Below are 72,089 nucleotides of genomic sequence, written 5' to 3'. Positions count from 1 at the left end.
TCGAATCCAACATTTTTTTTAAGACTGGATATGATGTGAAGATCAAGGTCTTGTTTAGTCGTTTTTTTGGAACCTTCCTTGATACTGTGTAGAAAATTACATTATTATATATAAAAGATATATGTAAAACAGATAATACAACCAGTATTTAGTAAATGCTTAATTTACCTTACAGCCTTTTGACGATTAAAATCCTCGTTTTGGGAATCATAAATATAAAGTTGTGAAAATTTGGGCTCTTCACCTTCGTTTGGTAGTAGACTACAAATGTGATGGTAATTTTGTCCTTGTAATCCGAAAACATAAGGACCTTTGCTTTTTTGAAAACTTTTAGAAACCTTGCCACCAAGGGATGTGAAGGAAAACATCATGTTATATGCTCGAATATTATTCATGAAATTGCGGCTTTCAGGAGTCAGTCTTTTATAAAACCTTTCGAGCAACGAAGGAGGAGCAGGTGAGGGAGGCAATTCAATGTCTCCGTTCGAACAACAAAGAGAAAAAGCAGATTTCTTAGAATCCAAATTACCCCTAAGCATTTCATCTTTCCAAAGCATTGCATGACAGTAAGAACATACAAAAGTAGCATCTCCATGGTCAACGTATTCTACAAAATTAAGACGGCACATAAAAAAGATGATTATATAAGAGAAATATTAGGAGAATAAATTGTTATCTGGAAAAATACTTTAATATATTAAAGGAGGGTATGTACCTCTTGCAATTCCGGAAATCTTTTTTAAGATAGAAGATGGTAAACAATTAGAGGAATTGGAATCATCAAAGTTAGACATTTGACCAGGATAGGAGTTTTCTTTTCCTGCAATTTCATTCTAGAAATAACCCTTAACATTAGTTCCAACAGGTAGGAGGATATGTTATACATTACTCGAATGGTTTGATGAATCGGAAACCTATATTTAGTTTTGCATTAAAATTAGACAACATACCATTAATGACTACTTCGGAACAGTTTGGCAACCGTCGAGAAGTTCTAATATCAATATTCGGAGTAGTTGGAATATGACTTCGGCGGGACCTTACTGTAACGCGATCCACTTGCAAGACAAAATTTACAAATATTATAAAACTTCGAGTAACAAACAATCAATGACTAACAGTAATAACAAAGCTCTATAGAGCATACAGTTTGTAATATTCATTAGAGGTTGGCTCTCAATGTGATGATTCAATGATGCAACCGGTGTGACCATTGAAGATGTCTTCCTTTCATCAGCTACAATAGATAAATCAAATTTACTTATATCCCTTGTTTTGAATCTTTGTTTCCTCTTTCCAGAGTCATGGACACCATAATTAACATTTTCGGATTGTCCTAAAAATTGAAACAAATTGACAAAGTCAAACTTGATATCATACATTAAAAAAATACGATTTATAAACTTACCAAAACTGGATGAAGTCAGGGGAATCACACTAACATATGTTCGATCTAAGTTGGCGGGCGTGTGACATGCTGTACATGACAAGATTTGGTTAATTCCAGCTACAAACACTTACAATTTTGACATTTTTTACAATCAGTAAGTAAGATTATTTGTAGAGTAGCAGTACAATTGTTTACTCGTATTTGTAGAAGAAGATTCGAGCAACATTAGAGTTTGATTCTGATTTATGGGGGATAGCGTGTAATGTAGACTTGAGGGTTCATAGACACCTCTTGATGATACTGGTTGTTATAAATAAACAAATAGGTTTCAGCTAATATAACATTACATATATATATATATATATGTATTATGAAGAATGACCATGAAAAACATACCTCTGTTATCATTCGTAGTAATAGGAACATTGCCTGAAAGTGTATCAATAATAGGACGTGTCTGTTCAGAGTGAAACACACCACTGTTTCTATGCTTATCCAGGATAGACTTTCTTCTCTTCCTTGACTCTTTGGGCGTTTGGGTGTTACACTCTGGAAAGCACTTTCTATGTCTTGGTAAAAATTCTTGTTACTCTCCATAACTGTACATAAGAATTAAGAGAATATGGGTGATTTACGGCTAGCTACAGGTGATTATTGTAATAACCAAGCAAAAAATCAATTTTTTGAAACAGATAGTGGTGATTCAACATTCCAATAAAACCCCCCCTAAATAAAAACATCAACCCAGACAAATCTGCAGAGATGATTTAAATAAATGGAATAGAAAAACCTACCATTAAGAATTCATCGATTGCTTCCAAAGAGAGAAGGTATTCAATTGTGTATTGAGATTTTCGCGCGAATTTTTGATTTTGACATTGATTGAGACCGAGGTAATGAGATGGTACTCATAGTGGAGGTAATGAAGATAACATTAGGAGTTAAGAAACGTGATTCAAGTTGTGGGCCTTTGACATGGTTTTATGGATCACAACTTATGGACCACAAATTATTGGATTGTTTACACTATTTAGTTGCAAAATGCAGCACAATTTGCGGACCTTTGGTGGATTTTATTTTGTACTGAGTTATTTGTTTGTTTCTTTACAAACTATTTTTTGGATCCTTAACATATAAGTAATTTAAATTGAAACTTTCCGTAATTTATATGGATTTAAATACTACATATTTTGTTAATAATACTTGTCTGGGTTTTACAATTTATTAGTTCCTGCAATCAGGTTGCTATAACACAATCCAGCGAATTTAAATTTGGAATTGAAGTTTAGTGATACATTTTCACGGAGTCACATTGTCACGTAACTTATGTGCATGGATAAAATTATATGGATTTAAATTCTACATATTTTCTAACCGTCTTTGACTTTGTCTTATCAATATACTGGTTCCTACATTAGTTTCTAAAAGAGTTGCTTAATATGTATGAGTTATATCCTATCATAATGAAAATTGGCTTAAGGTCCTTTAATTATATAAATTCTTTGACATAATTTTTGGATATTAACAATTTCTTTATGATGTGGTTATAAAGTGCACATACATTGAAACTTGCAACTAAACAAAGCAGAATTTATACTACGACAAACCATTCTAAACATCTCATATACTATAGTGTACAAATCAAAACATCTATTATAAGCAAAGATTATTACGACAAACCATTCTAAACATCTCATATACTATAGCACAAAAATCAAAACACACATTATAAGCAAAGATTATACTTTGCAGCATAAAACATAGTTTATAATACCCAAAAGTAAACCACATTATGGTTTACCACAAAAATCCAAGTTCAAAAGTTACCAATATCTAACACATACATAAGAACTGTTTCAGTAGTTAACACTTACTAAGAACAACCCAACTTCAACCAGAGACATGCTTAAGTGTATACAAAAAACATAAATTCGTTTAAACATCAAAAGATAACCAGACATGAAAGGTGCTAGGTGTTAAGCCTAGAGGACCTCTTCCGATTAGTTTTGTTGTTAGAAGATAGTTCCCCAACACTTTGACCTTCCACCTCCTGCAACGAACGTTTACCACTGGGACTGGTGCCCGAATCCTTCTCGGCTTGGACAACGGAATAGTCGGCGGTAACAGATACAACATCCTTGAATTAAATCACAAAACAACTACTAAGGTATCAAATAAGGTAATATAATCTACAGACAAACAAAAACAAAACTATAGAATCCATATTCACCTTTGAAATAGCAGCACCGACCATCTATGAGGATTCAGATAATTGAACAGCTTTGATTTCTGAACCTTCTTGGCTAAACACCTAATATCAAAAATATTACCAAAAGAAATTCAGGTATGTTATTTAAACTACAAAATCTGGAAACCAAAAACACATCAGTATAACATATCCAAAAACTCTTACCTCATCAGCAACCTCAAGAGCATTACCATTACGAGCAACCAATTCAGAAATTATGTCCGGATCATCACATAATTTTTGGATAGTGTAAACATGGTAATCATGATTAAGGTTGTAATCAGAAACTTCAATTTTAAAAGCTAACTTCTTTTCGACCAACCGAGATATTTCATGTGGAAAACTCTCAGTATCATTGACCTTCACTTGCCGCTCCCTTATATCATTCGCAGTTGAACCAATAAGCTTCATCACATCTTTATCAAACATCACAAAAGACACACTACCGGTTTCATCTTGAACTCTCAAATGTACCTTGAACCTGCAATAAATAGTAATTAAATTACAGTCCAATTATATTAAGTAATAAACATAAAAAGGTTTTTTAGCTTACTTAATGATTATCGATGTGCATTCTTTATCGCATTTCGGACAAACCAATGAAGTAGGTGACAGATTCATGACGTCATCAGAAATGATTTTTGCGTATTGTAAGTATTCAGTTTTAGTCAACACCTTCTTGTTACAGTTTCGACATGCCGGATAAAACCATCCATAGTTTTCTTGAACAATCTTGATCGTTCCAACTACCACACATGACATTACCTATAATATCAAATATAAAACTTTATTAACATAATAAAACTATAAAACAGATAAAACAGTAAAGGAAATTCTTGAAAGTATGGTGTTGAGTAAATAGGAAAAACTCATACGCTTTCAATCTCAATAATTTCATCAACATGTCTCTTAGGAGTATCAATTAGGAATTCTTAACGGACTGGAAATACACTCTGAGATGAAAGTATGGTTTGAGAAGAAGAAGCACCTGCTTCAAACTGTTTCACTAAAAGACTACAAAAAAAACATTCGTGTTAATATAAATAAGCCTTTCAAAACAGAAAATATACACAAAACTAAATTACACAAAACACGAAACACATTCAAAGTAAAGATATATTCGAATTTATTTCATGTCATCTAAAACAAACAAAGAAACAGCAAGTCACAACAAACCACATTAATATTTGTTCCTGTACTATCTAACCATAAAGTACATTTCTTTTACAAAATATCTAAGAATATATCAAAAAACAGAAACCTCTATTATACAAAACACAAAACGCAAAACTCTATTACACAACCAACTATGAGAAAGAAAACACAAACCCAAAATCTCTATTTCACCACCAACTATCTAGCCATAAAGTACATTTGTTTTACAAAATATCTAATAATATATCAAAAAACACAAACCTGTATTATACAAAATACAAAACAAAAATCTCTATTACACAACCAATTATGAGAAAGAAAACACAAACCCAAAATCTCTATTACACAACCAACAATGAGAAACAAAATATAAAACATACTCACAAGAAAATATAAATAACCCTTTCAAAACATACTCACCTTTTTGCTAATAAAAATATTAAAAATATACAATATAATTCAGTGATAGTACCTCCTACGAAGTTCATTAACCTCATCAATTTCTTCGTTGAGAAACAGTTGAGTACCAAACTTATCATTCTGAACGGTAAATTGTTCTGCACATAACAATATACATATTCAACAATTCATTACAAGTGTCCGGAGAAATAAGAAAATGTTATTAAAAAATGTAACAAATGCACACATGCTAAATGAAAGTCAAATATGTTGTAAATTACCCTGCCACTTCTTAATCTTCGCATGCTGCATTACAGCCATAACAATCTCATTCGGTGTTTTAAGACAAAAAATCATTAAATTGTCGCGCATATCCATTCCACAAAGTACAACGAACTACATCTCCCCTACAACAAACAGATAAAAAAACATTAAAAGTTCAACTAAAATCTATCTATACTATGTATATTAAAGAACACTAATCATTGACAATAAATAATGGCAATGATTTACTCTTTCTTTGTATTAAATGCAATGAATAATAAGTCACAATCAGTTATAAAACAACATAAATGAGAAAATCAATTAATGAATCTTCACTACATTAAATTAAATACAATAATAACACACAAACAAATATATATAAGCAACAAATTAGAATTTACTGCACATCTTGAAGATCCAAGTTCATCTTTTTTTTTTCATTAGGAAAGATTTCCATATCTCCACACCAAACAACAGTTCCAGCAACACCTAAATTGACAAACACAGCAACACTAATCAGAATCGAAATGTAAGCATAATATATTCCAAACTATGAGAAACAGTCCTACCAACAGTGAGCATATTACTTCCTTCTCCATTAAGAATTTGTGAATGTGGCATGAAGTTAAATCAGTAATCAACGCCTTCCCAACCATTCGCACGTGTAACAACCGTACAACGGTAAAATTTAATCTTGTAACCATGATTAACAACTTTATAGGTATCAGTGTTTTCTCCAACACCAAATCTTGATAGAATAACAACCTCATCCTCATGAAGTTGTGAGATAAACACATGTATCAATGGAGCCTTAACAACTGCCTGAATCTTACAACCCTGAACAAAATAAGTGAAATAAGATAGTTTAGAAACATACAGTAAGTATACAGAAAATATAAAACATACTCACCAGAAAATATAAATGATCAATAATCAAACAAACAATATTCATCTTTTTTTTCTTTATAACAGTAACCCTAAATTCATCTAACACTAAAACAAACAAACAAACACCAAGTCACAACAAACATTTATCAATGATAAATAACCAACCAAACAATATTCATCTCTGTTCCTTTATATCTAACCATCTAACCATAAAGCACATTTCTTTTACAAAATATCTAAGACTATAACAAAAACACAAACCTAAATTACACAAAAAACAAAACAAGAATCTCTATTACACAACCGACTATGAGAAAGAAAACACAAAGCCAAAATCAGGCTGATTAGACAACAACCGGTGAACAAAAACCCTACTGTACAAAGTATAATACCTTCTCATCGAGCAGGATGAGGTCCATCTGAAAGGACTGAAGCCATTTGCGAATAATTCGACATTTGAGAGTCCACATATCTTTCGACGGATTCAAATCATCTATGAAACTGAGTGACAAAGATGATGATTCAGCAGCGGATTTCTTCTCGGCTGACATTCTTCGTGTGGAAGCTCTGTAAAAGGAAACCCTAAAATCGCCGAAAGAGAGAAGGGAGAAGAAAGAGAGAAGAATGTAGCCTTTAGTAACAATGGAGACGAAAGAGAGAAGTGAGAAGAAGAAAGAAAGACCGATGATATGATGTGCATTAATTGGGATACATCTCCCCATGCATTTTCAAAATTTACCTCCTAAAAAAATGATTATTTTTGAAATTAAAAAAAAACAGATTAATTAATAACATTAGATTATATATTAAAATCGGAATTATGATGTCATCCAATCCTATGTGGCATATCTAGTTGGTTGACACATCAGCAAAATGAGGTCAGCCTTTAGTCTCCTTTTATAGATTAGTTAGATTTGTAAAGAATAATTGTTTTAATTTAGTATATAAATTACATTTATTTAACCCGTGTAATACACGAGGTTCAAACCTAGTATATAATAAAGTAAATCTATGTGGGACAATTATCGTATTACTATGCATTGAATTGTTTTCCCGCCTTTTTTCTCTAATTTAGTTAATATCCTTTAGGTTTAAATATAATTTATATATTTCCTAACTATAGATAAGTTTTTTTTTATTATTCGTATATTTTCTAGTTGAATTCATTAGATTACTATACAAATTCTTACGGTTATGTTTTTCTTTTTATCCCTACTAAAGAAAATTCAATTCATTCGTGATTTATTTTTATTCTGATTATTATTATATGTGGTTCTATGATCAGGATGTTACACAAATGAAACTATATAAAAGATAATCAGTTTATAGGTTAGCGCTATAATTACGTATGAAAAATGTGTTCCTGCAAATTATCTACCAAACCTCATAAAATACTTATTATTATTATTAGGGATTTTTACATATTTCCCCCCTCCTAAGCTGGCTTATTACATATTTCCTCAAATAAAAAAAACAATTATATATTTCCCCTCTCTAACCCATATATATTACATATTTCCCTTTTTCATTAAAAACTCTTATTAAATGACTATTTTACCCTAATGAACTATTAAATGAATATTTACATATTTCCCATTTCTAATATCATCAATCAATTACATATCTCCCCAATTCATGTAGTATTTTACCAATTCTTCTACTTGCTACTCTTCTCAAACAATACCATAAATCTTTTAAATAATTTCCTTTGCACTGATATAAAAACTTGTGATAATAAACTTAGTTTTCAACAGGGGCGGACCCAAGCCCACTCCAAGGTGGGCGGGCGCACCCCCGGGGAAAAAGAATTAGTGTTAAATTCCGTCGAAAATCCCGTCCGCACCCCTTGGAATTTTTCGACCGCGCCCTTGAAATTTTTCGTCCGCACTCCTTAGGTAAAAAGTGTTATCAATTTATATACTACCTAAATTATATAACTTTTAATACCTAACTAACTAAACTCAAATACCCATACATTTACCCACTTATAATTCCTAACTAGCTAGCCCACTAAGTCTTAGCCCATTAACCAAACCCAACAATATTTCAAACTATAATAAAATAATTAAAGCTCAAAACCTTTAGAAATTCTCTCCCGCTCTCTCCCTCTCTTGTGTCCCTGCACTGCCAACGAACAACATCACCCAGCGACAACAGTCCAGCAGCCGGCGACCACCATAATCAGCCACCATACCACCGTCGTTTGACACCAAATCTAACCGGAATCCGAACACGGGTAAGTTTCTTTGTTATTTTGATGATTTTGGTTGATATTATAGGAGAAAAAAAGGTAATAAAGTTGTTAAATAGGTTTGAAATTTTGTGTGTTTTGACATTGTTTATGGTTGTTAGATTATTTTTAGGGTGATTATGTTGTTTATATATTTTTAGGGTGATTACAACTAACGTTATGATTTCTAGGCTTGAATAGTTGAAAATTAAAATTGAAACATTAGGTTATGGAGCGATGAACTTATGTTATATAGAGAAAGAATTGTTTAAAAAATTAGTTTTAAAGATGTTTTGGATAGATTTCAAAAAAAGAAAACCCGTAGGGCGTCGACGTTTTAATTATGTTTGTAACAAAGTTTACATGTTTTTGATTATTATATAAATTTAGTTTGATGTTCGTTTGTTTTACATGACCCGACCCGACCCGATACGAACCGATTTTTTTACTCATATACCTAGGGGCCTAAAATTTTTAAAAATGTTCCGCACCCCCATAGAAAAATTCTTGGGTCCGCCACTGGTTTTCAACCATTTTCATTCAAATTTTGTCAACGTATGTGAAAACGAACAACAAGAGTGAGGTTATCAGAGAACATTGGGGAGATTTCTGAAAGCAAATCTTCTTTTGACAAAGGAAGCCTGTAATCCTCAACAATAGCATCTCCCAATAATCTTTTGGGCCTCTCTCCCATCCCATTTCTTCTCGTATTTAACCAAAATAAAGTTTCAAAACTTCACTCACAATGCGGTCTGTCATAAAAACAAAATTTTAGATTATGGATTTGAAGTTATAAATCAACTTAGCTTTTTGTAATCATCTTGGTTTTAAAAAGCGAGAAGCGTACAAAAGCGACAAGGTCTAAAACGGAGGTGCGAAGCGCAAAAACGCACCGCTTTTTGTACCCGAGGCATGAAAAATTATATATATTTTTATATATTTCCTTTAGGGTTCTAGCATCATTTACCAAATATTTAGAGATAGGCAAGCTTTATACATATCTAAAAGATTTATGGTATTGTTTGAGAAGAGTAGCAAGTAGAAGAATTGGTAAAATACTACATGAATTGGGGAGTAATTAATTGATGATATTAGAAATGAGAAATATGTAATATTCATTTAATAGTTCATTAGGGTAAAATAGTCATTTAATAAGAGTTTTTAATGAAAAGGGGAAATATGTAATATATATGGGTTAGGCCGGAAATATGTAATTGTTTTTTTTATTTGGGGAAATATGTAATAAACCAGCTTTGGAGGGGGAAATATGTAAAAATCTCTTATTATTATTAATATTATTATTATTATTATTATTATTATTATTATTATTATTATTATTATTATTATTATTATTATTATTATTATTATTATCATTTGCGTCATATGTTATATTTTAGCGAGCCGAAGATTTATTTTCCCTCTTATTTCACTCTCTTTCAGATTCTGTTATTCTATTTTAAAATTCTAATAAAAAAAAATCAATAATATATTATCACAAAAACAAATTTATAATATTTTAATCTTCATAATTAATTATATTTATTTTTTTCAACCCTTGTAATACACCGGCTTCTAACATTGTGATTACATAAATACATAAACTACTTGTTTACCCAAAAACACCTTGTTTTATAATTGGTGACATAAAGTATAAACCGAACAACATTGATATCTCAAAAAAGAATTCCACTTGTTCTAAAAGAAAACACGCTAACCCCTATGGTCAAAGAAAACCAAAACTAATTGGGGTTTTCACAATTTCACCTGTTGTATGTTCGACTAAACAGTAAACACAACCCCATATTGATAATTAATGGGGTCTCATGATGGACTACAAGGGGGCCTGCTAAAATGTACAATGGGCCCTAATTAATCTTTCTTCAATTGGTAACACTGTTGCCTTCAAATCTGTGGGGGCCTTTTCAGTTTTCCCACTCAATACAAAGTAAATCAGCCCATGTCCATAAGCATAACAAAAACCATCAACTTAACACAATAATAATAATAATAATAATAATTAGCTTGATGGGATTATATGAATTACACTAGGCTAATGAAGATCTCCACGAATTCGAACATTTGCTAAAATCGAACACAGGAGAAACATCCAACAAAGTCTCAACGGATAAGACTCCAACAATCTTCAGATTATAGAACCTTCAAATCAAAATCATTCAAACCGGGGAGGGGGGGGGGGGTCATTAGACATACAAATTAATGAGGCATTTTCTAGTCAAGTTAAATGATATAAACATTGATGAGAAGGGAGTAGAACAAGGATGTTGGAGGAACTATTTGTTGTACCTAGGGGAATTAATGAGTACTGTGCACCATTGACGAGAAGGGATTTGAAGGCCCCTACCATTGTTGATATTCAATATTATGATGTACAACATTATACCTAGAAGGGTGATTACACAAAGATGAGAAAATATAAAATCAGGGTACTCTTGGCATTGGTCATAGGGCAGTTACACTTGTCCCTTCGTCAAGCGATAATGTTGAACGTATGGGAATTGCAGGAGACTAGTACAAACTATGTCTTTGTAATTTGTCAAACGATCAAGTGAAATTTCAGGTTGATGTGATTGGTTAAAACCTGAATCCGGAAGTGATTATATATATGTATATGCCACAACTCTTATTTATGTTTGTTTAAACATTTAGAATGAAGCATCAACAACTTCAACAAGTGATCATCACATTTCAAAGTGCACGGATTAGATGTTATCCACTGACTCCTCATAGATTCGACACCCTACTTACCTAATGCTAAGGCCATCGATCACGACATTTGTCACTAGCCATAACCAAATTTAAAGGATATTAGATCCTCCCACGACAGTCGACAAACCCCCGAAACAATCTAACTGCCAAGACCAAACAACTAAAGTGGGACTCATACCCGACCCAATACAATCTAAACATGCACAATCTAAACATACTCAGTAAATCCCACCAATAGCACAGCTAAGGTAGGGTCTGAGGAGTGTAAGACGTAGACAACCTTACCTCTACCCCGTAGGAATAGGAGAGACTGCTTCCAATGAGACCCCTTAGTAGACTAAATATGCACATATGTCTCATAATAAGCCCAATAGAGGCCCAAATGAGAAAATATGTATTACAATTTACAACACTAATGCAAACACCAATACAAAAACCAAACACTATCACCAAACTTGGATTCTGGTCAGCATTCAAAACGTGATTCCCATTGATTTTTTTTTGGTAAAAGTTGACAAGAAAAAGTCAACGTTGGCCTTTTGTTTTAAGAGATATATAACAGTTATCTGTATAAAACCTGTCCAAGAATTACTCACTTGCACCAAAACACTAAAAGCTGATAAAAGCCACATAGCAAGCCAATTTCGGACATAGTATATAAAGCTGAAAGTCAAACTTCAAATTTAGATGCTGTCGAAACCTTGAGATGTAAAAAAGAATAAACACTAAAAAGGACATTGATCACAAACTGAGGCAGATCTCATAACTTGAATTCTTAGATTAGTTAAGCTAGGTAAGTGTTTGGTTATATACGCGAATTTTACCAGATCAAGGGTCGTTTTATGTATCCTGTTGCTGATGCCTTTGCCGCTCCGCCTACTGCAACTGAAGGTGCGCATATACCTAACCCTCGACCCTTGCGCGCTTTGACTTCTGCTGGGAAAGAGATTATTTATCTCTCCAGCGAGGAGTCTGTCGGGTCTTCCAATGGAGAGCTAAGTTCCTGGTCTACCATCTTTGCAGGTGTGTTGCGCGACTTAGGTATCGCTCCTGAAGAGAAGAAGAAGAAACCGAAGAAGAAAAAAGTCATCAACTTGGATACTGATGTTATTAGCAAGAAGGGCAGTAGTAGCCGCGCAACCACTGCAGTTGCTGATAAAGGTACCTTCCGCCTTCGACAAAGTAGCTTAAAGGATTATGTTATTATAAGTGACTCATTTGAGGGTTTGTCGCGCATAGGCGAGAAGAAAACGGGCGCTGCAGGTGCAAAGAGCACTGGGAGCGCGGGTTCTCGCAACCCTGATGTTGGGACCACCCCGTCTTCCGCTGCGCATGAGGAAGGAGATGAAAAAGAAGAGACGGAAGAAGAAGCTGCGGTGAAGCTTATAAGGAAGAGTAACAGGGAGGCTGCGCTTAGGGCCTCCATGTTGTCAAAGCCTGGTGGTGTTCCTTTGATTGGAAAGAGGAGCAACTTGCGCTCTCTTTACAAATTCTCTCCTGGTTAGAGTTGTTTTTACTTGTTCCTTGCACTTTTGATCCTCTTTCTTAACATTTCATTTCTACAAAGGCTGAAAAGAGGACCCCTGAGAAGAAGGGTGTCACTATTACAGAGCCCTCAGAGTCGGCGCTTAAAAGGCCCAAGGTTACTATCAAGCCCCTCAAGACTGCTGAGTCTGAAAAAGAGAAGCTTGGTCGAGTGGAGAAGGAGGTCGAGAGGAAGAAGGCTGCTGATAAGCCTATTACTGGGCCCAAGAAGCCCAAGGTTACTGCTGCGACCCTTCCTGAAAAGGCGCAGGGTTCGGAGGTTGCTCAAGTCGCTGGGCTTGACCAGCCCATCTGTGAGAAAGGGAAAGGCCTGGAGGTGGAAAAACCTGTTGAGCCCTCGTCGACCGAAGCTCCCATTCAAACTGCACAGGTAACTTCTGCTGGGGAGTCCGATCCAGCTGCTAAGGAACAAATTGCTGCTGCCGGTGGAGCAAGTGCTGGTTTTGCTGCTGGCCAGGCTGGCGCGGGGAAACAAGGTGCGATGCCACACTCTCCCATAGGACCTATGGATACCCTGGGAGACATTTATTACAAGTCTTATACGGAGGAGCAACGGGGCGACGCTCCACACCAACCGCCATGGGGTTTGAAACAAAAAGACACTTTCCTGGAATTCGCGCCATGCCGTGAATGGCTCCTTAATTCCATCCCTCCCGTTGAGGTTAACCGACAAAGAGAGCGAACCCATAGCGTGCTGTATCACGCCTATGTTGTTGGTGAAGCCAACACTCGTGCTGCTAACCATCAGATCGTTCGCGAGTGGCGGACCATGGTTAGGAAAAGGGAAGACTGAGAGAAATACCGTGAACAGTTGTTAAAGCATGTCAAGAATTTTGAGAAGTCGAAGGCTGCCTTTGATGAGGAGAAGACAAGGTTTGAAACTGACAAGAAAGCGGAGGAGTGGGGCCGTGAAGGCCTTAAGGGCAAACTCCGTGCTGCAGAAGAACTCCTCTCCAAGGAGCGTGCCGAGTGGAAGGCAATTTGTGCGAAGGATAACGAGCGCATGTATGCGGCTCGTTCTAAAATCACCGAACTTGAGGGTTAAGTTACGGACTTGAAGAAGAAAGTGGGAGATGCGCAAGCTGCTAAGGAGCAGGTTGAGGTATGTTATTATCCTTTTTTGCTTACGTCTAGTTTGTGAAATTATCTAACTCTTTTGCCTCTTGTAGGTTGAGCTTAAGGCACAAATTTCCAGCAAGGATAGAGATCTAGCTGCCAGGACGTGGAAATCGCTGAATTGAAGCGCCGCCTGCAAGAGCATGTTGAGAAAAGTGAGTCCTTGGAGATTGATCTTGAAGCTGAAAGATCAAAAGCCGCTACTGCCAAAGAAGCCAAGCAGAAGGCCGAGGAGGCACGCGCCATTAGTGCTTTCGCCCTTAACGTGGCGCAAAACAACTACTCCGAGGTCCAAGGCATCGTTGATACTCTTGTCGCGGACGCTGAGTGGATGCGTGGCCTGGGAGTATGTCTGGTATGTTCCTTGTCTGTTTTTAATTTTACTTTGCTAAAGTTTGTTTCTGATGACTCGCCTTTATTTTAGATTGCGAACTCGATCTTGAATGCTGGCGAATTGGATGGTGTCGTTGCTGCTCTGATTGATGCCTCGCGCGCGGTAGGTCATCGTGGAGGCTATCTTGAATGTGCTCAGCATGTCGAGGAGGTGTTTGGTCAAGCGTTTGACACTAGTCATTGCTCTGTGACTGATCAGGCTGACGCTGAGTTAGCCTGGGCTAAAAGGGCTTATGACTATTTATCATTACCTGTAATGGATCTAGTCATGGATGCGCTGAAGCATGATGATTGGTGTCAGCGGTTGAAATCTCTTCTTGACCCACCAGAAACTGTCGAACTGTCTGACGAAGAAGAGCCAGCAAGTGATGACGAGGGTGGAAACGATGGTGGCGATGGTAAAGGTGGTGACGATGGGGATGGTGATCGACCCAAATAGTGTCAACAGGCTTTGTGCCTTGTAGCTTTGTTTTTAGATTTCAACTGTAATCTTTTTTGCTAGGTCACGCTTATGTAACACACAATGGTTTGTAATGGTTGCGCTTTTGCGCCTTTTGAATATGATCCGTACGCTTTGCTTTCCCTTTTTGAGTTACAATTGTTGCACTGTTGCTAGAAACTTTGGTCAAGTTAGCGGGAATGAACGTAAGTATGGTTCTCTGTGTGAATGTAATTGCCCGTTCTCGCTATGCTCGGGAAGAACCCTGAAGGCATAATTCAATAGCTTGTGATTTACTGAAGTGTTTTCGTGCTAATCAAAAGTTTAACATGCATTTGTAACTAGAAAATATTGTAGAGTAAGGATTCAATATGTAAAGAGCGTTTGTATTAGCAAATTTGTTAGGCGTGTAGCCCCTGTTTACAGCAGTACTACATTACATATTTTTCTTGCGCACACCATCTGTATACACTCACTTCCGTCTAGTGTGGTGGAATTTTGATTCTTCACGGTGTTAAGTCACCTACACGTTGATTGCTGTTAAGCGTGGTGGCTTTTCCGGTGTTTATTTCCGATAGGTGATGTGGCGAGGCCAGCGATCACCCACTCCTCTGGATCTTCTTGATGTCCTTGCGCATGTTTTCAGGAGGTGATCGAGCTTGCCACTCTTCAGAGCTTTCTCGATTCCTATGCGTAGTTGGATGCAGTCGTTAGTCAAGTGGCCTGTGTCCTTGTGAAATTCACAGAACAGGTTAGGGTCCTGGCCCTTCTTGCTGCACATTGGTAGTGGATCTTTGAGATCCAGCTTCTCTGTGTTGAGGACCTCAAGAGGCGTCTTGGTTAGTGGAGTCCATTTCCTCTCCTGGTGGTCTTCTGTCTGTCTTCGTGTGTCGTGCTCTGTCGATTGTAGCGCGAGCGTCCTCCCAACGCCTGCTTTTGTCCTCACTTGATCTTGAACTCCAATCAGAGTATCTTTTCCTCTTCTCGTGTCTGCTAGAATCGCGCGAGTAATCCCTTGAGTAATGATGGGATGAGTGATGCTCTTTAGTGTCATAGCCAGATTTGGACCCACTCAGGGATTCTTCTGTCTGTGCAACGATCTTTGCTGCGTCCATAAGCTTGTCCCATTCCTTGGGCATCCCATCCTTTCCGGTGATAGTCCTGATGAGGCTATCGCAGCGAATTGCTTTCTTGAAGGCAGTGCGCATAAGCTGTTCGCTCACGCCACCAATCTCCAGACACTCCTTGTTAAAGCGAGTGATGAAATCTTCCAAACATTCATTCTCTCTGCGGCAAATATCCATTACCCCACGGTGGGCGCCAATGAAGAAACACGGAACTAATCTAAGCGTTAATTAGTTTGGTTTATGTTTCTACCATAAGGGTTAATCTTATTTGATTTCTTGAGCTTCTAAATGACTGATTATCCTACAAAACAGAACACCGTCAGCTCGTTAAGAAGGGAATGTGGGGGTTTCCCTCTTAACCAGGCTCCGGCGTGAGAATAAGTAACTATCTCGAGGAGATTAAAGTGAGTAAAAAGTGAGAGTAGAGGGAATAGTCTGTTTTAACCTATGAATGAAGTGTTCTATTTATAGCCAGAGTAGTGTAGAGGATTATAGGCTGATAGGCCTTGGGCCGGAAGACGACAATAGAACGGGTATGCCTTTTGTCTCACTGGTGTCGACCGTTAGTGTGTTCTGGACGCTTCTCGGTGCTGGCGCACCATGAGTGGAGCCACGTGTCACTGTTGTCGGTCTCTGTCATCAGCCAGTTAGTGGAGATCGTGAGGCAGGTGTCTCTGCCCCGTGATTGGTGCCACGTTGGCGTCATTGAGTACTTTTTGTCTCCTGCATGTCAGATGATCGTGGAGCACGATTGAGTAGAGCCTGGAGAATACGGATTGGCTCTTTTCATCTGACACTTGTACCTTTTGTACTCTAAGATGTCTTTACGCCGCGTCCTTGCGCGGCCCATATTTCGCATGGAACTGGCCTGCGCAAGGTATGGGCTCTTTGTAGGTTCCACTTCTAGATGTTAAGTTGTTAGTTTGTCTCATTTGGATCACGCGCGACGTTAGCTAGTGTTGCTTCGCCCGCACGAGGTTGAGATCGGAAGTGTAATTGATTAAGGAGTATGGTCTGTCGCGCGACCTGGAAGAAGGCTTGCGCGGTTTTTGGGACCATACCCCTTCAGTTTGAGATAGAGACAGGTAAAAAGTATATTCGTGATCCAAGTTTTAGTAAGATCCTAGATAGGGTTGAACAATTTTAAACCAGAACCAGAAAAACGAATATTGGTATGGTCATATTACCAAAATATCAAAATGTAAATGATCTCACCAACATAAAGTGATGTAATTGTTAGTATGCTACTTGAGAATTATGACATGATAATAGTCACTCTAACTCAAATTTCTTGTAGCTTGATTACTACGTGTTTTTTTCTCTTTGCTTTGTATGCTTCGCGTTGTAAAACTTATTCGTATTTGATCATAATTCACAACACTATACAGAAACATATATATACAATATTATTGTTAAATATGTATATGATAATATTTAGTTTGTGGTTATAGACTTTTATACTATATATATATATATATATATATTGTAAGGTTCAAATGAGAAGAAATTTTTTGTAAGAAGAAAAAAGAATAAGTTTCAACCAATAATAATGTTTCATTTTACTTCATTTAATATTTGTATTTAATTTTAATGTAAGAGTATATTTGTAAACTTACATAGATCATTAATATGCAGTTTTTCTTTTTAATAGCTAAACATTAAATTTGTAACTTATTTTCAAAATAAATATATATTTTTTCAAAAATAAAAAAATTTAAAGTGTAGGACAAATTAGTAGGTGTGTAGGACAAATTATGAATTGTGTAGGATAAATTTAAATATGTGTAGGATAATTTTTGAAATGTGTAGGATAACTTTTTATGTGTGTAGGCAATGAAAATTAATGTAGAGAATAATAGTCTTTATGAGTAATTAATTAGTTAAAGATTGTAATAAATGAGTTGAAAAATAACTACTTAATACTTTACAATTATACCCTTTATTCTTTTTCTTCTCAATTAAATTTTCTTATCAAATGAACATCCCCCCTATATATATATATATATATATATATATATATATATATATATATATATATATAGTTAGGATCCTGTAAAAAAGACTAAAACTGTGAGAAGGGTAAGAAAGAATCTACACCATTAGATCTTTGATCTAATGGTTGAGATTAATAGGGACCAAATTGTAAAATTTGGTTTATTTTTTGGACTGAATTGTAAATTCTAGGGGCAATAAAGTCTTTATACACATTCAAAAATAGAAACTGTCAATCAAAATCCCTACAATATCTCTCTCTCTCCACAAATTCCACTTTTCGTTTTCATCATGGAGATTGCCGCTGCACTAGCCTGTCAGAATCGTTGACGCTGTGCAAGGAAGGAACCGGCGAGCAAGGAAGGAACCGGCGAGCATCTCGTTTTTGACGCTGTGCTCGTTGACGCTGTCAGAATCGTTGACGCTGTGCTCGTTGACGCTGTCAGAATCGCTGTGCAAGGAAGGAACCGGCGAGCAAGGAAACAATCGTCACTACCTGTCAGAATCGTTGACGCTGTGCAAGGAAGGAACCGGCGAGCATCTCGTTTTTGATCGGTTTGTTTCGGATCAGAGAGATATAGGTGAGTTGTTAATGCGTTTTATGTCCCGGCAATTTAACGTGGGATGGGGTTGTCTTTCGATCTCCACGACGACACGATGTATGGGTTCCATTACAACATATGTTTACCATGTGTATGTGAATGGTGTTTTTTTGTACTGAATGGTGTTATTTTTGTATCGAATGGTGTTATTTTGTACTGAATGGTGTTATATTCTTGTACTGAATGGTGTTATTCTTGTACTGAATGGTGTTATTTTTTACTAAATGGTGTTATTTTTGTACTGAATTGTGTTATTTTTGTACTGAATGGTGTTTTTTCTTACTGATGAATGGTGTTATATTCTTGTACTGAATGGTGTTTTTTTATTTACTGCTGAATGGTGTTATTTTTGTGCTGAATGGTGTTATTTTTGTGCTAAATGGTGTTATATTTTCTGAATGGTGTTATATTTTAAAACACCATGTATGAACATACTCTGAATGGTGTTATATTTATGGACGGTTATAAGTCCTTAAATCCAGGATTTTCTCTCTCCAAATCCTTAAATCAAGGATTACCATATTTAAATTTGTTAATGCATTTACAATCCTACCCTTTTTAATTAATTTTAATCTAATGGTTGAGATTCTTTCCTACCTTTCTCACACTTTTGGTCTTTTTTACAATAACTCCACCCTATATATATATATATATATATATATATATATATATATATATAACTCCACCCTATATATATATATATATATATATATATATATAGGGTGGAGTTATCGTAAAAAAGACCAAAAGTGTGAGAAAGTTAAGAAAGAATCTCAGCCATTAGATCTAAATTAATTGAAAAAAGTATAATTGTAAATGCATTAACAAATTCAAATATGGCAATCCTTGATTTAAGGATTTGGAGAGAGAAAACCCTTGATTTAAGGACTTATAACCGTCCACAATCAGAGCATGTTCATGACATGGTATTTTAAATAAATTCATAGTTCAATTCATGGTGTTTTTACAAAATAATATAACACCATTCAGTAAACAAAATATAACACCATTCAGTACAAAAAATAACACCATTCAGTACAAGATATAACACCATTCAGTAAACAAAAAATAACACCATTCAATAAATAATATAACACCATTCGATAAACAAAAAATAACACCATTCAATAAACAAATATAACATCATTCAGTAAACAAAAAATAACACCATTCAGTAAACAAAATAACACCATTCAGTAAACAAAATAACACTATTCAGAAAAAAATAACACCATTAATGAAAATAAAATAAACACCATTACTGAAAAGAAAAAAACACCATTAATGAAAAGAAAATAACACCATTCAAAAAAAGAAAATAACACCATTCAGAAAAGAAAAAAACACCATTAAGAAAAGAAAAAATAACACCATTCAGTAAAGAAAAAAACACCATTAAGAAAAGAAAAATAACACCATTCAGTACATAAAATAACACCATTCAGTACAAGATATAACACCATTCAGTAAAGAAAATATAACACCTCTGTATCATCTTCTCCACTTCCGGCAAAGAGATTTCCGTCACTGTCTCCGGCGACTAACCGGCGAGATCAGTCCGTTTAAATGTCAACAAGCGTCGCACCACCACTGCCGACCCGACACCCACCACCGCCGCACCACCAGCGTCGCACCACCACCGCCGCACCACCAGCGTCGCACCACCACTGCCGATCCGGCACCCACCAGCGTCGCACCACCACTGTCGATCCGGCACCACTGCAATGTAGAGAGATAGATCGAATTTGAAGAGAGAGAGAGAGAGAGAGAGAGAGAGCTCTGGTCGTGCGATTGGATAGAGAGATCGAAATTGTAGGGATTTTGATTACAGTTACCTATTTTGAATGGATATAAAGACTTTATTACCCCTATAATTTTCAATTCACTCCAAAAAAATAAAACAAATTTTACAATTTGGTCCCTATTAATCTAAACCATTAGATCAAAGATCTAATGGTGTAGATTCTTTCTTATCCTTCTCACACTTTTGGTCTTTTTTACAGGAACCTTTACCTATATATATATATATATATTCGAATGTTTATATAAAGAATTGGTTCATCTATGCTAATGAAACTAATCATACTTTATGTATGAATAACATTTTGTACAACTGAACAAACAAGTAAAAAGAGGCATGAAACAAGAGAAATGGGAGTGTACATTATTTATACAATCACATATTTGTCAAAATTTAAATGCATATTACATGAGCTTTTGGAAATAAGCAAGAGCATATATATAGTTGATTATCCTTTCGACTTCAAGGTGTTAACAGGAGTTTGTTTCCAATATATGTGACCTCCATTCATTTGTCTTGTTCCTTTTGGATTAAAAACCGCACCCCTTGCGTTTTTTTGTGAAGCGACGGGCCATTGTCCACAACTGATAGCCATGTCCTTCAAGTTTTGAACCCCTTCAAGCGTTTCGATTATCTCAGTCATCTTTGGCCTGTCTTTGGGGTTCAAACTCACACAATTTAGAGCCAAAAGCGCCATCTCCTTGGTTCCCCTGACCGAATATTGACCTGCCAGTTTCGGGTCAATGATGCAACGCAGTCTTCGGGTGCTAGTCAAGTATGGTTTTACCCAGTCCACGAGATACTGTTCATTCTTGGGTCTTGATTTATCCATTGCCCTTTTGCCGGTTAGCAGTTCCAGCAACACTACTCCAAAACTATAAATGTCACTCTTCGTGGTCAAGTGACCTACGATCATACATGCATTAGTAAAATCATTAGCGACAATCAAACGTAATAAATAAATATCGAATGACCCTATACATGGTTATATATTGTGTGTGCTTGTATATACTCGGAGAAATACCGGTGTTGACATATTCAGGAGCTGCATAACCATAAGTACCCATAACTCTAGTGGTCACATGAGTGTTTGATCCTTCGGGACCCATTGTGGCTAGCCCAAAGTCTGATAACTTTGCATTAAAATCCTGCAAGTATAAAAAAAAGTAATTCAACGACGCTATGGTTTTGTCTTGTCTTGTCTTGTCTTGTAATAAACGTTTATAAAGAAAATATACATACCGAGTCAAGTAGAATATTAGAAGTCTTGAAATCGCGATAAATGACCGGCTTATCAGCATTATGCAAAAACGCAAGCCCTTTGGCTGCACCTATCGCGATCTTAACTCTATTTCCCCATGGTAGGCAAACCGAGATCCCTATATAACAACCGGGCATGCTTAGCTTACAACATTATTAATTATTATGTAAAACTCTACTAAATACATAAACTTACGCTTAAACAAATGATTTTCCAAGCTACCACGAGTCATGAACTCGTATACTAGCAACCTTTCTTCTTCTTCACAACAATATCCAATCAGTTTCACTAAGTTTGCATGCCTAAGTTGCCCAAGAAATATCACTTCAGCCTGCAAAGATTTTCAATAACAAACAACAATAATACAACATAATGTCAAGTCGCATATATATATATTTATTTAAACTTACAAGCCATTCACGATGTCCTTGCAATCCTTCAATGTCAAGAAGCTTAACCGCAACGGCTTGAGCCTTCAATCCGGACCTCATGTTCTCATCCACATAACCCTTGTGAACCGTACCAAACCCACCTTCCCCTAGCAAAAAATCACCCGAGAAATTCTGAGTTATGCCTCGTAACTCGCTGAGTTTGAAGTCGAACAAGTCTGGACCAAAAGTTTGAGCTATGTCTTCATGTATACGTATAGAAGAAGAGCGGCTAAGGTCCGAGAAAGATATGCGCCTAAAAGATGGCGATTGACCGACACTCTTTGAAAAATCAGATTGGCCAACACTCTTTGAAAAATCAGACCTTGAAGTCCTACACCTACTGAAGTTGTCGAAGACCGTATGATCTTCAACCGAACAACAGTTTGCGATAAAGGGTTGCCAAGATTTTGAAGATCTTGATGAGTCTTTCATGATGAGTGATATGTTGAATGGAGAGTGAGTTGAAGGAGTATAAGTAGCCATGGGGAACTTTTGGTTTCTTTTTGTGTACCAACTCCCCAACCACTATGCCAATTTTGGGTGTTTTGTTACAAAGCTTTAGAAATGGGGTACTTGATATTTGACATTAGGTGACCATAACTAATGTGTGCATATTGTACTATTCCATTGTGACATATTAAAGAAGATTAAAATGTTAAATGGTTCAAGTTTGCTAAAACAGTTGGGATTTGTTGAGGATGACATAAGTTTTTTGTCTTTTTATATGTAAATTTGAATTATTCCAGTGTCATTATTGTGACTCGAAACTTATACTTTACATGGGTTATTTAAAAGTTTAGTTAGAAGTATCATTGATATAACATGTTAATGGTTATATATAAGTTTAGTTAATATATAAACGTTAAAAGTTGAGTTTAAATGGTTATTTAAAACTTAAAATATAAACGTGTTATTGTGTTATAAGTTGAAGTAATATAGGATATATTGATATGTATACAACATTCTATCTTGTTTTAGTAAAAAGATTTATTATTGTTATTATTATTATTACTACAAACATATATAACACAATAATTATTTATAAAGTTTCATCAAATAGATGGAAATACTTTTGTGAATCAAACATATATGGGCCAATTAGAAATATAATATTGAGAAAAGGTGTGTAGGAGTGGTTTGAAACTTTGAATGGATTGGATCATAATGCTACAATGGATTAGGGAATCTTAATCCATTCCTGCTCCACTTCCAACCTAAAAATCTTGAATCCCATTTCCTTTCTAAATTTATGACCATATATTTAATCAGTAATATCTTCTACTCATAGTACAATGGAAACTAAGATAAACTATTGAAATAAAAATTTATTAAAAACAAATTAAAATATTTATTTTTGTACAACGAAAAATGAAAATCATCAATTGTATTTGGAGCGAAGTAAATTTTTGTAAGAACGGATACTAATTATATAAAATAGTTTTTTTTTTTTTAAACAGTAACAATCTTCATTTTAAGTTTCTTTTCATTCTTAAATCTTCATTCTTTCATACCTGGAACTACATTCATCATCGGTTATCAAAACACCATTTACTCATTACATATTAGGTTTGTGGGTTTCTCTGAGCGTGCCAGATATGTACGTTTATGATCTCATATATAGGATTGAAGAAACACCGGTTCGAATGACCGGAATCAGACAAACCAGGGGTTTAGTTCTGCATAAAGGGTGAGTCATCTCGTTTGATTCGGGGTTTGGCTAAGCTTCTTCTCCGAACAATATCTGCAAAACGAACAGCCGTTAGACTCGTCACGGGGAGAATGAGGGTTCTCTCCGTGACCACCCTCCGGCGTGAGAATAAGTACAGATCTCAATGAAGAAGAAGAAGAAGTAACCGTGAAAGTGAAGTGAGAGTAACTTATAATAAGAAATGATACCTGACTTGTCTTATTTATAACCGGATTTGGGCGGGAAAGTTTGTTGACGGAAGAGATAACGGAAAGCATTTTCCGTAAGCGGTTACTCCTTTGCCGTTATTCTTCATCTTGACGTTCATGCACACAGATTATGAGTGAGATCAAAGGCTAGGGAGGTGCCACGTGGAAAGTGAATGTGGGTGGATCCTTCTCCAAGTTAGTGCAATCATTGTGACCTTAATGAGCGTTCCGGATGATGCCACGTTATCGTTCGGTTATAACTGAATGGTTGTGCATGATGGGGTCTTCTAGAAGGTTTACAGCTGTAATCCTCTATGCCTCTGCCTCATGTTAATTCTGTTGTAACAGAAATGTCTTTTCTGTTTAAGTCTGGGTTGCAATTGCGCGAAGATGCTTTAGCATTAAACATCACATGGGTTTGCGCAAGGATGTGTTATTAGTTCTTATCTCGGCGCGCGGATGTTGAGGACCGCTTTTTAAGTTTTCTTCTTTTAGAACCGATGCGCAGCCGCGCAAGGTTCTCTTAAGAAGGGCTTATTGAGGTGAAGTTGTGGTTTGGTCCAATGTACAAGCACAAGGTTTTTGGGACCATACCCCTTCAAGGACATAGATCATGTGGGAACTTTAAAGTTACTTGAGAACCGATAGACTTACTATCGACCAAGCAAATAAAAAAGGAGTTTTTATTACTCTTTGAAAAACTAAGAGTAAACTGCTAAAATCGTCCCTGTGGTTTGACTCAAATTGCTAGATCAGTCCAAAATCAACTTTTTTTGCTAAAGCAGTCCCTGAGCCTAGTTTCTGTTGCTATTTCAGTCCAATAAATTAACACCGTTAGAACCTCCGTTAATTAATGGGTAAAACTGCTAAATTCGTCCTTGAGGTTTGATTCAAGTTGCTAGATCAGTCCAAAGTCAAGTTTTTTGAATTTGTTACTTATAAACTTATTTAGGTATATAATTTTTCTAGACTTGCATTAATTTTTTGAATTTGTTAATTATAAACTTATTTAGATTATAAACTTATTTAGGTATATAAATCATTAATATCGCAAGAGAAAAAATCCTTTTGTTAGTTATTTTGAAAAATTATTTGTTAGTTATTTTGATTATTATTATTATTATTATTATCATTAAATGTTTACTAATTACATACTTAAGTATTTAAATAAGATAATACTTAATTTAATTTAAATAAAATTAGTTTTAAAAATATAAATGTAGCTTTTTTGAAGAGCGTAATTTAACCGGCCCAGCCTTATATACTGATTTTATTTTGATGTTGTTGTTGTTGTTACCATGTAAATATTTAGTATTTATTTAAGGATTTAAATAAGACAACAGTTAATTTAAACAATATTTAGTTATGAAAAATACAAACATTATATGTAAATTTAAATATTAAGAAATTAACATAATTTTTATTTGTTTTTATTTAAATCGTAATATTTAATGTTTAATATTTATCAGTTATTTTAATTTAATATTTGTATTATAAAGTTCTTTTATTCATTTTTTCTACTTAATTAAGTGGTTTCTTATTTAATAATACTTATCATTCAGGTGAGGTCGGACAACATGTCGTGCCAGAACAAGTCTCATAAAAAGGATTATTTTGGTTTGAGTCAAAACGGGTTCGGGTCAAACCAGTGTTTAAGACAGGTCAAATAAAATTGCGCTCTCTAAAAGTGCTACATTATGTTTATATTTTTATAACTAAACACAAATTTAAATTATATATTTAGAGTAGACTTGTAATTTATCTTAAATTTTAAGACATTTATGAAAAATATATAATGCATTTGGTACAAATATTGATGCATTAAGAACCTGTCGTTTACCATTTTTTTCTCTTGTGATATTAATGATTTATTCAACGAACATAAATATAACTGGACCCGCCTTAAATAAGTTTATAATCTTGTGATTTTAATGATTTATATACTTAAATAAGTTTATAATCTACATAAGTTTATAATTAACAAATTCAAAAAATTAATGCAAGTCTAGAAAAATTATATACCTAAATAAGTTTATAATCTACATAAGTTTATAATTAACAAATTCAAAGAATTAATGCAAGTCTAGAAAAATTATATACCTAAATAAGTTTATAATTAACAAATTCAAAAAACTTGATTTTGGACTGGTCTAGCAACTTGAATCAAACCTCAGGGACGAATTTAGCAGTTTTACCCATTCATTAACGGAGGTTCTAACGGTGTTAATTTATTGGACTGAAATAGCAACAGAAACTAGGCTCAAGGACTGTTTTAGCAAAAAAAATTGATTTTGGACTGATCTAGCAATTTGAGTCAAACCTCAGGGATGATTTTAGCAGTTTACTCAAAAACTAAAAAAAATTCAAATCTCGAATACTTTTATACATATAAGTAAAAATTATAAAGTTTAAAAAAAGAGTCACATAATTGAAATCGTTTGTTAAAAACTAGATTCTTATTTCACAAGAAGGCAAATTCAAAATCATTTTTATATGCATTTATCAACACCTTTGTTGCACATGTTCAATAACATAATAATACAAAGGAACAAAATAGGCAAACTCATCATGACTTTTATCATGTATTCGTTGTCCAAATAATATCTCCAAATCCATATCATATCATGAATTTGTTATCAACATAATATCATCGTCAATTCTCTTATTTTTATAGACAATAAACGATCATGTTTTTTTATTAGCAAGCATGTTTATGCACACTGAGGATTTAATTTGTTTAGAGTTTAAAACAAATTTTAAAATTAAATCAAGAGACACTAGTTAATATTTCAAATGACCAAAACCGTCAAGTATAGTATACTTCAACATAAACTAGGTTTTTTTAGAACCATTGGCGAAGCCACGCCCCCCCCCCCCCACAAATTTTTCCGAAACCGTGGGGGGGGGAGGGGGCGGCAACGTATATACCTATACAAAAGTACTATTCATAACACTACGCATCGATAAGTTCGGGGGGCGGGCGCCCCCTCGGGGGTAGCCTAAGCTGCACCATCTAATCTACTCCTAAATCTATTTCATAGTCCACAGCACGGCTCAAACTCTCGACATCTTGGAGATATGGCATCATTTAACATACAAAATATAATGAAGCTAAACGCCCTTTGATCAATAAACTAAACAAATCACATAAGATTATTATCCTAGCCTAATTAAAGCTAAATTAAATTGTAGCATATTAATAAACTAAGTTGGTGCCAAAATTATACGAGAAAAAGTGTATATAACTATCCTGAGATATTGGTTCAGTAAGATCTGTTTTTTCTAGTGGAGACGTAAGTTTGATTTCCGCTAGGACCATTTTCGAGGGATATCTAGGTGAAGGGATGAATATGAGCTTTAATCCCGGGTTCGAACCTGACGAGAGGCAAGGGTTTACGGATTCCATCTGTTTCTGCGCATCAAAGGACACGGTCTCAAGACGGTAAAGAATCCACCTTAGACATAGCCTAGAGTTGAATGAGTTTACTATTTTTTTTTTTCGTTTTACACTTTTACATATAAATGTAAATGTTGGGAGCCTTTATCTTGACTTTATTTGTAAAATTCTAAAAAGACAAATCGAAATCCTGTGGCTGAAACAAAGCCGCGCTCACTACACGTTCCTGTTTACTGCCCTAGCGATCTTCTATCATCATCAGTTCACCATTTTTCTACAATCTGTTAATGGTAATGTTCACTTTATAAGTTTATAATTTCATGAATTTGTACTAAGCCTGATTGCATTTCTTCCGCCCAATTAGGTATCTAGATGGTTCGATGTGAACGAAAGTCTGATTTTTTTGTTTTTCTGGGTGCTTTATTAGTTGACGAGATTTGTTTTCTATTTGGTTGAATTTTGGTGTAATTAGGAGGTCTGATTTTTTTCATTATATAGCAAGTAAAGATAAAGATGAGTAAGTGATGGGCATATATATATATATATATATGATGACATGACAATGTTAAACCATTAACCAGTTGTAGTTTCAGGTACTGATGATTATTAAAGGGTTGTTCAGGAGATATGAGCGATGGAACCCGGTGCATCCTACATCTGGAGCCTTTTGGGGCATGGGGATAGGCTTCGGTTGTGGAATCGGCTGGGGACCTGGGTTCGGGCCGGAAGTTATCGGTTATGTTGGTGCGGGTTGTGGTGTTGGGTTTAGTGTCGGAATTACTCTTGCTGGTTTCGGCGTTGGGCTCCCTGCGAATCGCCTCCTTAAAGTTCCTTTTAGTGGTACGGTTCTATCTTTTGTTTTCATTGTTTATAAGTGGCGGTTTCAATCCGTTTACTTATGATTTGGGTTGTGTTTTGTCCTTAACGGGTCAAAGGGGTATAAGCGAAAAGTTTAGATACATAGCAAGGAGGGCAAACAAGTTGAAAGAGTGTATTTATATATACAGTATTATAAATCCCTATATCCAAAAAGTGAAAAGCTAGACTGTTGCGTAGTTACAATTAGGGCTGCAAACGAACCGAACGAAATCGGACAAGGCCGTATTCATGTTCGTTTGTTAAGAAGTATATGTTCATGAACACTTACCGAATGAGATTTTATGTTTGTGTTCGTTTGTTAAGGAAATGAAATTGTTCGTGTTCGTTTGTTAATTTTAGGCAACGAACGAAACAAATGTTGATGAACACAAACTAATGTTCATGAACACAAATGGAAGCAAACGAACACAAACAATCGTCCATGAACAAAATAGATAATACACTAAACTTATTAAATATTTTATTTGTTGGAATTTTGAAGTATATAAATAAAATACAAAAACTAAAAACATTAATGAACTATCGAACATAAATGAACACGTTACCGAACGTTCATGAACATAAATGAACAAATGCGGCCTTTGTTCATGTTCGGTTATTTAACTAAACGAAAGAAATTTCTTGTTCGTGTTCGTTTGTTTAATAAACGAACGAACACAAACGTACTTTCCGTCGAACGGTTCACAAACCATTCGCTGAACGTTCGTTTGCAGCCCTAGTTACAATGCTTAAAGCATTCTAAATCATCTTGCTCAAAAAGTTAGATTATTACTGAAATAATAAAATCTTTGTAATAATATCTGATATTCGACACATAATAGTTTGTAAATGTTTAAACTCTTTTTCGGAGAATAGAGTGTAGTGCCAATCCGATCTGTTCATTTGTCGTCTCTATCTTGATGTGTTGGTTTGCTGTTCGTTTTGGAGACGGGGGTCTCTTCTGGAAGCAGCCTCTCTATCCCCAGGGATAGAGGCAAGGTCTGTCTACATCCCACCCTCCCTATACCCTATGAGTAGCATCGCTATTTGTGGGATTTACTGGGTATGGTGGTTGTTGTTGTTATCTTGCTCGTTAAAAAGTTCAATAACACCGACATGCTCTTTACACTTTACAGCTTTAATGGCAACAAGAAGTGGTGCGGTGGACTTTGCTCGTGCTAGCGGTCTACTTGGCACAGACGGTATTAACGATGGAATAAACGCAACTGGCATTCAAAGATGGGTGTCAACTTTCAACCATGAACAAACCGTAGACAAAAGAGTACATTTTTCGGGCATGAACAGATTAATGTCTTCTCAGGCAAAGATGGTTTTAAATTGTTTTGATGAACTCAAAAGTCGCGTTAAACGTCCTCGTTGAGATATGAAACACACATATCAGTCCTCTTGCAGGCTTAAGGATACCACTGAGGTTGATGATCTTAGTAACCTTGACCAGATGATGCTGAAAGATGAATGTGAGATACACTAGAAAGATCATATGTTTTTTTTTTTTTTTTTTTTTTAGAGAAATTATAGGAGAGTTATTTCAAGTTAGAACATCTTGTGTCGCTCTAGCTTACAAGTATTGAGTTATTGGTCTTTCTTGATGTCAAAAATAAAATTGTCAAATAATAACAATCTTACCTTTGAAGGATGTAACCTGTAGTATGTTGTGCTTTTAAAGGTTGTTCATAGTCTAGTTCGGTTAGTTTTGATGAAAATTATGCACCAAACCGCTAACCACAAACGGCGAATTAAACTGGCTAGGTTGGGTGGGTGGGTTGGATTCGCCGATTTGTTGGTCCAAATCAGTTTTTAAATAAACTAGGATTTTTCCCACCCGCGCTCCGCGGCGGGGTTAATCAGTATTTGAATATCACTATTAAGATCAAATCATCACGGCAACAACTGTTGCGCCGTCAATACAAAGGCATCTACTGCCACGATCATCAAACAGTTTCACCGTCGCCATTAATACAACTTGTACATCAACCTAAAAAAAGGAAAAATGAAAACAACAAAACCAATTTGACTCAGATCTAAAAGGGTCATCATTGTCGTCACAAAACAAAGGCTCAGAATCACATATCGTCATCGCCGTGAACAACAAACCATGGGTCACACGGAATTGCCTTGTCATGTAGCAAGCCACCATCATCACCCCAGGACATTGTTCTCCAGCCTTCGTAATTATATAAAACCATTATAATACACAAGAATGCATAAGTTTCAGTTGCTTCAGCACAACAGTGCCTTAAATTTGACATGAAACAATGCAAGGTTGCTAAAATCTACTATAAAAGTTAATATTTCTCAAGATTAAATTCAAAATCCTAACATTATACCTCCAAAGCCATCTCAATATCAACTTTACTTCTGGCAGGATCCTCAACATTTATAGGAAGCACAGTTGTAACCTTGTTTACACGGTGAATCTTCGTCGCTACTTGAATTTAACCTACAAATATTCCACCAAATATTCACTATCAAATACCCAAATCTCACAATCCAATATCCAAAACAAAAGGCCGGTTCAAAGAAAAGATAAATCATAAGTATGTTTTAATTCTTGTAACATTTGACAATGAATTAACTTATTCTAGTAAAAAATTATAATATCAACATAGCAAAAATAATGGAACTTGAAAAGTATCACAAAAGGCTTTGAAAAAAAGATATATAAAATTTGATCCTTGCTTGTTGGGTACTCTTGTTACCTTTTGTATATATCGTAATTTTATTTTCTTCATTGGAGTGTTCACTTACAAGGTTTGCAATGCTGTGAGATCAGCTAATCCAGATTAATTCCTCCCTTCAATCCAATGGCAGACAAGTTCCTGATTTAGGAGTAACTACAAAAAGATTGTTACAAGTAAATAGTTTTTAAAAATGTTTACCTCACTGTTCCAGATGTTTTACCAGTATTTAAACGTGCATAATGGTTTAATGATTTAAATTCAATACTTTCGACATAGATGTCACCTGGCAGAAGTCGTAGTTCTATGGCTGGTATAAAAGGCGTTCCACAGCCTATATATATAAGACAAACGTGTATCTAATCTGATGACAAGACATGTATAATCTCAGAATGCAACTGTATCCCAGTAATCATGTCCAAGATAGACATCAAATTATAGCATCTACAACATCTACAAATTAACAAAAAAAAAGCCATGATAATCTCAGACTTTACAAACATTTGAGCTAATCTACAAACCTTAACTCAAAACAACCAAATCACCAAACAGAGTACCTACAACTCAACAAAAACCATAACATGCGTATCAAACATCAAGCTCAAATGGAATTTACCTGCTGAGAGGCGCCTTTAATAGTCTCAAGAGAAACCATAACAACTCCTTCAATGTCAACAAATGACTCCTTATTTCAGCAATCTCAGAAAACATAACATACAAAAAAACGAAATCATCAACACCAATCGACTCAGATCTGAAAAGATCATCATCGTCGTTGAACCCGCACGGTGGCGCTACGGTTGCAACCGGAGTTGCCATACCAAGTAGCAAGCCACCATCATCGTTGGGTAGGAGAAAAGCCGAAAACCTCTCCACCTTTTTTCATGTTCTTGTTCTTGATCTTTGAGTATTCATAACATGCAAAGATTCCACCTTTACAACTTTTTGATCACCAGATTTCATATTCCATAACAAACCCAATAATCAAGCTCCACCCACCAGAAATTCATACAGACCTAGGGTTTTACATCTGAAACTCTTTAGACTCTATAGATCCAAAGCTTTCACAGACAGATGAAAGAAGTCGGGCAATGTACCAAAAGCACATAAAAATGAAGATAAACAAAGAATACCTTGGAGAAATCTGAAGGCCGACGCCGCCAGAAACGGACTCAAACCGGCCGCGGACAACGGGCCTCCCCGAAACAACCGCCGCCAGAAACAGCGTCAAATAGCCACCAGCAACAACCGGCGTCATCGGAATAGCCGCTGCCCGCCAGAAACGGCCTTAAATGGCCGCCGACAACGACGACCCTCCACGCAACAGGTGCTTAGCCGAGGAAACCAAAGACGGGGAGGGAAAGATCCAACTCGGAATAGCCGATCGGATGAGATGGTCTTCACCAGCGCGGCGGTGGTCCTCCGTCATCACAGTTAACCGCTCCACCATCATCAATCCATACCTCTCTCTCTCTCTCATCCCCTTATATTTAGCTTAACCCACAAAAACAGATGTCAAACCTTTTTTACAACGTGGCGGGCAGAGGGTAGGAGAAAGGCAAGGCAGGTAGGTGAATCACCAACCTGCGACTGTTCATTCTGTTTTGCTATTATCATATATGAATTGACTGTACTAAAATTATACAACGATAGAGTATATTAAAAGGTTTAACAAGCAGTTAGTACGGTCAGTTCTAAACTGCGTGTTGAATCGTTAAACTGTCATAAATGAATCAGTTCTAAACTGCGTGTTGAATCGTTAAACTGTCATAAATGAATCGAAAACTTTTCAGATCGACCGATTTGTTTTAGTTTGATTTTATCAGATTCAACTTTCAGCGATTTATAAACATCCCTGCCACTAAATGAGGATTATATTCTTTAGCCTTTACAAGACTTGAACATTATACTTCTGTTTTCCTTTATATTTTAGAATTGAGTAAACTGCCATTTTGGTCCCTGTGGTTTGGGCATTTTTGTCATTTTAGTCCAAATCTCAAACTTTTAAATCTGGGTCCCTGTGGTTTAACTTTTGTTGCTATTTTAGTCCAAAATTCAAAAACTCCCATTTTTTACTGTTCCAACATGCCTATTTTGTTTTTTTGTTCAGGGACATTTTGGTCTTTTTGATTTTATTATAACATATTAAATACCTACCCTCATCATCGTCAGATATATCTTCCCCAAAATGGTCCATCTGTGTTCATCTGCCCCTGAAGTTCATCTTCTCCAAAAGTTCATCTTCCCCATAAGTTCATCTCCTCCAAAAACCCAAACCAGTTCTCTGTGTTCATCTGCCCTAGCGATGCATTCAAGAAATAGATGCCGAAATAAACAAGGATCAACGAAGGAGGAACCCTAAAAGGAACCGGTTGTTTGTAGAGACTCCAGAATCGTTATCATGTACCCATACCCTACACTCTGCTTCAAAACATTACCATCTTCCTCCAACAAACCACACAATAACCATCGCGACCACAAACCCACCACCTCCTCTGCCACCATATGATTGTTTAATCTTGCGGTAAAGGAAACAAGTTCAGTTGTTTCATCATCGTGCTCCTTCACAATCACTATCTCCGATTCCACCGCTCCGCCGCCGACGTGCTCCTTCACAATCACTATCTCCGATTCCTTTTCGATTCGCCGCCAATCACTTTCTACACACCGATTAACTGGCGATCACATCGTTTGGTACTTCGTCCTCTTTGTTGTTTCGTTATGGTTGATTTTTGTTACTTGATCTGCTTGTTTCAGCATTAATTTGTGTTTGAATTGTTGATTTGTTGTCGTACGGTTGTATGATTGTATTGTTTAATTGTGGTTTTGTGAAATTGTGAATCTGAATGTTTAGGTTTTGATTGGTGAATGAGCGGTTCTTGTAGCTGATTTATGTGGTTCATGAACACGGTGGCTTTGATGGGTTGGGTGGCTTTGATGGGTTGTGTGGTTCATGAACACAGAGAACTTCAGGGGCAGATGAACACAGATGGACAAACATTCAATTTAATATATAACATCTGTGCTTTTATATGGGTTCTGCAGATGATTTAAGATTTTGAAGAGAGAGAGAAGAGAGAGGGGACAGTGGTGTTTAGAGAGAGAGAGTTTGAGGAAAGGACAAAATAGCATTTTTTATATAATGACCATTTTGCCCCTTCAGAAAAGGACAAAATAGCAAGGTTTTTTTTGATAAATCTGACCTGATTTGAGTTTTGAACCAAAATGGCAACAAAAATAAAACCACAGGGACCCAGATTTAAAAAGTTTAAGATTTGGACTAAAATGACAAAAATGTCCAAACCACAGGGACCAAAATGGCAGTTTACTCTTTAGAATTTGAATAACCAGTACATTTAATATGATTAAAAAACTAACTATTTAACAATAAAAGCAAGTCGATTATCTTCCGCGAAGGACATTAAAGGTAATTAATTATCTAAATGTTTTACAACTTAAAAATTAAAATGACCTATTAGTATACAATTCAAAATAGACAACATTTATTCCTGAAAAGTGCTTAAACAAGCATCATCTTACGTTAAACCAGTGTGCCTACGTTTACGTTGACCTGCAGACCACAAAAGTCAACACGCCAGCAAGACTCAAAAGTCGCATCAACTTCATGTAATCCAACATAATCAAAGTTGCATCAGTAGCCATTCTTAATCATCTGCACAGAATAAAAAAATACAAAAAAATCAGTTCAGTTTCACACTTGCATAACCACACACACATACTGTTTTCAGTTTTCACACACCATTTGGGGTGCAATCGTTTCGTGCAGAATAGTCATGAGCCGTCGACATTGATAACTGTGTCGTCGAAAACGAGTTCTTCCCACTAGCTCCTTCGAGACTCGACCACGGTTCCCTCTGTTCGGGCCACTCGTCAAAAAACGGACGCATCATGTGTTGCTGCTGCTCGTGTTTGACTTCAACCGGTGACTCAATTTTACTTCCAAATAAGCAATGTTGTTGACTTGGCTTTGACCCTGGTGTAGTAGCATTGATCACAGGCTCAAATGCATTAACCATGGTTAGTTGTGGAGACTTCGTTTGTAAATATGAGGCGGTTCTCGACTCCATTAACGAAGTTGAAGAAATTTGTTTGGGCACAAGACACCATGAACTGTCGGCATTAGATTCCATCGTTACAGCCCTCGCACTTGAAGCTCCAGACGAGTAATTTATATCATCCACATTGATAGTTAACCCTTGATCATACCTACATGTTATTATATTCATAATTATCTTCTTCGTAACCACCATACATGATTATGAAATCTAAAAGCATTTGAAAATCACTTTAAGTAACTTTTGACCCGTTGGATACTGTTTTTAATGTTAATATAATCAGGATTAATTTATCCATCTTCCAAACATAATAAACTATAGAGTAAAATGCCATTTTCGTCCCCGAGGTTTGGCCAGTTTTGCGACTTTCGTCCAAAGGTTTGTTTTTCCGCATCTGGATCCAAAAGGTTGGAAATCTTGCCATTTCATTTGAGGTTTGTTTTTCCGCATCTGGATCCAAAAGGTTTGAAATCTTGCTATTTTTATCCGGCTCGTTAACTCCTTCCATTTTTCTCCGTTAAGTCGGGGGTATTTTCGTCTTTTTTGTTAACTTAAAGGGCAATTCAATACCTCTGAAAATGACCAAATTGCCCTTTAGGTTAAAAAAAGACAAAATCATCCCTGACTTAACGGAGAAAAATGGATGGAGTTAACGAGCCAGATGAAAATAGCAAGATTGCAAACCTTTTGGATCCAGATGCGACAAAACAAACCCTTAGACGAAAGTCGCAAAACTGGCCAAACCTCAGGGACGAAAATGACATTCTACTCTAACTATAATTGGACTTCAAGTTTATATAATCAGATATCAGTTCCAAAACACATCCAAACACCCCTTTACTCGGTACAACTATATCTTTATCGGATATTGCATAAATGCTCAGACATTAATAAACATAATTGTGTGAGCAAGTACCTAAAATTGTTGTTGTTGTTGTTGTTGATCCCATAGGAACTAGCATGCACCTGCAGCTTAGATGCGTTACTCCCAAAATCGATAGTCCCGGAATTCGTGGTGGGGTACAAGTGCGAATTCTGGAAGGTTCCATTGCTAAGATTCTGGTAACTTCTATTACCACTACCAGTGCTGCTTACAGCGGTGACACGTGTTGATAATGACTGAGAAGCAGATTGAGATTCCACAGGCTTTCTTGAACGATTTCTGCCACGATGCATGTGGCGTTCGCAGTATTTGGAGTCGGGATAGGCATCTTTCGCGCATCTCCATTTTTTGCCGTCGGTCCTTCGACACCTTCCCGGCTCTGGATCAAACTTCTTACCATAATATGAACAATATCCCAAAGCTTCAAAAAAACAAGATTGCATACGATTAGTTAAAAAGTACAGAGTAATATATACAGATAACAGAAGAATGCACGGTTAATAATAAAAAAAAGATATTAAATAAATTCCAAATGATAATCTATCCATTATATATAACAGTATGTTAATGTAGGGATGTAATTTGGGTCATGTTCATAGGTTGGTGGATCGAACCTAAATACAACAAAAACCTAAATATTGTGTCAATCACATGAACCCGAACACAACACGAGTTTTCGCAAATTGACAAACACAACTCAACCCGAAATTTTATACTACTCAAAAACTATAAATTTACAACCAAAACACAAATAAGTTTAAATTACAAAACATGATGCACATTTCTCTTTTACTTCTTAAAACTTTGGCATAAAATACCCCATAAAGTTAAGTTATTACACAATATACACTTTAAAAGAAGCTGGTAAAACAGGTCACCCATAAACCAGGTAGGCTGACCCGAAACCGACCCAAACCCACAAATTTTATGTTAGGTATTCTGCATTAAAACCAATTAAACAAACAAGAATCCTATGTATTCACCAACAAAAATGACACACATGCTCAAATTATCAACTTGATACCCCAATAAAACCAACAATAAATTCATCAAACAATCAATTTATTGAAACAATAAAGATTATTTTCCTCAAAAACAGGAAGACCAATATGGTAAAACAACCAGCATCAGATATTTCAAATGGATCTTACGATATAAATACTTTTTACGAAAATATTACAATAAAAATAAAATAAAGGGCCCACCCGCAAACTCACCAGGTCGACCCAAACACGATATGAAACTGACCCGAACCTGTTTATACTAAACTCAAACCCACGAATTCCGTATTAGGTTCTTATCGTGTCGGATATCATACCTCTTTAGTATGTTAGGTGTTCTACATTAAAATCAATTTGATTAACAAGAACCCTATGCATTCACCAATAAATATGACAAACACATGTTTGATATGAAAATATGAAAGTGAAATGAGCAATAAATTTACTAAATAACAACTTCATCAAACAATCAATTTATCAAAAACAAAAACAGATCTTAAAAAAAAATGCAAAAAAAAAAAAAAAAAAAAAAAAAGATAGAATCTTTACAAAGACTTACAGTTAGGATTATTAAAAAAGGTAGCGGATAAAGCTTCGAGACTCCTTCTAATAGGAACAACAAGATCATAAGGAACAGGAACACCTGCAACTAAGTACTTGTAAATGAGAGCTTGATGTTCGAGTTCCTGCCACTGCACCGGCGTGAAAGGCGGGCGGTAACCGGTGCCAGCAGCCACTGTGGTGCTGCCACTCATCTCCGTCTGTCGGTTTTCAAGAAAGAAACTGCAGGAAACAGATGAGACAGGTGAGATATACGTGGATGGATGGGGAGAGAGAGAGAGAGAGATTGTTTGGTTACCTTTGAAGACGCAGATCTAGGGTTTGGCCATGCGTGGTCACAAAGGAATCCGGATGTGGGGATGAAATGTTGTTAGTATTTTCATTTTAATGTTTTTGTTAAGGATAAGTCTCATGTAATTTATTCTAGAATCTTTTATACCAAACCTATAGGTATAGGATTTAGATATTTTCTAGATCGAACAAGTTACACATCTTCTAATTCCAAATGGGCTGTTTGTTTACCTTTTAATGAGTTTTTCTTTTAAATGTATACTTCATTAACGAAAACGCCGACCAAACAAACAGAAAAAAGAAACTACATATTTACAAAAGAGACCCAATCCTTCCACTCTACCCCTTTGTATTTAGATCTATACGAAAACCAAAAATGACCCAACGCTTTGATTTCACTCAAAATTCTATCAATTCTGACAGGAACGTTCGAAAACTTCAAATTGTTTCTCGCACGCCACAAACTCCAACAAGTCAGCATAATGATACCTTGCACCGCAACCTTTTTTCTATCCGAAACTCTTAGGTTAGAATGTAAACACAGCAGGTCTTTGGTCGAGAAGGCAAAAATATTCGGGATCTTACACCACGAAGAAATCCCATTCCAAATGATGGCAGCCACCCTACACCCTATGAAGACGTGATCCACCGTTTCATCTTCCGAGTTGCACATCGGACACGAGATATCTTCAATGGCGATGTTCCTTTTTCTCAACATTTCACCCGTCGGGAGTTTATTCATCTTCATCCTCTAACTATGAATGTTAACTTTAGTCGGAACCCACCGACACCAATCCATGACGAACCAAGAACCCGCAGCGATGTCACTAAACAAGAGTCGTTTAGTCGCTTTGACAGAAAAGGTCCCGTCCTTTCCAGCCTACCAAGACCATGCATCCTTGCCATCCGAAAGCCGAACTCCTGAAATCAGCGAAGACAACAGCTGAACGTTGTCCAGTTGCTCCGCCGAGAGCTGCAGCGCACGCCATTCCCAATTAAAAATCAAATCGTCTCCTTGCATCGAAACCTTTTCAGCCACTTTGCATTTTTTATAAACCTTCAAAGAAAAAAGCTCAGGGAATCTAACCTTAAGGGGCTCGCTTATGATCCAGGGATCCAGCCAAAACGAAATGTCTTCTCCGTTTCTAATCTCGCCTTTTAGAAAATTCCATAGCGGAACCCCTCCCACCTTTGATTTAATGAAAACCTTGGCAATGTTGCTCCACGTACCAGACAAGGATTTTTTGAAATTGACGACTTCCCATCCCACCATATTAGCGTGAATGGAGTCGATCACTTTCTTCCATAAATTGCTACTTTCCGTCTTGTACCGCCATCCCCATTTCGTTAAAAGGGAGATGTTAACCTCTTTTAACTTGCAAAGACCCAAACCTCCTTTTTTATGTCGGGCCACCCGATCCCACTTAACCCAATGCATCTTTCTTTGTTCCTCCGAGCCGCCCCAAAGAAAACTTTTAATCAAAGATTCCAAATCCGACACAACCTTTTTGGGGGCTTTGTATAACGAGAAGTAGAACGTCGGCAAGCTTTCCAAAACCGACTTAATAATAACAACTCTTCCTCCAATAGACAAAAGGTGAGACTTCCACTTAGCAAGGCGGCTCCTAAACGTATCATAAACCGGTTGCCAATTGGAAGTTCGGTTCATATTAGCACCGACTTTCAATCCGAGATATTTAAAGGGAAGAACGTCCGGAATACACCCGAACTCATTGGCCAAAACTCCAACTTCCTCCATGCTAACCCCAACACCATAAAGATTAGATTTGTTAATGTTAATCTTCAAACCCGAACAAAGATAGAAACAACGAAGAATTCTCATGATATTTCCCATTTCCTCTTTAGACCACTCCCCCAACACAATATCTTCGTCTGCATAGAGGAGGTAAGACAAGACTGGACCATTATTAGGGGTACGAATACCGTTGATGACTCCTGCCTCCCTTGCCCGCGAAAACATACGAGAAAGACCTTCCATCACAACTAAGAACAAGAAAGGAGATAAAGGATCTCCTTGTCTCATACCTTTCTCACACCGAAACTGGAACGTCGGGGCCCCGTTCACAAGAATAGAGGATCTAGCCGACTTAAGAATACCCATAATCCATTTACACCAAATATTCGGAAAGCCCATATGCCGAAGGATATTCACCACGAACGACCATCTAACGTTGTCGTAAGCTTTTTCAATGTCAATCTTGAAAAACAAACCCGCTTTTTAGTTCATCACTTAATGATTCAGACTGTTTGTTTCATGAGCAGATGTCTAAATGGTTCATACATTTGTCTCTGAATAGTTAAGTATTATACAGAGGTTGGATGTTGCAAACATCATCTTGTGTTGCATGGTACCGAAAACATTTGGGGAAAGAGGGTGTGTATTTCACCGATGACACTGAAGAGACAAGACCATTTCAACTGATTAGTTTTTTGAAAGAACTTAATATTACTTTAACCAAATTTTTTCTTAAAAACCAGAGTTACTATATATTTATGAAGAGTAAGGTAAATACAAGGGTAAATTTCTATTCCATTTCTTGAGGGAATAAAAAAACACACCTCGTTAAGGAATGAAAATGCTCTCTATGGAAGAGAGTTACATTTCTTACAAAATGGCCCATTCCATTCATACTGACCAACAACATGTTTTCTTTCGTTTGATCGGAATGTCCCAACCAATTCAGCTTCAATTTATGCATACCAAACACTATCTTAGGGAGTACGGTGGGAGTCTGGGAGGGTCTAGTGACACCCGGCCTTGTCCGAGGACACCAACCTTCCGGGTTCCAGGGTTTTTTTCCACTAAAATTCGGTGTTGGCTCATCGATCATCGAGGAGAAGAAAGGAAAGCCCACAGAGGTTCAAAATGGAAGGTGTCTTCAATTGTGTGGGTTATTTTTTGCAGGTAAGTTGTTTTGATTTTTTTTTACAGGTTCTCTTTAATGAAGGGAGTAAGAATAAGAAGAAGAAGGTTTTTAGATTTTTAATAAAGCCTCTCAAATTATCATATATTTTTTCAAATTAACCCTAAAGTTTGTTTGAAATTTAAAGGGACCTTAAACTATAATAATTCAAATATAATAAATTTGGTTTATTTGCTTGTTATACGATATACAGTTAAACTAACATGATTTCTATATGCGTTTGACGGGTTTATATTGCAAATTATATAAGATTATGGTATTTATCCATTCATACTGTGAATTTATAGGGTTAGATGGTGTTCATGAAGAGCTTGGATGAAAACTTGAAGAAGCAAGGTAGAACTACGCAAAATAGTGCGACAAGGAAGAATCTGAACTTCAAATGGGCATATCTTGAGCTAGAAAATAAGTTACGGGGCTTATAATATATGAATCCTGTCTGTTTCAACGAGACGACTGCAAAAAAGGTTTGAAGATGAAACGGGCAATACTTTTTTAACAAGGGTACGAGTGGTACTCATCGGTAAGGGTTCGGCGCACTCGTAGTGTTATTGTTGGGTTTGTGGGCTTTAATTATGTGAGTACTCGTCATACTCCCTTTAAGGGTACATTTCGTACCTGTCCCAGATGGGCCGAGACACGTAGAAACCCTAGATTTCAGTATTTAAGGCCCCATGATGGCTGGAAACCTTAGAGGACGCGATTTGGAGGCGTAGAAAGCTTTTTAGGAGCAGAACTGAAGATCTGGAGGTCTAGAAGCTTGAGGATTGAAGATCCTACCATTCAATTCGCGTTTAATCACGCATATCGATTCAGTTAGCGTTTTCAGTTTTTATCAATCAATGACTTTTTTTAGATCTGGTTTTGGTTTGTTTTACTTTTTTCATACTAGGCTAAGCTTATGTAGCCATTTAGGCTAAGAAGATTCTTGTTCTGGTTTGATTTAAACATTGGTTATTTGGATATTATGATGTGCAAGGTTGGAGAACTCGCTAGTCGCTAGTCGGCCGGTGAGGTGGGGACTAGCGACTACTTGGGATTACTCGAGATTAATCGGATCGGGTTTTATATGTAATTTTCAGTTTTATGTATACATATACACATGTTTATAGGTATATATTTTAAGTAGCTAGGTTTTAGCTCTTACTCAACTCATTTTTTTAAGTATACAAGATTAATTGTTGGAATTCACATGGTTTGGTTGGAAACTGGCCGAAATTTAGAGGTTTTAGCTAGAATATACAAGTTTTTGCCAGAATCTGGTCAGAATCGCCGATTTTTGGCTGGCCGACTAGGTCCGAATCGGCCCAATTAGGCCCGACTAGGCCCGACTAGCGATTAATGGACTGATTAATGTAACACCCCAAATTTCGTATGTTGTAAAATAATATTATTTTCATGATGTTAAATGACGGAAAACGGTAACCATAAAACGGTACCGTAAGAAAATGATAGTAAGCTTAAATATATGTGTGTAACTAAGTTAAACAAAGAAAAGAGACCAAGTTAGTGTGGAAAATTAGTAATATGAGCAAACTTTAAAAGTCAAGGGGCTAAATGTATAAATGTGGAATGAAATCTAATAAAAAAAAAAGACTAGTTTTTGTGGGTATGTGTGTGTACGTACGGGACAAAGAGCAGGAAGGGGGAAACCCTTCTCCATCAAGCTTTGCAAGAAATCCAAGAAATTAAGGAGGATTAAGGCTAGGTCTTTGATGCATGAGTTTAGATTCATGATTCCTTAAGTGTTCTTGACATCAAGTAAGTCAAAATTCATGATTTGGTAATGTTTGATTTAGTGGGTTATGTGAAATTGTGAATTCGTATGGAATCAAATACGAATGCATGATGATATGAACATGTAGAAATTGAAATTATGCTTGAATTTCTCTATGATGATGAGTTAGGATAAAACCCACTTGTGTGTCAAAGATGATCAAAATTTATGAAATTCTACATGCTAAATTAGATTAATGTTGATGATATTTTGATGAATAGATGATTTAGAACAATATGTATATGCTCATGGTGGTGAAATGAGAAGTTGAGAATGCTTATGTGGGTCAATGGATGAACTAGGGAAAAACATGCTTTAATTACTTGTACATTATGCTTAGACATTAGTACGCACACCAAGTGTTTGATGAAATGACTAGGTGAAGTTAGAAAGTGAGATTGTTTACAAAAATTTGGTAATTTGGCATAGAATGTGATAGTGTTGTATTTGATTATGAAGTTAGCATGAGATACGTGTTTTGGATGAAATACATGTGGGTGGTTGGTTGATGATGTGATTCGGGAAAAGTATGCTTTAGGAACTAGTACCCTATGCTTGAATGGTGGTGCACACCATGAGTCGGATTAGTAGCTAAATGATAAATTGATATGGATGTGCACTAAAGGTAGAGAAATTTATTAGCAAAGAAGGATGTTAAGATTACGTTAAATTGTTAACTTGTATGTGATTGACAATTGTAAGATTATAAAAGTATATGGTACGTAGTTGGATCAATGTATGAATGTGTGATGACATGATAAATTATATGAGTTTGAAAAGATATGACTTGAGTATATGCTTTATGTTTGTTAGAAATTGACTAATGAAAGTCAAATGTTGAGTATAGGATTAATGTGATTGATGATTATGTGTGGTCTTGCGTGCTAACAAGGATATTAATGTATTGACATGTAAGGATAAATAACATGTCTACGGACTCAAGCACGGAGGCTAGCGGGTCAAAAGTAAGCATGGAACCTATGCTTGAACTTGGTCGCTCAAGGTAAGTGAATTTTGTAGTCACTTCTTAGTTTGTTTAAGTAATATAATGCTTTATCTAATTAAACATGATGTTGATGTCAAGTATGTGTTGAAGTCTTTCGTTGTAAATAATGGGAATAAAGTAGATTAAAACGCCCTTGATGGGTATATTGGGCGAACAATCTTAAAAGTAGTTTATAAGGAAGCTATTCGATTAGTGTAATGGTTTTGGTCAAGTATAAAAGTGGGGAGTATGGTTTTGTAAACCATAGACCATATAATGCGCAAACACCTTAACGGGTCAAAATAAGCTTTTGAGCAAAATGGATGGAAAAAGTTGTAAGGTATCCGGGAATGACTCCTTTATAGTAGATGACCTTGGAATTATTAGGTTCATGTAAAGTTGAGGTTAAACCAACAAGTTATGTTGTCAAATATATGAATGGGTCAATTACGTCAAAAATGATTATTAAGTCGTAGGTGTAAGTAAAGGTTTTTCTTAATCCGGGTGTGGGATTTTAGGTCCACATGATAGAGGACCAAATTACGATCATGTAGGAAGAAACGGGAGGTTAAACGGGTAAACGGTTCAAAAGTTATGCGCGTTTTAGTGCGTACGGACGACGAAACGAATCTGCAGAAAAAGGCATTTTCTAGAGGGCGTCGCCGACGGGGTTAGGGCCGTCGCCGACGGGCTCTAGAAAACTAGTTTTTCTCCGACGCCTTAATTACCTGTCTACGGGTTTTTGGGCTACGGGTAAATGCAAGGCCCGTCGCCGACGGCCCTAGGGGCATCGGCGACGGCCTTCCCAAGTCCCAAAAGCTGAAATCTCGTTATTTAAGTTAATTTATGTACCGTGGGCTTCGGTTTGATATCCGTGGACTACGGTGGACTTTCCAAACATGATTTTGATGGTTCCTTAGATGTTTATGGGCTATAAAGCTAAGTTTAAGACCCATGTTAATAATGTATGATTATGTAAGAGGTACGCGTGATCTAGTACGTGTTCGTTAAAGTATGTACGTATGTAGATGTGTATGTATGCATGTATAAAGATATGTACGAGTGTATGCATGTACGTAACGATGTAGGAAGGGTATGTATGTATGTAGAAATGTATGTATGTATGCAAATGTGTATTTGTGTATGTATGGGAGTACGTGTGATCGTAGGCATGAATGTAGAGACGTATGAATGTAGGTACGTATGTAGAAGCGTATTTATGCATATATGAAGATACGTATGATAGTATGTATGTATATATGTGAAGGCGTAGAAATGTATGTATGTATGCAAATGTGTATTTGTGTATGTATGGGAGTACGTGTGATCGTAGGCATGAATGTAGAGACGTATGAATGTAGGTACATATGTAGAAGTGTATTTATGAATATATGAAGATACGTATGAGTGTAGGCATGTATGTATTGAGGTATGGATGTATGCAAGAGTATATGTAAGTATGATTTTGGATACGTTAAGTGTTAATGATATTAATCATGTACCTGGAAAACGAAGATTTACGCAGGTACATTATTGAAGACTCACAAGGGAATGGATACGCTAATGATATGCTTAAAGTTAGAGAGAAAGCTGAATGGAAAGTGTACATGTATTGAGTCTTGTTTATGTATTGTATACTAATGTGATGAATGTATGTGGTGAGTGCAGGTTGTACGAATCACGGGTGGTTATCACGAGGAATAGAGCTCGAAGAGCGAGTCACAAGCTAGATTGTACGGGAATAACTGAATATGTATTATTAGTAATCAGGGCTTATGCTTTATTTTTTTGTAAAAGATACATATTAAAACGTACTTTCAAGTAAGTCATGACGTTAATAATGAAAGAAATTTTATGGCATGAGTTTCCGCTGCGACTTTTTGTCAAATACGAATTAGGGCGTAACAATTAACAAAAAATTACTCTCACTGGCCGACTAGCGATTAATCGCCGCCTAGTCGTGATTTTTACAACACTGATGATGTGTATAATTACTTGTTATTGTTGGTTTTAAATCTAATTTGTGTGGTCTTGATGATCTTCCCATGATGTTATGTATGTTAAATTCAACACGCATGATCTTTATGTTATAAAAGTGCACTTATGATCTGAGGCTTGAAACCCTAACCAATAATAGACAAATTGGTGACATAACTAGTAAAACTTGTGAGCTACCTAAGGAAAGGATCTAGAAACTAGTTAGAATTTCATATATGGTTGATCTTGATTAGTTCGTAAGTTTCAATGTTTGTTGATCAGTCACGAACCCAACCTAGAAACCTTAAATCATAAAGGATGCCAAAACTTGCTTCACAAGATCAAGTTTTGGTGTGTGTCTCTAACATTGATTCTATACTTTTGTTGGAGTTACTCATACTACATTAGGGTGTAAGGAGTGGTTAAACACTTGAGAGTGGCAAACTAAACACCAATGAGAGTGTGCCATGTCAAAGTGGTAAACTATGCTCAAAAGTGTTGGCAATGGTTTAAACTCTCGGTGAAGTGGTAAACTATTTAAAAAAAAGGAAAAAGGTGTGATTAGTTGAGACGGGAATGGACCCCACCCCACACTACCCTCTCTCTCTCACATACACTCTTCCCCGAATCGGCGAGCCCTCCCCGCGTGACCAAACAAACCGCTTCGGCAAAGGGTTGGCGGCGGTGTTTGCCGCGCAGCAATAGGGTTTGCCGAACCCTTTGCCGAGCCCACTCCGGACACCCTTAGCTCTATTATTCACATCCGCACTAAATCAGATTCCACTAATTTCTAGCTTTTCTTACCAAAGGTATATTTATCTTATTAGGGGAGAAGGGGTGGTTCACCAGTGATAGATTCTATCACTCCCACTATCCAATCAAATCATGCTATGTCATCAACCAAATTTCTATCACTAGTGATAGAAATGTAGGGGGGGTGGTATGACTAGTGATGGAATTCTATCACTCCCAATTTTTTTTTAATTTTCATTTTAAAATTAGAAAATTTTAATTTTATTTTAAAACAAAATTATAAATCTCACTAATTTTTAAATTTTTTATTTTAAATTAGAAATTAACAATAAAACACTAAAATTAAAAATTTCATTAAATTTAAAACATACTACTTCAATTTAACATACTAGAAACATACAATTTAAAAAAAAAAAACCTACTCCTCGTCCGAATCCGGAAACTCCAAACCTAGAGAACCTACTAGTTCGATTAAATCGTATCTCAACCGAAAGTGAGTTTCTTCATTACGCAATTCTAGTTGGATATTTTGTGGAAGTTGAACTTGTGTAGGAGGATCCGGCACCCAATACGGGGATATTGCACGTCCGTCTTGTTTGATCAGCATATTGTGCAATATGATACATGCATACACTATGCTATGTATTGATTTCTTGCTCGTCGCACGAACCGGTCGGTGTAGTATACCCCATCTACCCTTTAAAACACCAAATGCCCTCTCAACATCTTTTCTTGCCGATTCTTGCAATTTTTTGAACGCCTTTTCTTTAGCCTTGACAGGAAATGAGGGAGCTTTCACAAAAATAGACCAAGACGGGTAGATACCATCCACAAGATAAAAGCCTCGTCTGTAATGTCGACCGTTAACATAGAAAGGAGAGGAAGGTGCGGTACCATCCGTTACGCTTTGGAACAACGGCGACGTGTGCAACACATTGATGTCGTTGTTTGAACCTGGAACACCGAAATACGAATGCCAAATCCATAAATCATTCGACGCTACCGCTTCTAGTATGATGGTTGGTCTTTTGATGTCTCACCTAACATACGCCCCTCGCAACTCTCTTGGACAATTTTTCCACTCGATATGTGTACAATCGATGCTACCGAGCATCCCGGGAAAATACCATCTAGCCTCGTGTGCGGCGTAAATACGTGAGATGTCGTGGCTCGTCGGTTTACGTAAAAACTCTTTAGCATATAACTTAATGACCGCGTTGCAAAAAAAATTGCAAACATTCACATGAAGTTCTGGCCGACATAGCTAGGTATTCATCATATTGATCGGGAGGGTTACCTGTCGCTAGTTGGCGAATAGCGGACGTGCATTTTTGTATCGGCGTGAAACTTGGTTTGCCCCTCGCATCGTAACCTTTTTGAAACCATTCCTCGCTTGCTTCGATGTCTCCAACAATCTTTAAAAATAATTCTTTGGGTAAACGAAACCGATCTCTAAACGTTTCGGCATTGTATAGCGGGTTTTCCACAAAATAATCGTTCATCAAAACTTCGTTGGTACGTATACGATCACGGTCGACCATCTTCTTCTTTGGGCGGGACGACTCGGCATCAAGCTCGTTATACACCGACACAAAATATTTTAGCGTCTCGTTGTCGGAAGACGACTCAGTATCGGTATCGCTAGACATCGGAAACGTCGAATCCGTAGGGAATTCCATTTGAGAAAGATATAAAAATTGTGTGAAATGGGTTTAAATTGGTTTAAAATATGTAGATTGGTGTGTGTAAAATGGTTAAAATGTAGATATATAAATAGATAAATGGTTTGAAAGGTTTTTTTTTTTTAATCAATATAACCGTTTTAAAACGGTCAAATTACGTTCAAACGGTCGAATTTTTCAAACATCAACGCGTTATAGGTTCAACGCGTTTTATTCTTCACGCGTTATTGTACCACCGGCGGCGATGTTCCGTGATGAATCAACGAGTGATGGGGTGGTATAACGGAACCACCCCGTGTGCTCTTAAGATCCATCTGAATAGTCTGGTGGTGATTTTTGGTTAGTGTTCATCCTATTTATGAAACACTCGTTTATGGGGAAAACTATTTGAACATGTTCAATAAATTGATTATTTAAGGAAGTTATTATTCAATGAATTTATTGTTCGTTTTATAGCGTATCCAGTTTTGATATTTTGAGCATGTGTTTGTCATATTTATTGGTGAATGCATCTTGTTTATTTAAATGACTTTAATGTAGAACACCTAACATACAATCAAGAGGTATGACTTTTCCGACATATGAAAGTTACTTAAAAAAAAAAGAATTTTCCGACATGATGAAAACTTAACACAAAATTTGTTGTTTTGGGTACGTTGGCCTACCAGGTTTATGGGTGACCCCTTTATTCCTTAACATATGTATACTTGTTAATAAATTCAATATTTTAGACAAGGATCCAAAATTTTTTGACAGTGGCTATCTTCATTGGTGATCTAATGTTAGGTTGGTTACTAATAAGACAAAAATTTGAGTAATTAAAAAAATTAAAAAAGTAATTTATACCAACCAAAGTTGACAACCAGGTTGGTGGAGCAACCTAAACTAATACCCCCAAGAATATACTTAATCAAATAACTTATAAAATTTAAAATTTAACGAAAAACTAAATACACGGTTTTTCTTAATTTATTTTTGTGAACATCCCGATATAAATTTTTTTAAAAACCGAGTTCGTTCAAAAACATGTATTTTTAGATTGGGATGGGTTGTGACTGTGTGTTAAAAATTGAGTAGGGTTGGTGGAAGAAAGAGATATTATTTTTTTAATAAAAGATTGGGTTGATTGGATCACCAGTAGAGATAGTCTGAAGGCGAAAAATGAGACATGCTACAACTGTCAAGCCAAAATGGGTCGGGTCAAAAGAACTACATTAAATTGTGGATTCAAAGCCTTCCTAAATAGGTCGGATCAAAAGAATTATATTAAATTTAATTGTCTGATAAGAAACATAAATATAAAATGCCTTGTCATTTTATTTATCACTGAGTAAAGTCCTATTTGAGTCCCTGTAGTTTGTGTAGTTTAACCATTTGAATCCAAAAACTAAAACTGTCTTGATTTGAGTCCCTGTGGTCTCTAATTTTAACCATTTGAGTCCCTGTGGTCTCTAATTTTAACCATTTGAATCCAAAAACCAAATGTTTCTGATTTGGATGTTGTTTACTTTTGGATTCAAATGGTTAAAATTAGAAACCACAAGGACTCAAATCAAGACAGTTTTGGTTTTTGGATTCAAATGGTTAAACTGCACAAACCACAAGGACTCAAATAAGACTTTACTCTTTATCACTTTTAGATAAATTTATCTATTGAATTCCCAAATACTACAAACCCAAGTCTCGGCATCGACACGGGAATAGTAGTGCCCCTTTATTGGGCTAAATGGGCGGCAAACAAATAGTATCAGGCAGCTGTCTGACACTCTCCTATTGGCTCAACAAATTTACGATTTTATCCCGCTTTAAAATTACGATTTTGCCATTAGTTTAAAATTATGTTATTGCCCCCACTTAAAAATAAATTTACGCTTTCGCTCCCAGCTAGATATTTCAATTTTGACCTCGGTTAAAAGTTACGATTTTGCCCCGTTTCAATTTACAGTTTTGCCATTAGTTTTTTTTCTTTTAAAATTACGATTTTCCCATCAGTTCAAAATTATATTTTTACCCCCACTTAAAAATAAATTTACGCTTTTGCTCCCAGCTAAAAATTCCAATTTTGCCCTCAGTTCAAAATTACGATTTTGTGTTACACCCTTGTTATTATCTAACGTTTATCGTATAATTTAACCTCAAAACCATGTAATTATAGTCACAATTACACTGAAAATACGGGCTTGCTAAAAACTTTTACAATTTAAAGTGATACAACATAATGTGATTTTAATTCATCGTTATAGAATAACGACTAAACAGCAATGCGGAAGCTTCGTTTAGCATGTGTTCGGTACTTGCTCGATGCTTGATCTTCACCCGGGACTAACGACATTCACCTGTGATCAAAACCAACTTAAAAGTCAGTTTTGATAATTAAATAACCAATATAATAAGGAAATTAGGAAAAATGCAACATTGATATCTTGATCCACAAACAATCAGCTCCACCGTAACTTACGGTGGTCACCGTAAGTTACGGTGGCCCCTGAATGTTCAATTCCCCCACCGTAAGTCAGGGGTGTTCTACCGTAAAAGTTTTAGCTCCACCGTAACTTACGGTAGCACCGTAAGTTACGGTGGCCCCTGCATCCCACCTTTCCATTTTTGCCGTTATTTGACACGAAAACTTTCGTATCTTTCAATACGCTTATCCGTTTAACCCACCGTTTCTTCCCATGTGATTGTAATTTGATCCCCCATCATGTGGAGTTAAAATCCAACATCCGGATTAGCAAAACTTAAGACTTTCAAGTCTTCGCTTATTACCCCTTTTCACCAATTTTTGACCCGTTCGTGATTTTATCAAACAACATGATTGTTTGATCCTGATTTCGCATGAACCTTATAATTTCAATGTTGTCTATCATATTAGGTTTAATTCACAAGTTTAGGTATGATCTTAAACCTGTTTATACTTAAAGGATTGTTTTGACCCGTTACGGTATTTAAGCACTTTCGAGCCTAAAATCACTTCTATTGCTTTTAGCATTCCTTCACCACATTTCTTGTCCTATAATCTCCCACCACAACTGTATTTATGGTGGATATAATGTGGTGATCTATGAAAACCAAATTTTTACCTATCGAATCATTATTTTACGGCAAAACTCAAATAGTGCCATTAGACTAATATAATACCTCCTTCGGCTTCTATACTTATTCTAAGTATTTATTCAACCATAAAATTCGTTTCCAAACAACCATTAAAAGTTGTTTGTTCGGTTTACCCAACGAGGGCTTTTTGGTCAATTTCAGTCCCTCGTATTATGACGAAGGCCGTTCACTAATATTTGACCATCATATTACTTCTAACTATCATTCAAAATATGCGTACCTGGTTCGGGTCACTACTGACCCGTTTTAATACCTTGCATTAATGACTTTGCAAATTTTATAGCAAATGCAAACTTCCGTAAGCCGTTTTTCTTTTATCCTGTGAGCATTTGACTTGACAATACTCATTAGTCGTTATTCGTCAAATGGCGCTAAAATCACCATATTATCTGTTTGGTCTAAACGATCAAACCCCTTGCATTAGTATTAAAATGGTATACATACAAATTTACCATTTTCATTATTTATCCCATTTCGGCTTACGCCTTAGAGTATCTTTTAACTTTTACTTACATTTGTCGGCACGCGACTAATTGTCATCATATTCCTATCATTATTATTATTATTAGATTACACTTATAAGGTAATCTTAACGAAAGTTCAAAAACTCTTAGTCATTACATGACCTATTTACCGTTTCGCCCTTTTTACCATGAACCATGGTCTATATCATTTATGTTTGTTCCGACCCGTATCGAAACGCGTCGGAAACCATATTTCGAATAATATCTAGATCACATTCATAACTTGTAGAACGTATAGATATTTTACAAAAGAAGTGTAAGATTCACTTACCTTGCATCCATGCCATGCTTTTCCTTCCGTTCTTGATCCGTTTGACCCGCTTCATTCACAAGCTCCCACCTAGCTTGTCAAGCGTCAAACTATTGTTATCATTTACAAGGCGGTTAAGTTAGTCATTAACCATCACGACTATTCCACCTCACTTATTTTCTATGTCGAAGCTACTATTCGACTTCATGATTAGTTAACCTAGTTTATCAAAGTTAACTACTTCAATCACATGGTTTACAACATTAAGTCTAAATCAACATGATGATTAGAACTCTTCTTGTCCCGTATTTCATTTAACTAGCCATATTATTCAAATAAGCGTTTCGTACTAAATTTCAACATTTGGCTTTCTCCTAGGCATTTTATCAAACACCTAATGTGCATAATTTTACAAATTTACTAACTAGTTATTTCCACCAAGATTTACATCAAAATTCAACCACTATCACTTATAATCAAATACTCAAACTTGCAAATTGTTTAAGTATTTCATGATTACTTAACATGCATGATGATTCTAATCACAATCATATCATCAAATCCATCTTATGACTAATACCCACTTAGCCTAGTGTGAGAATTCATTCAATCATTCAATTCATATCATGTTATGCATGATTTCACTTAGGGTTTTGTTACTAAACATGTATACATCACTAATTCAGTCTTAATTTCTACGATTCATACCAAAATCGCATATAGTGATGTTCATCCAATTTTTACAACTTCACGAATCATCAAGATTTTACATACCTTACGATTCTCTTGTTCGGGTGATCGCAAATTCACGCTCGGTTGTGAATTTGGGCTTCATTTGATCCTTAAATTTGATGGATTTGTTGAAGGTTAGGTTTTGGTTCCATGGGGAGCTCCCTGATGTCGATCCAGAACACACACTTAAAGTGTATGTTTTGTTTTGATTTTTCTTTTTATTAAATAACTTTGTTAAGTTATCCCATTTTAACCCCTCGTGTTTGGTTCGTTACTAAGTAGGCCACAACCTACTTATTTCTAACAATATTCCCATTTATTAACTAGGTTAAACATTCCTAGTTAAATTAGTGGGTTCGGGGAATCTATAACTCAGTTCATTTTAAGTCCCGTTAATTCGGACTTCTTATGAACTTTATTTACTTAAAAACATTTATTCACGTTTTATTAAATATTAGGTTTGTTTATTTAAATCCTAATATTTACCGGGTTATTTTTACCACTAACGGTATTTTACCCGCCCTTTTGTAATAACGGGGTTTAATTACCAAACCCGTTTTTGGGGTGTTACATTTTGCCCCGTAAAAATTCACAATTTTTCCATTAGTTTTTTTTTCACAGCCAAGTTACGATTTTGCTCTCAACTTAAATTTACATTTTGCCTATCGTTTTTCTTTGTTTTCCTAGTGAAACTACAATTTTACCCCCAGTGTAAAATTACAGTCGTGCCGGCAGCTTCTTGGCACTCCCCCGTTGGTCTATTTAATTTACGATTTATCCCCAAATTAAAATTATGATTTCGCCCTCAATTAAAAATTACGTTTTCCCAATCATTATAGTTTTTTTAGTAAAAGTAGAAAACATTTTTTTAATTGGTTGACTCGATTTAATTTTTTCCCGTGTCAAGGAGCCGCCTAACACTCGCTCATTAGTCCTGAAAAATTACAGTTTTGCCCTGATCCGAAAAATATCATTTTACATTTTTTTCCTAGCAAAATTATAGTAGTGTTTTCTTTGATTGATTGAGAATTATTCGGCCCCCGCAACGCGGGCGGGGCATCAACTAGTTTAAGACAAAACAAACATAGATCTGACTACAGTGCTAAAACAACAACTAAGACCGTAGGGTATGGTGGGGCGTGGGTTTGTGGCATGGGTTGACACGTGGCTTGGGGGGCTTCGCTGGGCTGACCCACATTGAAGACGGTATGGTGGGGCAGGGGTTGGGTGGGCTTCGCTGGGCTGACCCAAAAAAATATTTGAATATTTTTTAAAACAACAAATTTAATTTTTTTGATATTTTTAAATAAAGAAAATTACATAAAAAAAATCCTAACGCTTATATTTTTTCTTTATCTCTTCTCTCATCTTCAAGATTAGTTCAAACTCTTCACCCTCTAGGTGATCAATGGGCTGGGATAGAAATTTCAAATCATCTCGTTTTTGTTTCAGGGATCTCTAGCTTCTTTGCTTTTTCGAATTTCGGCCCTTTGTTGTTGGAATACGTTGAATGTATCTAGCTTGCATGCAATGTCATCTAACTGATCGTTGTATATTCCCCTACGCGAGCCCGAACTCCCAACTGAAGGCGATGCCGCTTTCGATCTTGATTTTTGAGCGCGCCTTTTTGCGGCATCTCTTCCATATTCAGGCCGGTTTGGCGAATCATCCAAAAGGTCCTTAAACTCTAGATCTCGAGCATCAGATTGGCTTGGGACGAGGCCCTTGACCTTTTGGAAGACGTGTTAGTTTCGCTACCACTGGGGATATCCGCCCACTTTGGATGGAACTTACAAATCTCCCAACAATGCATGAAACGGAAGTCGCTCCCCACAAATCTCCTAACAAATCTCCAAAAAATAATCATAAATATTAAAATAAGGGCTACAAAATATTTAAAAATACCTAAAGTTGGATGTTGAGATTGTTGAAACCAAGCCCTCGACAATGCAAATTCTTCACTAGCGACCCATTTTTGTTGTTTTCGTTTGCCGGTTTCAAGTGCTTTCTCCGCCTCGATTTTTTTCTTATGACTTCTCTTTTTGATGGGTTTGGAAGCGGAAGTACCATCGTTGGGTGGTTGAGTTTCGGGGACTTTTTCGATCTGGGAAAGGTTGATGGAGGTTGGTGAAAGGTTGATGGGCGTTTGTATAAATGGGGTAGGTATCGAATCGTCGGTGTGTGGGAAGTTAGCAAACATACAATTCCCGAGATACGATACATAACTAGCCATATCGGGCATAGGGCAGTGTATTAAAAATGGACGAGGCATTGGACGATTGGGTGGTGGGCTAAGATTATTTTCTTGGAACCCAAACGGGTTGTTCGGGTCATAAACACGATTATGAGGATGCATTTTTGGTTTTGTAGAATGAGAATAGAGATGAGTATAGAAGTTGTGGAGTGTATTGTGGTTGAATGTGGTAAAAAATGGAAGAAAAATGTGAGTTTTATAGTGAAAAAATAATTTTTTTTAACATAGCCGTTGGCCAACGGCGAGTTTGCTTTGGCCATTGACACCCCGCCATGTCAGCTTACTAGACCCGCCCCACGCCCGGCTTCAAACTCCCGCCCTTGGGCCACGCCCCAACCCAACCCAAGCCCACCCGGTGTGGTGGCTTGGGCGTTTTCAGCCAACCCACGCCCCAACCCAAGCCCCATACCCCATAATATGGGGAATGAAGGACACATAGTGGAAAATCTGTTTTATATTATATACTATACAAATTATAGGCAACTGTCTGACACTTCCCTATTAGTCTAGTCAAATTACGATTTTGTCCTGTTTAAATTTACAGTTTTGTTTTTTCTCTTTTCAGCCAAAATTACGATCTTGCCCTCGGTTCAAATTTACAGTTTTGCCATTAATTTTGTTTGTTTTCTGATGTGTGTAAAATGCAACATATAAATTACATCAAATGAGGCATAAAACTAACCCTTTTTAAGTACTAATGCTGGAAAAAGTGTATTTTTGTCTTCCTTTTGTATTTTCAGGATTAAATGAGCTCAAATTAATAAAAGAAGCAAAAAGACAGCTAAATCTAACATAAATACAAGAAAGGGAACAAAAGTGGACTGCCCGACCCCTCGACAACATCCTCCCAAGCAAAACAGAGAAGGCAGAAGACTGAACACGTCCCGTGCTCAGCGAGCACGGGGCTGTGCCCAACAAGCAGCAGAAAAGACAAACTTGTAGAAGCTTCTATTGCTCACCACGGGGCCGTGCCCAGTGAACACGGGGGCGTGCCCAAAGTACTGCAGGTGCATTTATTGTAATTGCGAATTACAATTAATGAAGAAAGAGAGTGTCAGACGGGCACGGGGCCGTGGCCAGCGGACACGGGGCCGTGCCCAGGCTTCTGTTCAGCCTATAAATAGGGATGCTTGGATCCATTGCAACTCATCCCTTGGCACACCACCTCTCTCACACTTCATCCACCATCCACAACCATCACAACACTATCATCCACCACCATCATCCATTGTCCATCATAGAGTGTGTGAGTCGTCTCGGGATCCAAGATTGATCGTAAGAGTTCTTGACAATCAAGGCCATGTTTGCCTAAGTCTTTTACATCACTTGGTGAAGACAAGTGTTTAGTATTATACTTTTTATTTTTAATCTTGCACTTCTTAATTGGTTTTGTATTAATGACTTTAATAACTAGTTTCTTATGTTGAAGGTGATTCTTCCTTATTGTTTGTCCGTGGTGTCTTGGCATTATTTTACTGTCTATATAAAATAAAAGATTTTCACCATTCATATCTCCACGGTCTATATGGAGGTATGTTGGCTACCTGGTCGGGGGTTAAGGGACGGTTTGGTAAGGGTCTTGCGCTTGTTCAGCGTTAAGAGGTCCTGCAAGGGACCTGGGTCAAATTTAGCAGGACCTCCTTCAATACCCAAAGGTATTGGATGGCGGGGGTCCAAACTCTTTGATCCCCTCATAAGTTAACTACTATTAATATTATAACCCGGCTATTTAGGACTGTATCCCTGCTGACTCAGACTACTTAGTCGAGGGTAACGTCACCTCCAAAAGAGGGGCATACCATAATTTGCATTAATAACTTAATTAATTATCTTTCAATAATCCGACCCTTTAGGATTGTATCCTTGCTGACTCAAACTACTAGGTTGAGGGTAACGTCGCCTTAAAAAAAGAGGCCTACTACAATAACTAAGATAATCTCTTAAACAAGTGCAAAAGTGCAAAAATAATCAAAGGTTATACTAACACACGAGTCGGATCCAAGTGATTTATCTTGTCTATCTGTTTTTATTTTTATTTTATTTTTCAGCATTTAGTTAGTTTTATTTTCTTAGTTTAAAAATCTTTTTCTAACATTTTGATTTGATTAGACGTTGAGGATAAACCGGTACTAAAAGCTCTTGTGTCCTTGGACGACCTCGGTATCTTACCAACACTATACTACGTCCACGATGGGTGCACTTGCCCATATGTATGTTTAGTGTTAGTAAATATCGTGTTTTATAAATTTAAAACTTGGCTAAAGTGTAAAAAGGGCTTAAAATATATACCTAAAACATATTACACTACACATGCATCATTTTCCTAGTCAAGTTACGATTTTGCCCCGTTTAAATTTACAGTTTTACCATTAGTTATTTTTCTTCCCAGCCGAAATTATGATTTTGCTCTTGGTTCAAATTTACAGCTTTGCCACTATTTTTTTGTTTTCCCAGTAAAATTACGATTTTGCCCCCAGTGTAAAATTATAGTCGTGCCATCATTTTTTTGTTGACAAAACTATGATAGTGTTTTGTTTTAATTAGTTGCCTTTGTGTAATTTTTATTTGTGCTAGGCGTCTGTCTGGCACACGCTTATTTGTCCTGAAAATTACAATTTTGCCCAGTTTAAAATTATAGTTTTTCCATCGGTTTAGTTTTTTTTTTAGCAAAAGTATGTTAGTGTTGTATTTTTATAGGTTGACTGAATGTAATTTTTTGAGATCGTGTTACTAGTAGTATATACAAGTAACCAAAACACTAATATAGATGTTATGAGAGAGAAATGTTTGACTTAGTGCCCCGCAACACAGACGGAGCAAAAAGTAATTTAAAATAATTGAACAATGTATCAATAAAACTCTTGAAGTTATCATGAAAACAATAAGGGTGGAAGGAGTGGTCACCGTTTGGAGAGTGGTAAACTTATTTTCTAACCAATAATGTCATGTCAAATCTACACTTCACTCTCCATTTTGCACTCAATCACTAGCAATGGTCAAACACATGGAAAGTGGTAAACAATTTAAAAAAAAAATGTGATTGATTGAAAGGGGTTGGGGCTCACCATTGACCCTCTCTCTCTCCCACCTCTCTCCTCTTCCCCACTGGTGACTACTCACCGCCTACACCATCTCTCTCCTCTTCTCCGATCACCGAACAACCACCGACATCCCCTTCCCCGTACGGCAACCCCCCTCCCCGAACCCTTCCCTCCACCCTAAAGAAAAAAGACAAACAAAAAAAATAATAAAGAAATTTCAGTCCACGAAAGTGGAAAAAGTGTTCAAGGTGACATGTGAGATAACTCAAGAGGAGCACAATTACTTTACATAAAAATATTAACACAAGTTATATGAGTTTGAACAGGGGTCTATGCCCCCACTAAGTAAATTTCCATCTGCCTATTGAACGTGTTTTTTGCATATCAAAATCTTACCCGTTAAAACCCGTTACTTGAACCACACATTTTGTTGACCCTAAATTATGAGTTTTATATGTTGTGAACTATAAGTAACAAGTGGTTTGTTTTTTTAAAGGTCCATAAATGTTGTCACCTCAGCTTCAATAGGCAGTTCTCTGTATGTAGATATTGGATCTTTTCTACAATTTGGAAATGCTAGTACGTGTGGTATTGATAAACGTTGATTTTGTTTACAGGTTCACATAATGTTATATCAATATATAAAAAGTTTAGATAAAATAAATAAATGCTAAAAAATATCTAATGAACAACATACACAAACGGACATGAATGAATGTTCACGAACACATTACCGAACGTTGACGAACACAATTGAACAAACATCTGTTCGTGTTCGTTCATTTAACTAATTGATCAGAATTTCTTGTTCATGTTCGTTCATTAACTAAATGAATGAATGTAAACGAACTTCCTGCATAATGGTTCACGAACTGTTCACTGAACGTTCAGTTTGTTTACAGCTCTACTGGTGACGAGAAAAGTGGGATCTTGCATCAAGTAGAAGAATTACCTTGTCACCAAGTTACAAAGGAAGGATCTTGAAATGCAGCATAATCTATACTACTTTAAAATAGATCTCTCGTGAGCAATGTGGTAATTTCACTCCAACTTTAAGACGCCTCCAACTTAAGACATGTAAGACGTTCCTTCTATTTACCATACAACCATTGTCGCTTCAAACCTACAACCATCGTCGCTTCAATTTCCCATCACCCTAATCGATTCTTATCATTATGATGTTATAAAGGAGATTTGTCTCCGGTTTCAACAAATATGCCATACACCTTTGATTCGAACTCGCAGGAATAGTTATGCCGCCACCGTAAGTTGACCGTAATTGAACCCACATTCACTACAAGAAAAAAAACCCTTATATGAACAACACCTTTAGAGAGGATATAAGTCGTCTCTAAAGATTACCCTATAGAGACGACAAGTTGTTTTTAGAGGGGTTTCGTGATTTTTGAGCTAGGTTACCCTATAGGGACGACATGTCCTCTCTATAGGGTGAAAATATATATTTTTTTTGTATTTTTTGTATTCTCTAGTTTAATGAATTAGAAACACTAAAAAATGTTTCAACTTATAGAGACGACATGTCGTCTCTATAATTTTAATTTTTTTATTATCTTTTGTTAATGATCAATAAATATTGAAAATTAAAAAAAAGTTTAATTTATAGAGATGACATGTCGTCTCTAAAAAGTTTGACTGGTCAAAATGAATTTTAATTTAGGCGGCAAAATTTCTCACCATTCGACATAAAAATTTGAAAGTAAATAATCTAACATAAAGAGACGACAGGGGAAATAACTTCGTTTTGTTTTGTTATTCTAAATTAATTAAAAAATTAAAAAAACACACTTCTAGAGACAACATATCATCCCTATTTTCTTATATATATATATATATATATATATGGGGACCGCTAAAATGAGAACCACCACGAGTTGTAAGAACCACGAGAACCGCGACCCGCGGGTGGCCGTTGACCACGAAATTTTTTTTACACCTAGATCCGTATATTTTAAGACCGGGTGTAAATTTTGGGTTCAAACGGCGCGCCCGAGGGGGTAGTTTTTTACGCCCAAAGTTTGGTTAAAAAAAAGAAAAATTAAAAAAATTAAAAAAACCCAAACTTTGGGCGTAAAAAACTACCCCCTCGGGCGCGCCGTTTGAACCCAAAATTTACACCCGGTCTTAAAATATACGGATCTAGGTGTAAAAAAAATTTCGTGGTCAACGGCCACCCGCGGGTCGCGGTTCTCGTGGTTCTTACAACTCGTGGTGGTTCTCATTCTAGCGGTCCCCTATATATATATATATATATATATATATATATATATGCTAGATAGAAAACCCTATATATATGAAAAACCCGAGAAAACCCAAGCTCCCGACATTTTTTTTTTTTGAAAAAAATAACACATGTAATATACATGTTTTTAAGACTTTTGGGCCAAAAAAATCAAAAAAAGCGCCGAAGGGATATTTAAAAAAAAAAATAAGTTTCAGCAATTTTCAGCGAAATTATGTCTTTTTTGCTTAACACGTGTTAGGAGCTGAAATTTGTTTATTTTTTTTAAAAAAATCCCTTCGGCGCTTTTTTGTTTTTTTTGGCCCAAAACACTCTAAAACATGTATATTACATGTGTAATTTTTTTCAAAAAAAAAAAATGTCGGGAAGTTGGGTGAAAATGGCTTCCCATTTGGGTTTACAGAGTTTTCTAAGAATTTTAGGGTTTTTTATCTAGCATTACCCTATATATATATATATATATATATATATATATATATATATATATATAGGGGAAGGTTCAAATGAAAACCACTAGTTATTGTGAAAACTAAAAAACTAAGTAAAACCCATTAAAATGGAGGGGGGGAAGACTTTTAATGAAAGAGGGGTAAAATTGACACAAAAAATATATAACTTTTCAAACATTTCCCATTTCTCCATACGTTATCATTTTAAAACAAAAATGGCACCATAAGATCACAAATTTTCTTATCTTTCATTCAAGTATATTCGAGCATATTTTTTATGACATAAAAAAAGATTTACGGTGTCGTCTTGTTTTCAATACTATTATTATATTAGTGCACATGTGCAATATAACATGTACTACAATATGCATTACATGCTTAAAATTAGCTTTTTGATTCTAGTTTAGCTTTTAGGGTTAGTTTTTTTGGAGGTTTAGGATTAGGATTAGGTTTTTGGGTGTGGGGGGGAGGGGGGTTTAGGTTTTTAGGGGGTGGGGGTGGGGGGGGGGTTAGGTTTTTTTCGGGTTTATGTTTAGGGTTTAGTTTTAGGTTTTCGGGAGGGTGGGGGGGTTTAGGTTTTTTTTTTTTTTTTTTTGGGGGGGGGGGGGTGGGGGGTTTAGGTTTTTGGGGGGTGTCGGTGGGGGGTGGGTTAAGTGGTTTAGGCTTTCCGTATTAGTGCACATGTGCAGTACAACCAAAAATTTTTTTTTTTTTGAAATTTTTTTCCATATATAAAAAGTAGCGATTTTTCTAAAAAAAAAAAGTTTTTGTATGTTTTTTAGGTTTTTTAAGGTTTTTTTAAGCTTTTTTAGTTAGTTTTCAAGTTTTCACAATAAAAGTGGTTTTCATTTGAACCATCCCCTATATATATATATATATATATATATATATTACGTGTGTGGGAAAGTGATAATGCAATTTTGAACAGAGGAATGTTGCTACTAGCTATGACTAAACAGGTTATATAAAATACTGTTCAGAATACCACTGAGCAATCTTTTTTTGAACGATGAATTTCTTATTGAGTGACCCAATGTCACACCGTCTAAACGGCGGCGCTAGTCAAGATCTGCCCAGACTACGTTGTCTTAATCAGGCCCGCGCTGTGTTGGTCAGACTTGGTTACGGCGTTCTCCCGGAAACCGTACTGCCTCCACACGAGAAGCCTTGCTAAAGTAACAGCCGGATGAAAACCGGGGTGCGGCTCAGGATCGAACCCCCCTCGGTGGGTTTGTCTCCATCATTGTCCAATATCTATCACAATATGACACAAGTGGAAATTGAACTTGGGTCTCCATTGAAAAACCCAAATCTCCTACCACTAGGTCACAAGTGGGGATATACCACTAAACAATCTACTTCTATAGCTGGGTGGTAGAGGCTCTTGCCTCTTGGAGTAAGGATCAGGGTTCAAATCCTAGTATGGGGTATAATTTAGTATTTATTGGTGTAGTTTAGAAGTAGATGTAATGTAACCTTTGCCATTAAAAAAACAATCTACTTCTGACCACATTAATGATCCGGATGGCGCTTTTTTTCTGGTTATTTGTGTTTGGAATCATATATTTCATCATCATTAACTAGAACATAGCAGGCATGGGATTAAATGAGACATATATAGAATGCTTTTGTGTTTTTGTTTTCTGAATGAATTTTATTGCAACTTGACCACATGTATACGTACTTTGATGTACAACATAGATGGGGGTATAAGATATGAATAACGATTGTACAAATTTACCTACTAATAAACCAGTGTGAGCATTGGTTAGATTATGATTTAACGATATGATTGGAAAACGAGTACAACGTTATAAATTGTTCACCCGTCAATATAATCTCTTTTAAATGGCTGGTGACTCATCTTTGGAGCATACATTGAAGTCTATTTGTGATATTTGGTTAAATTTGATTTTATTATTGTGGTTAAATAAAAGATGATAAGGTGAGGCATGAATAAACTTTGCACAAGTAATGTCAGTCAATTAACATGTAATCAATGTTTATGTAATTAGTTGAATATTTTTATTTATTTAGAGCGAAAGTGTATGTATCGTTAGGGGTGTTCATGAGCCGATCTGATCCGATCCGATCGATGGTTTGCTCGTGCTCGGATTGAATTACAACTGATACGATTCGATCGAATCGAATTTGCAAAACCGAGCACAAAAGTGATGCTCATGCTCGGATTGAATTTGAATCGAGCGGATCGTTTTCACTCGGTTTTTCTTAAATCCTAACTAAAATCGAGCGGATCGTTTTCGTTCGGTTTCGCTCGACTGAATTATAAGGCTGCATTCAACAAAAACAAATCCTAACTTAATTAAAACATGTCCAACACCTTCTTAACAAAAGCAATACATAAATAAAATCATGATTCTAAAAATGTTCTTAACAATATCAGGAAACATAAAATAAAGTGCGAATTGTCATTTAGCTTAAAAGTCATAAAATTTTTATTTAAAATTCAACTTCAAATCAACATATAAGCTATAAACACAAGCATTAAACAAAACCATCAAGTTTTACACATATTTTTTTTGGGCTAGTATATTTTTTGGACTTTTAATCTTTAAAATCTATAATATATATATATAGGGTAAGGATCATTTCAGAACCATAAATATTTACAGAACTCGCAGAACTCTTAATAAACAATCTTTTTATTTATATATTTTTATGTTTATGATAATTTTATCATTTATATGTGTATTTTTATGATTACATATGTAAATTTATAATTACACATATGTAAACTAGTTTTTTTACATATGTGTAATTATTTATTACACATATATATAACTTGGCTATTAGACATATGTAAAATACTTTTAACATGTATATAATCATAAAAATAAATATAATAGATGATAAAAAGATCCTAAATACAAAAAAATATATAAAATGATTGTTTATTAGGAGTTATGAAAGTTCTGCAATTATTTAGAGTTCTGAAATGAACCGAACTCTAGGGTAAGGATCATTTCAGAACCATAAATATTTACAGAACTCGCAGAACTCTTAATAAACAATCTTTTTATTTATATATTTTTATGTTTATGATAGTTTTATCATTTATATGTGTATTTTTATGATTGCACATGTAAATTTATAATTACACATATGTAAACTAGTTTTTTTTTACATATGTGTAATTAGTTATTACACATATATATAATTTGGCTATTAAACATATGTAAACTACTTTTAACATGTATGTAATCATAAAAATAAATATAATAGATGATAAAAAGATGCTAAATACAAAAAAAAATATATAAAATGATTGTTTATTAGGAGTTATGAAAGTTCTGCAATTATTTAGAGTTTTGAAATGAACCGAACTCTATATAGGGTAAGGATCATTTCAGCACCATAAATATTTACAGAACTCGCATAACTCCTAATAAACAATTTTTTTATTTATATATTTTTATTAGGAGTTATGAAAGTTCTGCAATTATTTAAAGTTTTGAAATGAACCGAACTCTATATAGGGTAAGGATCATTTCAGCACCATAAATCGGTCGAGCATTTTTCAAGTATTTTCTGAGCGATCGTCGAGTAATCCTCGATCGTCGAGTAGTTTGGACAGCTCTATGTATCATACCTTTACAAATTAGTTAACATTATCTGTGCTTTTATTTTATTTGCACCTAATTTCGATATAGTTTAACTTTATAATTCACAAAAAACATATCATATTAAATTATCAATCACATGTTTCAACACACTCTATTCCTTTGGTATAAAATGGCTAAAGTATTGTCAGTTTACTTAACGATGATAATAACCTTACTTAAAATGCTAATGTAAATAATTCATTTTTGATTGTGAGAAGGCGACAAAACTAGGGCTGTAAACGAACCGAATGAATACGAACAAGGCCTTGTTCGTTCGTTCGTTAAGGATATAATGCGTTCACGAACACTTACTGAACGAGATTTTATGTTTGTGTTCGTTCATTAAGGAAAGGAACGTGTTCACGAACATAAACGAACACAGATAAAATCAGCGAAAACGACGGTGGTTAGAGGTGGATGCTGAGAGGGAGCGGCGCTAGATCTGAAGCCCTAATCGTTGAGCGATGATCGATTTATTTTTCGATGTGAATAATGAGAAGGAGAGTGGAGTGGGGCGTAAACAAGGCGGAGATAGGGTTTCACATTTTATTTGTTTCTGTAATGAGATAAATAAGAATTAAAGAATATAAAAAGTTTAGCTAAAAACATAAATGGTAAAAAATCTTTAATGAACAACATAAACAAACAAATATGAACTAATGTTCACGAACACGTTACCGAATGTTTATGAACGTAACTGAATGAACGAGACATATTTGTATTCGTTCATTTTACTATCCGAACAAAATTTCTTGTTCATGTTCGTTCATTAACTAAACGAACGACAATTAAGGCTGGCATATCGTGTATACCCGTACACGATAAGACACGACACGATAAGACACGATACACGAAATCACATACACGAACACGACACGATAACTTATCGTGTCCTTTTTTTCAAACACGAACACGACACGATATACAAGAAAATTACCTGTTAATACCTGTTAACACGGCTGTTTGACTGTTATACACGAAAATTACCTGTTAATACCTGTTAACACGAACAAAAACACAAACACAACATGCTTCTGAGAGTTACAGAGGGAGTTTAGGGTTTAATTTTTTTAATTAAATGAGGAATGAAGATAGAAAGGAATTAAGGAACCCATACGCACATGGTTGATGAGTTTTATTTAATTTAATTTCTTATCGTGTACTAACGGGTATTAACAGGTAAACAAATATTTAACCTGTTTATACACGAAAATTAACAGGTAATCTCGTGTCTACCTGTTTGGTACACGATACCTGTTAAGGCCATACACGATACCTGTTAACTTCGTGTAGGTTCGTGTCGTGTATTCGTGTATTCGTGTAAATTTGCCAGCCCTAACGACAATAAACAAACTTCCTGCCGAACAGTTCACAAACTATTCGTGAAACGTTTAGTTTGTTTACAGCCTAAACGTAACCCAACGGCTCTTCATGACCATGCATTATAGAGGTTTAATTATCATAAATACTTTCCTAGAAAACTATTATGGATACCATGACAACAATATTTAAGGCTCCTTTAATTTCATGAATACGTAGTTGGAAACAAAACAAAAGATTATAAATATAGTTCGGTCATCTTGATTATTTAATATTTCCAGTTGTGGTTTAACTTCAACTAGGATTACGACCCGCCGCAATGCGGCGGGGATTCTTTATTTATAACTAAGTCGATCTACGACCCATACGTTATGTTAAACCTGTCAAACGGGGTAAAAATGGACGATGTAAAAACGTTCACCCAAACACGCACGTTGCGTCGTGTTAACTCGCAAAATTTAGAACGAAACGTAGAAACGTTAAGCCAAAGACACAGCTGTGATGTGTTAAGTCACAAAATTTAGAACCAAGCATAGAGCGAAAAATTTGCGAAAAATGGAAACTATAAATGACCAAAGTTGAAAGTAAAAAAAGTTATGAGGATAGATTGCAAAAGATAAAAAGTTTTGGGTTAAAAGTAAAAAAAACAAATAGTTTTGGGTTAAAAGTAATTTATGAAATACTTTTGGGTGAAAAGTAAAAAAAAAACATCTTTTTTGAAACCCCCCAAAGCCAACGTTACGACAACAATATGCATAACAATTTTTTCTTTGAAAACCCCCAAAGCACACCCCGCGTTGCGGCGAGGCGTAAAACGGTGTCAAATAGTACTAATGTCACACAACCGTCATCGACAATCAACAATGACTTGACCTATAATATGCGTATTGCGACGAACCTGTCGAGCATGGAAAAATAGAGGTAAAAACGTTGAACCACACATGCACGTTGCGTCGTATTAACTCGAAAAATTTAGAACTATACGTAAAACAAAAATTTGCGAAAGATGAAAAGTATAAGTGACAAAAGTTGTGAAGTTAAATTGCAAATAATGAAAAGTTTTGGGTTAAAATTAAAAAAACAAATTATGTAGGGTTAAAATTGGAAAAGGTACAAACCTTTGGGTTAAAACTAAAAAATCAAGTTTTTTTTTTTTTTTTTTTTTGAAAAACTCATAAAGCACAACTTACAACTAATAATGCACAAAAAGTTTGCAAACTTATATAGGTTTTAATGGTTACCGACTGTTTTTTCATGCCTAAAAAACAAATAATTACGCTCACCAACCCAACACGTTAGCACATGTCTCGAACATAAGGGTGAAGGCAGTGGTTAAACATGTGAAAGTGGTAAACTTTAAAATGGACCAATCAGAGAGTGCCATGTCCGAGAGGAGAAAAAGTTTAAACTTTGCTGAAAAGTGTTGGCAATGGTTAGACACTTGGTAAATTGATAAACTTTTTATAAAAAAAAAGGAAAAAGGTGTGATTGGTTAAAAATGGCATGGACCCCACTCCCCCCCTGAAGAAACACTGATCTAATTAGGGAGTTAATTAGATTGGTTTATGTTCCTTTTATAATGGTTAATCTTCTTAAGGATATTTGAGCTCCGACTTGGTAATCGATCCTGCAAAACAGAACAACGTTACTCGTTAAGAGGGGAATGTGGGGGTTTCCCTCTTAACCAGGCTCCGGCGTGAGAATAAGCGACTGCTTTGAGAGTAATTAAGTGCTAAGAGTGAGAGTAGAGGGAATAGAATGTTTAACCTGTGGAATGAGGTCTCTATTTATAGCCGGAGAGGTGTAAGGGGTTATGGGCTGATGGGCCTTGGGCCGGAAGCGGACAACAAAACGGATATGCTCTTTGTCTCACTGGCGTCGACCGCTTAGTGGCTTCTAGACGTTCGTCGGTGCTGGCGCACCTTGATTGGAGCCACGTGTCATTGTTGTCGGCCTTGTTGTCCTTCTGTCATCAGCAGACAAGTGGAGATCGTGGGACAGTTGTCTCCGTCCTCTGATTGGTGCCACGTAGGCGTCCTTGTGTACTTCTCGTCAGGCGATCGTGGCGCACGATTGACCAGAGCCTGCTAGACGCTCATTGGCTCCTTTTACTGCCACTTGTACCTTATGTACCACTGTAGGTAGCCGTACGCCCCGCGCGGGGTTAGCATGCTCATTTGTTCCATTGTTTTATGCTAAGTGCTGATATCTGAGCCTCTTGTGGGCCTTGCCTCGCGCGGGGCAAACTACAACGTGTGTAGGTCGCGCGTGGATATTATTAATAAGTTTTCTGAAATAAGGAGTATGGTCCCGCGCGCAACCTGGGTGGAGGTTTGCGCGACTTTTTGGGACCATACCCCTTCAAGTCCCCCCAGTCCAGTGCTGCACCATGCGCAACGCAAGTGGTTGGAGCTCTGGACTTAATAAAAATAAGAGAAATAAGTGTAATAGGGGAAATGTTCTTTTGATCCTGATTGGTGTGGCGCATGTGGAAAATGTTGTTTTCAATTGCGCAGGTACCAAGGCAGGTCTTTAGGGATTATTGTTTGTCTGATCAGGCGCGCAGGTTTATTGGAGGTGACGTTTAGCTTGCGCGGCTCATGTAACTTTTGCATGAAGTTACTTGTAATTTTTATGGCGGGAAACTTTGAAATTTGAACTTCTGACAAGTTGGTGGGATAAGTCGTTGAGTGCGACGTTTGAGTTGACCTCTGGCACGGGTGTCATCATGCCGTCTGCGGCGGTTGCACTTCGTGTCAGGAGAGTGAGGCCCACGCGCGCGTGGCAACCGTCACCCCTGGTTTCCCGCTTGACGTGGCAGCTTCTCATTGGTTAGCCTAGCGGCGAAAGCGGCACGGTTACCCATCGCATTAAATGCGATGGGTATATATATCCGAAGAGAGGTGAGAGATTCTCACTTCTCTTCATTGCCTTCTTACTCTCTCTCAAACTTCTCTTTGAATCTTCAAAGTTGGTTCTTCATATCTTCAAGATTTCTGCAAATCTTCAAGTTTTTCTTCGAGTTTTTCCCAGATTTAATTCTCTGATACGATGAGTGAGGATCATCAGGAAGTTGCTGCTGTCGAGGAAGGTCCAGTTCCTGTCCTCAAGTGGGATCTAGGGCTTTTTGAACAGATCGTTCGGAGCTTTCGATTCCCACCGGAGTGGGATGCCCGGTATCCGGCTCAGGGCCAGACCGCGGCTGATGCACCACCTGGGTACATTACCCTGTATGAAGATTTCTTTCTTCAGGGTAACTTCAGATTGCCGGCGACCAACTTCATGGGCCATATTCTTCATCATTACAACTTTCATCTATCACAGATGAGCCCACCCGGGATGGTTAGGGTACGGCACTTCGAGTTCTTGTGCCATTCTCATGGCATTGAGCCATCGGTCGATAAGTTTCGGGCCTTCTACCAGTTGCAGAGGACGATGGGTTTCTTCTCCTTTGCAAGCCGTGGTGCAGCGAAGAAGATTCTGCTAAACCCACCGAAGAGTTTCCACGACTGGAAACCCAAGTTCTTCTTCATCCGTGAAGAAGTGTTGCCGATTGCTATGCCCTTTAGGGATTGGACTGAAGCAATACCCAAGGAAGACCTTCCAATTCCGAAAAATGCCCGGTGGTATCAGCAGTTGACCCCAACCCCAAATCGGGTGTTTGGGGAAAACGTTTTGGTCGCGACTAAGATGAGTGACCAGTGGTCACCCAGGAGCAGGGAGGTTCCGGTGTTGAAGATCGGTGATCAAGGTTTGTTATCTCTTTGTTCTTTTTTGAAGTAGCTTGCTTTAATTGTTACTTACTTATGTTCATGTTTAGAGGCGCAACTCTATCAAGCTGCCTTCTCCACATTTGGTGGTTCCATGGGCGTGCGCCCCTTGCGCGATGATGAAGAAAGCTGGTATGACCAGATTAAGGGCAACTTCATGTTTTCGGTTGAAGGTGCCTTTGCTTCGCCGCCAACCGCTACTGAAGGTGCGCAATATCCTAAACCTCGTCCTTTGCGCTCTGTGACTTCTGCTGGGAAAGAGATTCTCTATCTTTCCAGCGAGGAGTCAGTAGGGTCTTCCAACGGCGAGCTAAGTTCGTGGTCTAAAATCTTTGCAGGTGTGTTGCGCGACCTGGGGATTGACCCAGAAGAGAAGAAGAAGAAACCCTCGAAGAAGAAGAAGACGAAGGTAGATGCTGAAGTGACCAGCAAGGGGACTGGCTCTAGTCGCGCAACCGCTGCGGCTGATAAAGGTACTCTTCGCCTCCGACAAAGTGACTTAGGCGATTTTGTTATAGTCAGTGACTCACTTGAAGGCTTACTGCACACAGCTAAAACAAAAACTGGAGCAGGCGGCTCAAAGAGCTCTGGGAGCGCGGGTTCTCGTAACCCTGATGCTGGCGCGACCCCTGAAGATGATGAGGCGGAAGAAGAAGATGCTGCTGCCCAACTGATTGGCAGGAAGAGAGGTAGGAGCGAAACCACGGCTGGTGTGGCTTCCGCGCCTACTGCTGTTGTGCTTCCCGTGGTTGGGAAAACGAGCAACTTGCGCTCGTTGTATAAATTTTCTCCGGGTATGTTCTTTGCTTCTCTTCTTAATACTTTTCTCTTTGCTTAAATGTACTTGCATTATTTTTGCAGAGATCAAGAAGAAGACCCCTGAGAAGGGTGTCACGTTCATTGAGGCTGCGTCGAAGAGGCCGAATATTACCATCAAGTCCTCTGATATTGCTGCTCAGGACGCCGCGAAGGCTGCTGAGGCGCAGTGAAAGGCGCAGGAGAATCAGAAGAGAGAAGAAGAAAAGAAGAAGAAGAGTGAGGAGGAGAAGAGGAGGAAAGATGAAGTAGAGAGGAAGAGGAAGGAGGAGGAGGAGAGAAACAGGAAGGCGGAGGAGGATAGGGCGGCCGAAGCGGCGAAGGAGAGGGCCCTGGAGGAGTTAGAAAAGAAGAAGGCTATGGAGCAGCCTGTTAATGTTCAAGGGCCTGAGGTTACAAACCCTACCCACTCCGCGCATGTCAGTACTTCTAAGGGTGCGGGTCGATATGCTTCTAGCAGCGCGAGCTCTGGTGGTGCAGGGGGTTTTAACCCAAACGTGATCGGGGTGAAGGACACCGTTGGCGATATCTACTATAAAACTTACAATGAAGAAGAACGCGGCGATGCTCCTTACCAAGCCCCTTGGAGCTTAAAGCAAAAAGATACATTTCATGAATTTGGCCCTTGCCGCGAGTGGTTTTTGAATTCGTTTACCCCTGCAGAGGTCAACCGGCAAAGGGCGAAACCCCATGAATTGTTATATCGCACCTTTATACTTGGGGAGGCCAACGCTCGTGCTGCCAATCACCAGATAGTTCGCGAATGGCGAACAATGGTTAGAGAGCGCGCCGACTGGGAGGCTTATCGTGAGCGCTCGTTAAAACGTATTGCTGAGTTTGAAAAGTCCAAGGCTGCTCTTGGTGAGGAAAGAGCCAAATTTGAAGCCGATAAGAAGGCCGAGGAATGGGGCCGCGAGGGCCTGCAAAAGAAACTCCACAATGTTGAGGAGCAACTGGCCAAGGAGAAGGCCGAGTTCAAACACATCTGTGCCCAAGACAACGAGCGCGCCTACGCGGCTCGACAGAAGATTGTTGATCTTGAGGCTAAAGTTGCTGATTTGACATCGAAGGTAGAGGAGGCGCATGGAGAGAAAGCTGCCAAGCAGCAGATGGAGGTTAGTTTATTTGTTTTCATTTATTCTTGCTATGTTGTTAACAAACTGGCCTAAGTTGTTTTGTCGGCTTCCAGGTTGAGTTATCTGAGGCCAAGGTGCAGCTGTCTAGCAAGGACATAGATCTCCACGCCAAGGACGCTGAGATTGCGGAGCTCAAACGTCGCTTGAACGAGCAAATCGATAGATGTGAGTCGTTGGAGATCGACCTGGAGGCTGAGAGGGTTAAGGCTGCTACAGCTGAGGAGGCGCGTGCTGTCAGCACTGCCGCGCTTAACGTGGCTCAGACCAACTACTCCGAGGCCCAAGGCATCGTTGACACGCTTGTCTCGGAGGCTGAATGGATGCGCACTCGCGGAGTAGCGCTGGTAAGTTTGTACTTCTGTCTTTTATGTTTCCATCTGGTTAAGGGTTGTCCTTAACGCTTTTCTTTTGTTGAAGGTTGCCAACTCCATCTTAAATGCTGGCGAGCTCGATCGCGCCGTTGCTGCTCTCACGGATGCGGCGCGTGCGGTGGGTCATCGAGGAGGTTACTTGGAATGTGCTAGTCACGTTGAGCAGGTGCTAGGGCAAGAATTTGATGTAAGCCACTGCTCGGTGACTGAACGTGCTGATGCTGCGCTTGCACATGCTGAAAACTCGTATGACAACCTTACCTTGCCTATCATGGATCTGGTTGTGGAATCTTTGAAAAAAGACGACTGGTGCCAGCGTCTTAAAGCAGTCCTCGACCCACCAGTTACCGTCGAACTATCCGATGAAGAACCAGCTGGCGATGACGGTGGAGATGGTGATGATGATGGCAATGATGACGATGGTGAGGATGACGGAGATGATGATGGTGATCGACGCGATGAATAGAATAGGTTGTTGATAGGCGTTTGTGCCTTGTAACTGTCTTTTGCAACTTGATTGTAAATGCTGCGCAGTTGCGCAAGTTTATTATATGAATCGTTTTCGTTTTTTCCGTTGCAATTATTGCATTGCTGTCAAAACTTATGTTAAATTAGCTCGAATAAATGGAAGTGTCTTTTA

The 72,089-nt window shown here is 36.9% G+C and overlaps 3 protein-coding genes and 3 long non-coding RNA genes across 10 annotated transcripts; 2 read left to right on the top strand and 4 right to left on the bottom strand.

The window, feature by feature from the left end:
- Nucleotides 1-20,635: 20,635 nt before the first annotated feature.
- Nucleotides 20,636-22,506, bottom strand: LOC110930128 (probable serine/threonine-protein kinase PBL15). The gene is made up of 5 exons (XM_022173355.2): nt 21,988-22,506; nt 21,773-21,908; nt 21,559-21,695; nt 21,341-21,464; nt 20,636-21,222 (listed from the first exon to the last, which is right to left on the bottom strand). The coding sequence occupies exons 1-5, from the start codon at nt 22,489-22,491 to the stop codon at nt 20,765-20,767; spliced, it is 1,359 nt and encodes a 452-aa protein (XP_022029047.1). The 5' UTR covers nt 22,492-22,506; the 3' UTR covers nt 20,636-20,764.
- A 4,940-nt stretch (nt 22,507-27,446) lies between these two features.
- LOC110930129 (cadmium-induced protein AS8) lies at nt 27,447-29,821 on the top strand. 4 transcript variants are annotated; one of them, XM_022173356.2, is made up of 3 exons: nt 27,447-27,591; nt 27,895-28,141; nt 29,296-29,821. In XM_022173356.2, exons 1-3 carry the CDS (start codon nt 27,589-27,591, stop codon nt 29,538-29,540), a joined length of 495 nt encoding a protein of 164 aa, XP_022029048.1. In that variant the 5' UTR covers nt 27,447-27,588; the 3' UTR covers nt 29,541-29,821. The 4 variants fall into 4 exon arrangements, with proteins under 4 accessions (XP_022029048.1, XP_022029049.1, XP_022029050.1 ...); XM_022173357.2 differs by having other exon boundaries at nt 27,498-27,591; nt 27,883-28,141; XM_022173358.2 differs by lacking the exon at nt 27,447-27,591 and adding an exon at nt 27,603-27,665.
- Nucleotides 29,687-32,711, bottom strand: LOC110930131. Its single transcript, XR_002587651.2, has 5 exons — nt 31,992-32,711; nt 31,475-31,874; nt 30,929-31,311; nt 30,508-30,620; nt 29,687-30,344 (listed from the first exon to the last, which is right to left on the bottom strand). It is a non-coding gene; the product is annotated as an uncharacterized LOC110930131 (long non-coding RNA).
- A 1,554-nt stretch (nt 32,712-34,265) lies between these two features.
- LOC110930126 (growth-regulating factor 4) lies at nt 34,266-37,782 on the bottom strand. The gene is made up of 5 exons (XM_022173352.2): nt 37,678-37,782; nt 37,378-37,601; nt 35,851-36,238; nt 34,619-35,085; nt 34,266-34,531 (listed from the first exon to the last, which is right to left on the bottom strand). Exons 2-5 carry the CDS (start codon nt 37,571-37,573, stop codon nt 34,524-34,526), a joined length of 1,059 nt encoding a protein of 352 aa, XP_022029044.1. The 5' UTR covers nt 37,574-37,601; nt 37,678-37,782; the 3' UTR covers nt 34,266-34,523.
- Nucleotides 37,783-42,221: 4,439 nt separating this feature from the next.
- LOC110928114 lies at nt 42,222-45,227 on the top strand. The gene is made up of 3 exons (XR_004888638.1): nt 42,222-42,376; nt 43,309-43,395; nt 45,046-45,227. It is a non-coding gene; the product is annotated as an uncharacterized LOC110928114 (long non-coding RNA).
- A 4,690-nt stretch (nt 45,228-49,917) lies between these two features.
- On the bottom strand, nt 49,918-52,581 carry LOC110928113. 2 transcript variants are annotated; one of them, XR_002586144.2, is made up of 3 exons: nt 52,452-52,581; nt 51,699-51,767; nt 49,918-50,125 (listed from the first exon to the last, which is right to left on the bottom strand). It is a non-coding gene; the product is annotated as an uncharacterized LOC110928113 (long non-coding RNA). The 2 variants fall into 2 exon arrangements; XR_004888637.1 differs by having other exon boundaries at nt 49,918-51,767.
- Nucleotides 52,582-72,089: the final 19,508 nt, after the last annotated feature.

This window comes from Helianthus annuus, chromosome 3 (genome assembly GCF_002127325.2).
Source record: "Helianthus annuus cultivar XRQ/B chromosome 3, HanXRQr2.0-SUNRISE, whole genome shotgun sequence".
Taxonomy (NCBI): Eukaryota; Viridiplantae; Streptophyta; class Magnoliopsida; order Asterales; family Asteraceae; genus Helianthus; species Helianthus annuus.
Note: the sequence above shows the minus strand (reverse complement) of the source record. Positions and strands in the feature narration are given on the sequence as shown.

What these genes read in the sequence shown, in the direction of transcription:
- LOC110930126 (XM_022173352.2), bottom strand. Translation starts at nt 37,573, where the DNA reads ATGAGTGGCAGCACCACAGTGGCTGCTGGCACCGGTTACCGCCCGCCT. An exon ending in CTTTTTTAATAATCCTAACT is followed by an intron (nt 36,239 to 37,377) that starts GTAAGTCTTTGT and finishes GTTTTTTTGAAG; the next exon opens with CTTTGGGATATTGTTCATAT. An exon ending in AACAACAACAACAATTTTAG is followed by an intron (nt 35,086 to 35,850) that starts GTACTTGCTCAC and finishes AATAACATGTAG; the next exon opens with GTATGATCAAGGGTTAACTA.
- LOC110930128 (XM_022173355.2), bottom strand. Translation starts at nt 22,491, where the DNA reads ATGGCTACTTATACTCCTTCAACTCACTCTCCATTCAACATATCACTC. An exon ending in GGAAAATCATTTGTTTAAGC is followed by an intron (nt 21,696 to 21,772) that starts GTAAGTTTATGT and finishes GTTGTTATATAG; the next exon opens with GGATCTCGGTTTGCCTACCA. An exon ending in TCCTGAATATGTCAACACCG is followed by an intron (nt 21,223 to 21,340) that starts GTATTTCTCCGA and finishes GTATGATCGTAG; the next exon opens with GTCACTTGACCACGAAGAGT.
- LOC110930129 (XM_022173356.2), top strand. An exon ending in CCTTAAAGTTCCTTTTAGTG is followed by an intron (nt 28,142 to 29,295) that starts GTACGGTTCTAT and finishes TACACTTTACAG; the next exon opens with CTTTAATGGCAACAAGAAGT.